The sequence below is a fragment of the Gadus chalcogrammus genome, chromosome 8 (assembly GCF_026213295.1).
Source record: "Gadus chalcogrammus isolate NIFS_2021 chromosome 8, NIFS_Gcha_1.0, whole genome shotgun sequence".
Classification (NCBI taxonomy): Eukaryota; Metazoa; Chordata; class Actinopteri; order Gadiformes; family Gadidae; genus Gadus; species Gadus chalcogrammus.
Genome location: NC_079419.1, coordinates 24,077,198 through 24,149,286, shown reverse-complemented (window position 1 = coordinate 24,149,286; position 72,089 = coordinate 24,077,198). Strand labels below are relative to the sequence as shown.

At 43.1% G+C, this 72,089-nt stretch overlaps 2 protein-coding genes and 1 long non-coding RNA gene across 6 annotated transcripts; 2 read left to right on the top strand and 1 right to left on the bottom strand.

Moving 5' to 3' along the window:
* Positions 1 to 17,758: 17,758 nt before the first annotated feature.
* On the top strand, positions 17,759 to 24,582 carry LOC130388196 (uncharacterized). 2 transcript variants are annotated; one of them, XM_056597571.1, is made up of 12 exons: positions 17,759 to 18,512; positions 18,841 to 18,890; positions 20,625 to 20,719; positions 21,173 to 21,319; positions 21,499 to 21,609; positions 21,872 to 22,038; positions 22,249 to 22,385; positions 22,537 to 22,630; positions 22,875 to 23,210; positions 23,335 to 23,509; positions 23,617 to 23,738; positions 24,262 to 24,582. In XM_056597571.1, the coding sequence occupies exons 3-12, from the start codon at positions 20,635 to 20,637 to the stop codon at positions 24,574 to 24,576; spliced, it is 1,689 nt and encodes a 562-aa protein (XP_056453546.1). In that variant the 5' UTR covers positions 17,759 to 18,512; positions 18,841 to 18,890; positions 20,625 to 20,634; the 3' UTR covers positions 24,577 to 24,582. The 2 variants fall into 2 exon arrangements, with proteins under 2 accessions (XP_056453546.1, XP_056453547.1); XM_056597572.1 differs by lacking the exon at positions 21,499 to 21,609 and having other exon boundaries at positions 17,759 to 18,890.
* A 3,614-nt stretch (positions 24,583 to 28,196) lies between these two features.
* Positions 28,197 to 30,753, top strand: LOC130387758 (uncharacterized). The gene is made up of 3 exons (XR_008896348.1): positions 28,197 to 29,382; positions 29,478 to 29,567; positions 30,301 to 30,753. It is a non-coding gene; the product is annotated as an uncharacterized LOC130387758 (long non-coding RNA).
* A 19,797-nt stretch (positions 30,754 to 50,550) lies between these two features.
* Positions 50,551 to 53,058, bottom strand: LOC130387990 (coiled-coil domain-containing protein 106-like). Of its 3 annotated transcripts, XM_056597284.1 has the most exons (4): positions 52,820 to 53,058; positions 52,381 to 52,529; positions 51,281 to 51,520; positions 50,551 to 51,155 (listed from the first exon to the last, which is right to left on the bottom strand). In XM_056597284.1, the coding sequence occupies exons 2-4, from the start codon at positions 52,466 to 52,468 to the stop codon at positions 50,839 to 50,841; spliced, it is 645 nt and encodes a 214-aa protein (XP_056453259.1). In that variant the 5' UTR covers positions 52,469 to 52,529; positions 52,820 to 53,058; the 3' UTR covers positions 50,551 to 50,838. The 3 variants fall into 3 exon arrangements, with proteins under 3 accessions (XP_056453259.1, XP_056453258.1, XP_056453260.1); XM_056597283.1 differs by having other exon boundaries at positions 52,381 to 53,058; XM_056597285.1 differs by having other exon boundaries at positions 51,281 to 51,517; positions 52,381 to 53,058.
* Positions 53,059 to 72,089: the final 19,031 nt, after the last annotated feature.

Below are 72,089 nucleotides of genomic sequence, written 5' to 3'. Positions count from 1 at the left end.
GAAATGCATTGTGTGTGTGTGTGTGTGTGTGTGTGTGTGTGTGTGTGTGTGTGTGTGTGTGTGTGTGTGTGTGTGTGTGTGTATAACACGCTATTTTATGTTGAAATTCGACGTAATCCAGTGTTCACGAAAACGTACACTGTCGACATATGCTTTTGGCGACTGGGTTGGCTCTCAGATATACGTGTTTCTAACAGGAAGATATCATTAAAAGTTACATAAAGTAACGGTTTAATAACACAAACGCAGGAAACACGTGAGCTGCTAGTTTAGCGAAAGCAGCGTCCCTAACAACCTGACGTCGTTGAAACATGCGAGCGAGACGATAAAATCTTCCTAATAACTATAAAACTAAAGATCAGACACAATCACTGACTGAAGATTATGCAAGTAAAATGTATATTTCTCCCTAGAAATGTTATTAGAAACACGTTTAACGGTGAATCTGTCCTAAAATATTGCATTTCCCATTCAGTTAATGCTGGGTTTTGCGTATCATATGCACGCGAAATGGACGCATCCGTCCTCCAACGTAGTTAATGCTGGGTTTTGCGTATCATATGCACGCAAAATGGTCATTTGGCGTATGTACTGCACGCATTTTGAAAGTGTCAAACCGTGCGATCTGTACGCATATTGGTGAGACTGGGTTGGTTTTTAGAGATACTGGGAGTCAGTAACAGACCTGCATTCTGGGAGCCAATAAAAAAAAAAAAGTGATAAGCCTCTGAATGACTCATTATTGTGCATTTAAAGATGTATATTATTACATTGCAGCATTATTTGTGTTTTGTCCTGGAATGACAATACAAGCATGAATGTGAATTTCAGAGAGAGCTTGCTTTGTATTCCAGCTGGCAAATTTCTATAGGCTACTATAGATCCATTTCAAAACACGTTCCAAGTAGGCTATAGGACAAAGCATAATACATCCCCGAATGAGTTAAGCTTGCCTGCTGACTTGTTAAAATGACTGTCACAACTGCCATGGGCAAAGAGCAAATCCATTTGTTTATAGTGTAGGCTACAGTAGCCTATTCAATATTGAATGAAGTGGGTTATTGTACACTCTTTGTCACTGTACAGAGTAGAAAATATGATTTGCTTGTACTGTACAGCACCTTAAAATAACTCACTGTAGCCTATATTCATACGCACACCCAGTCTCGCTTTCAATATAGCACACACTCGCATTCTGTAATCACCATCAGTAAATAATAATATGAAAACAATGTAAAATATCTTTCAACAAGAAAAAATAATTTGTTCACTCTAAATGGATAAAGGTCAACAGATGCGCAATGTTCAGCTGTCAGAAATGTGTTGTGATCACTTGTATTCCTCATAGCTCTCAGGCTGTGAGAAAATCAGCAGCCCGCGATCGCAGCTCCTTTGATGTGAACGGGCACAGAGCGCAAAGCTCAGAGCCGGACAATGATGCCGTAGTAAAGCCCTCAGGTCTACTCTGCATGTATTAACTGTGGCTAAACATCAACTGCACTGAATGAAGTCATCATAACTTCAGTTCTCAATTTCAAATCATTATGAATACTATTATTGTTATTTGAAGCCGTGTCAGTCTTGACTGACGGTGGTGTGGGCAGTACCGCGGGAAGTAGGGGTGCTGGGGGTGCTGCAGCACCCCCTGTCTGAGGCCCTGTCTTATCACAGAAAACGATCATTTCTAAAAACTCCGGCCAAAGTGGAGATTTCTGAAAACGCCGGTTATGCGTTTTCCTGTCAACGGGGAGAAACGGGATTTTAGGTTCTGAAGAGTCACATTATGCACCAGGAAATGCTTAACGTCATGTGAGCGCCCGCTGTACCGAATTGGTCCGAATATAAACACAAACCCCATTGTAAGACGACCTATATTTGGAAAAAAGATTTGAAAAACAGATCTTGTTTTTATAAATAAATAAATTGTATTCATTGAAATAATATATACGAAAATAAAAAGGCATAGAATAAAACACTGCATTGCCACTAAACAGTAGTGCCAATCGGCCGTACTGATGTGTACACTGTACACCAAAGAGTATTCCTGACACTCTGCCCCGCTGTGTTCGCTCTGGCTGTGGTCGCTCCGCACTGTTTCGGCCCGTGGCAAAGCGAGTCATCCTCGCTGCTGTCCAAGGCATTTTGAGACGCAGCATTTATTTAATGCTCATATGACCTAGTGCTGAAAAAAAGTTAGATGAAAAAGTGTGAGGGGAGCGGTGGTGCGCTAAACTTGTTCTGTGAGCAGCTGGATGTGAACCATGCTGTGAACACAACGATTGATTTTCGACTGTGCGCGCATGCACTGGTGTAATTGAGCTGCGCTGCTATATATCTTTTTTATCAATGTAGCGAGTTGCGAGTCTGGTGCAGGATGAGTTGTTTTTTTCCAGTACCCCCTGCTGAGAATACGTTCCCGCGGCTATGGGTGTGGGCCTCTGTGTCTACTAGTGTCTATAATACAGTAATATTTTTGTCGACATTATCAAACGGAAGAACTTTTACTTTGAAGAGCAAATGGCAACGAAGCACACTAGCCAGTAAGAGGACCCGCCCACCGGCGGAAACCAGATATTGAGTGGTAAATTAGTTTTGTTAGGAAGAACCAAAAAACGAATAAACAAACTGAAACTTTGATTTTCGTTTTTTTGGACAAAACGAAAAAACGGCTTGTTTTTGGTTTCTGCTCATGTCAATTATTCCCAGAAAACAGAGTAATAAAACGTACCTTGCTCTATCATGACACGGCTCTTCTCAATGCCGTGGTGGAACGCTCCGTTCACTTGCATTGGCCCTTCACAACAACGCCAGCTTCTTCGGTTGCTAAGCGACGTCAACGTCTTTGGCTAACTATTTCTCTGCTAATCAACACTACGTATGATAACAAATAAATTGTAAAAAGACACCTTGGGAAGTTAGGCTATTTTTTCGTTTGGCAAGTAGCCGCTCATAATCGAAAATAAGCCCCTTCAGGTCGAAGCACCTCCGTTTCGCGTCAGTGTCCGGTTCTCTCTGTCTGGGCTTATTTTCCCGATAATGACCGGCGTTCTATTATCCCACTTAACGTCAATATTACTCTGCATGTGGAAGGGAAAATAGCTTTATTTGTAATTACAATATTATGCGGCTGTATTTTCCTAGACCCCCAAAGATATTTGAGTTCACTGCTTTCATGGGAGCCAGATCTCTCTCTATTGGAGCTCAGCTCCCACAGCCTCCCACCTCGAGGCTCGAACTCGAACCCTGGCTATAGGTCTTTCTACACTGGCGAGCCGGTTCGGTCGCAGCTTATTGGCACGCCCGGCGATTTCACCTTCTTATCTCAAGTTTCCTGTGTAAAACCGAGGGGGTCATATCCCCCGTTCGTCACGGCACTGGGGGAGGCGGGGCTGTGCACGGAGTCTCCGACCTCTTTAGAATAATTTGTATTATTGCATACTCCCTAATGTTTTCATTTTTTTATAAATGAAGACACCCGCATGCAATAATGAGTTCACTCTTTAGTAGGCTAACGATGCTCTTAGCGTCCTACGAGTACCCTGGAGCACTCGTTAGCTACGAGCGTTTTCACGACGTTCGTTACCAACGATGCTTTCGGGAAACGGTGTGAAAACTGTACGATGCTCGTACGACGCACTTTACGATCCACTTAGGCTAACGATGCTTTCGGGAAACTGGGCCCAGCTCAGTTGAAATTAGTATAAAAGAGTATATAAATGTATCGATAAACATACATACTCTCTTATGTGTTTAAAAGAGTATATACAAAAGAGTATTGACAACAACATCGAGTAGTAACACATACATGAATACACTGTGATTGATGCAGCACAATTTTTTTTCGGATAATCAACAATGAAATCAATGCGACACTGTGGGGGGACGTGCGACGTCTGACCTGCAGAGGGAGTATGGGCAGGTTGGGAGCGCACCGGATTGGCTGGGGGGGGGTTGGACCTGAGTGCGAGCAGTTGTCAGCACTCAGGCCAATCAGGGAGTGTTTGTATTTATGTGCCTGATCTGTTGTTAGTAGGAGGTAAACCGGGGAGCAGAGAGAGAGAGATCCAACGCGTTCCCCACCAGATCGCAGGTCGCGGATCGCAGAACGCGAGGACTCTCCTGGACGTTAATTTATAGTTTCAAGTCTCTGTTTTGTTTTGCTACGTTTTCAAATAAAGACACTCCCAGTGAGGGAAGACGAACTGTGGTCTCCGCGCGCTCTCTGACCTTGACACACACACACACACGCGCCATGCAGGGGATTTCTCCTGCATGAGAGTGTATGTGGAGATGGCTGGCACCTACTCCCCCCCGAACCCCTAAACTGGACTGTGACCAGTGTCCCCGTACCCAACTTAAACTGAACTGTGACCAGTGTCCCCGTACCCAACTTAAACTGGACTGTGACCAGTGTCCCCGTACCCAACTTAAACTGGACTGTGACCAGTGTCCCCGTACCCAACTTAAACTGGACTGTGACCAGTGTCCCAATACCCAACTCATGCCCATCATGACGGCTGGTGTCCGGTGCGTCCACAATACAGAACGCTCTTTACGCAGTGCAGCTCGTCGGGACTTGGGCTGCTGTCTGAACCCCGTCTCACCCTCCAGGCAGAGCGTCACACACATGAGTATTTATAGTGACGCTCATTAAGCTCACCACCCACAGCTGCGGCTGACAGACACAGGGCCGCCCCCATGTTTCCAGCTGACGCCAAGCCACGCCTCCCTCAGACGCAGTGACTTATTGGGCTCCTCCAGACAAGGACTGCTGGCGGTGAGGTTTGAAACGCAGATTATTGTCTAGCACATAGTTATTAGAGCCCGTCTGACATTGGTTTTTAGGTGCTGATGCAGATACCGGTAATAGAGGCAAAAAAAAGAGACAGATATCGATATACATCAATGATCAAAATACAGGTATATGCGCCGATATTGGATATTTATATATTGTGGTATCCTGGGGGTTGAGTAGCAGTAATGCCTTCAACATTCTAAGAGAGGAAGAGGAAATCCTATCATGGATAGAAACTATAGGAGGATAGAAACCCACAAACAAAATCCAACTGCCAACAACACAACAAACCTAAAAGCAACTGAAGGGATATGGACGTCTCCCAGTAGAACCAGCGTACCAGTGACTGAATGGATGTTGGACCTCTCCCAGTAGAACCAGTGGACCAGTAACTGAAGAGATGGTGGATGTGTCCCAGTAGAACCAGTGGACCAGTAACTGAAGGGATAGTGGACGTCTCCCAGTAGAACCAGTAAATTAAGAGATGGTGGATGTGTCGCAGAAGAACCAGTGGACCAGTAACTGAAGGGATAGTGGACGTCTCCCAGTAGAACCAGTAACTGAAGGGATGGTGGACGTCTCCCAGTAGAACCAGTGGACCAGTAACTGAAGGGATGGTGGACGTCTCCCAGTCAAACCAGTGGACCAGTTACTGAAGGGATGGTGGATGTCTCCCCACCCCAGCCCCCTGGGCTCACTCCCTCTGTGTGCCCATCACTAATACGATTCAATCTGTATTTAGGGTTATCAAAAATAACTGAACATAGTGAGTGTACTCATCTTCAGTATCATATTGCTGTTAATATACATACAACATACCCCGCCAACATCAGGATGCTGGCAGCTGCTTGGTAAGTGTAGTGAGCTAAGCTACCGGTTACGCTACATTAAATAAGGCTTCACTCCACTGATGCAGAAATGTAGCAAGCTCAGCTACAGTGCAACGATAGTTTCCTTGCATCAAACATATTCACGTTTTACATTGAACCGGCTTCTATAAATTAAATTGTTCACATTGAACCAAGTCATCAACTGAGTCAGTCAACCAGACTATTTTCAGTTCAATTGTTTATTACACAAAAAGGTGTGATCTGAAACCCCCCCAAAAAAACGCTGCTCCACATAACAAAAAGCAGGTGTGTGTGTGTGCGCACACGTTTGTTGACTACATATAGGCCTACAGCTCCATGTATGATGAAGCATCATTTAAAGGGGACCTATTATGCTTTTTCGACTTTTATGACCTATAAACGTTGTTGTAATGATTGATAGTCATGGTTAACCATACTAAAGTGTCAAATAATGACGTACATGCATTTCGACGTAGTCCCTGCTGACAGTCTGGGGTGGCTGTGCAGGTGCGCTAAACACTCGGGACAACGTTTGCGATTCACTTGTTCACATTTCCGTGAAATCATCTACGTAGAGGCACTCCTGCCGAGCGCCCATATGCCTGGTCAAATCTGCCCGCGCGCGTGCTTCAAAGAAGGTAACCAATCACAACGGAGTTGGGTTGGCAGGAGGGGGGCGAGGGGGCGGAGCAGGACAAAACCGAGCGTTGACAGAGAATTCTGAAAGCGCCCAGATGAGAGGAAGAGTTTCCCGAAAATCTACATCGTTTTTTGTGTATGGTTAAACATGACTATCAATCATTATAACAACGTTTATAGGTCATAAAAGTCGAAAAAGCATAATAGGTCCCCTTTAATTATTCTTAGACATTTTATTTCCCAGCGAAAAGCTTCACTGAGCTTGAGCTTCAGAAATGCTTGAGAAACCGTAGCTTTTGTGGAAGCCGAGACCCTACTTGATCAATAAAAGAGTGTTACCAAAAAGCTATTTCAATCAGAAAACAGCGCACAACTGATCAATATAGTCAAACAAGTTTAACTACTGCCCAGTAGTAAGTAGCAGCCCATCATTGACAACAATCAGAATGACAAAATGTATTTTTATTGATTTTTTGTGTGTGATTTCTTTCCTGAAACAATTCCATGGTAACGTCTATGCCACCTGTTTTTGGGTATTAGATTGTATCGATTGCAACAACATGTCTTTGTGATTTTTGTCGATACGGTGTCCTAAACGGTCCTCAACATACTACACGAATGTCCGGCGAATATGACACCGGGTGCTTACCTTGACCTGCTGAGGCAGCATGTTCCGGTAGAACTGCTCTTTAGCATCACGCTAACCGGGCCTAACAGAGCCTGTCCCTCCCGTCCTATTAAGTGTATTTATGGGACAGAGTCTGATCAAATCTGGATATTTTAATAAGTTGGGTGCTATAGGTTTTAAACTACATGTCTGAGTTGTTTGAATGACAGAACAAAATGACAGACAATGACTCTGCTAGCTCGATGCTAAAGGTTTAACTGGAGCTAACAGAGCCTGTCTCCTCCCGTCCTATTAACTGTATTTATGTCTATGCCTTTTTTTTTTTTTAATATGACCAAACACAATGGCCAGAGGACCAGCATCCTTTCTTAACCTTGCAAACAAATAATCTTTTTTTTTTTTACATGTTCTAGAAATGTTCATTAATTGACAGTCCTAATGTTTATTTTCTTGTCTTCTACTACTTTATTACAGTAGTGAAGGGGAGATTTTGAAGTACCTGGTCAGGGCTTGGTCAGCCTACAAATCCCAGGTGTGGAGACTGCGGGGAAAACTGCACAGAGAGGACAGTAAAAAGAGCCATCTCTCCTTCATTGACTGGACTCATTGGTTGGTGAATGACCACAAAGATGCACCCCAAGGCAGATTGCTGCATGACATTCGCCACTTATTCAAATTGTAGAGACTGAAGCAGTCTGCATTTTGGTCGCTTGCCATAACAGTAACATTTAAATTGAGTTGCTCTTTTGTTTGTCAATTGTTTTCTGTGTTCAGTGCCTGTTTATGAGAAATGCATTGTTTGAAAGTTGTTTTTGTTTCATTTTAATATGCCTTTCATTAACAGCGGTTTGGGGTTTTATAACAAAAATAAAAAAGCTTAACTACTGGTGAACGACGTTGCAGAACATACAGTGGGGAAAATAAGTATTAAACGCGTCAACATTTTTCTCAGTAAATATATTTCCGTTGGGGCTATTGGGATGGACTCTTCACCAGAGGTCAGTAACAACCCATGTAAATTAATCCACAAATGCAAAGAAATTAAAACATGTATGTCCATGACAAAGGTTATGTGTAATAAAGGGAAATGATAATGGGAATAAATACTTAAAATATAGAAAAAGAGGTGAAAAAAGGCACGGAAAGCCAATGAACCAGCTGAAATTTGGCATTGTTTAGTAAGCAATCCTGCCCCCTATCAGTGCAAATTAATATCAGCTGGATTAGAACTAATTCATGGCCTATAAAAAGGTTACTCATTACCTAGGTGTCACTCAATAAGCATTTCATGATGGGTAAAAGCAAAAAGCTGTCCCAAGCTTTTTGTAGTCAAAGATATGGATGGCCTTGGTTACAGACGTACATCTTAACTTCTGAATGTTCCAGTGAGCACTGTTGGAGTCATTATTCGGAAGTGGAAAGAATATCGTTTCACCATTAACCGGCCATGACCAGGTGCTCCTCACAGGATTTCTGACAGAGGAGTCTATAGAATAATCAGAAGAGTTGTCCAATAGACCCAAGGACCACTCGCGGAGAACTTCAGAAAGACCTTGAAGAAGTAGGTACAGTTGTTTCAAAGAAAACAATTAGTAATGTTGTTGATTGATTGTTGGGGGGCTACTGTGAGCGACTCGCGGCGTGCTGCTCCCGTAATTTGCATGTTTTTGGAGTCGTTTTGTGTTTTCTGAGAGTCCTTAAGTGCGGTATTTACCGACAGCAAGTATGACTACTACGCTCAAGTATTTAGCGAGTTTGTGTGTCCTGATCGCCTTTCTGGAACCAGTATTTGCGATCTGTATCACACCGGCAAACTCCATGACACGCCATGGAGGGAGGCTCACCTACTCACGGGAGGCTCTGCTGGATCTGCGGCCTGCCTCGCTGGATCTACAAGCAACACCTTCTTGCCTGAATGGGATTCCTCAACATCTACAGAGGAATCATTACATCAAGCGCATTCGTAGGAAAAGGGGATCCAGAGGAGGAATACGGAACAGAATGAGGAGACGAGGTAGGAGGCTGCCACTACCTGCAATAACTCTCTCCAATGTGCGATCATTACGCAACAAAATAACTGAACTTTCCGCACTCATCAAACTTGACTCAGACTACCGTCAAACCAGCATCTTCTGCTTCACGGAGACATGGTTGTCAGAAGAAATAACCAATGTCGATATAGATGGATTTAAGATCATTCGTTTTGACAGAGACACTAGGATGACGCGGAAGTCGATTGGGGGCAGGCTCTGTATGGCTGTCAACACAAAGTGGGCTGTCAACTTCACTGTAAGAGAGACTGAATGCAGTAAACACCATGAAATCATGACCGTGTCGTTCAGGCCTCACTACCTTCCCCATGAATTTACACAAATTACATTACCATCCTAGTGTATGTCCCTGGACCTGATTTCACATTTGCAGCGGAGCGCATTGCTGACTGCTACAACAGAGCTGTCAATCAGAGCAGCGATCAGCCTGTCCTCCTGCTAGGGGATTTTAACAGATGCGATGTCACCACACTGCTTCCAAACTTGGAGCAGTATGTCACCACACCTACCAGACTTGACAGAACGCTGGATCTGTGCTTCGGTAACATACCGGGAGCTTATGTCGCAAAGCCCCGCCCACCACTCGGTCGCTCCGACCACAATGTCATTCTGCTGCTTCCAAAATACAGACAAAAACTAAAAACAGAAGACATACAAACAAAAACTGTTCAAGTCTGGAACAATGACTCTGTTGATGCATTAAGGGGCTGCATGGAGATCACAGACTGGGAAATATTTTTCCAAAGCTGTGAGGGAGACCTTAATCTGCTGACAGACTCTATCACCTCCTATTTGTCCTTCTGTGTGGACACTGTTATTCCAACAAAGCAGGTCAAGCTGTACCCGAACAACAAGCCTTGGGTTACCAAGGACCTGAAACAGTGTCTTAACAACAAAAAGGTGGCATTCCTACAGGGAGACAAAAACAGAGTGAAAGAGTGCAACAGTGAATTGAGAAGGAAGACCAGGCTGGCCAAACTCCAATATAAGAACAAAGTGGAAGAAAAATTCACCACTGGCAATGCAAGGGAGGCATGACAGGGACTAAACACCATGATGGGCAGAGCCCAGAAACCGGCCCTCATCCAATGCTCTGACCCTGCCACCTTTGCAGAGCAGCTCAACACATACTACAGCAGGTTCAACATGCCACACCCCCAGAATGACTGGACCCTCACCAGCAATTCATCACTCACAGTGGATAAAGGGAAGGTCACATCCATGCTGGGCCGCATCAACCCTCACAAAGCCTCTGGCCCGGACAGGCTCAGGGGCAAGGTGCTGAGGGAATGCTCAGCTCAGCTGGGTGATGTAATCACTCGACTATTCCAGCATCTCCTGGACTCCAGCTGTGTCCCACGGATGTGGAAGGAGTCCACGCTTATACCGGTGCCGAAGAGAGCCAACGGCAGGGAGATGAAAGACTTCAGACCGGTGGCCCTCACATCTATTCTCTCTAAGTGTATGGAGAGGGTGGTGTGTGATCACCTCACTTCTATGGTGGTGGACAAGCTTGACCTACTTCAGTTTGCCTATAAGGCAAAGCGGGGGGTGGAGGATGCCTGTTTGACTCTCCTGGACACCGTTTGCAGACAGCTGGACTCCCCACACCCCCACACACACAGATTTTATTCATGGACTTTTCTTCCGCTTTTAACACAGTCAACCCGGCCACCCTCTGCAACCGCCTTCTGGATCTACAAGTCCACCCATCACTCATCCTGTGGATAAAGACTGCAGGACTGGTCCCAGCACGTGGTGGTAAATGGCTTTAAATCCAAGAACATGATTTTAAACACCGGTGTCCCCCAGGGTTGTGTTTTATCATCAATCTTATTTTCCATCTACACAAACAACATAACAAACAACAACAGTGACATTCCCCTTTTTAAGTATGCAGATGACATGGCTCTGCTGGCCGACATCAAGGATCACTCCTCTCTGGCTGCCTACTATCAGCAGGTCAACACCCTGATGCAGTGGATCAAAGAGAGCTCAACATCTCCAAGACCAAGGAGCTGTGTTGTGGGGGGAGGCAAACATCTTCCCCCCAACCTCTCTTTGAACCTCTGAGGCTGAATGGGCAGACAGTGGAGCAGGTAGAGGCCTTTAGATACCTGGGCACAGATATGGACACCCACCTGTCCTTCTCCCAGCACACAGACTCTGTGTACAAAAAGGCAGAGCAACGCCTGTTCCTGCTGAGGAAACTCAGGAGCTTTGATGTCAAACAGGACATTTTAACAGCTGTCTATAAATCACTCATAGAATCTGTACTCACGTTCAACATCACATCCTGGTTCACCCTCACCTCTGTCAAAAACAAATCAAAGCTTTCCCGGATCGTCAATCAAGGAAGCAAAATAACTGGCAAAACTCAAATTCAATTATCAGTACTCCACAGCCAGGCAGTTAAAAGGAAAGCCCACCTCATTACACAGGATCCCACCCACCCCCTGCACAAGTCCTTCCAACTTCTGCCATCAGGCCTCCGGTATAGAGTACCCCTATCTAAGAAAAATATACACAAAAACTCATTCATACCCATTGCCATAAACAGCTTAAATAAACAATGAACTATGGACAAAGGAACCCTGACGCACTGTCACTTTACACATATCCACAGCTTTTATTTAGTTATTTTTACTTGTTTTAAGATCTATACACACTGTGTGTGCTCTCAGAGATCAATGTTGTTGTATGAATGCCTATCAGTACATTTTCATGTTTGTATGTCGAGCCACGTCAAAGATGATTTTCTGTTACGACAGACAATAAAGTTTTCTGAATCTGAATCTAATGAACTCAACCGCCATGGCCTCTTGCACGCTCACCACAAAGACACCACTGCTCACGGAAAGGCATGTGGAAGATGCTTAAAGTTTGCTGCACAACATTTGGACAAGCCAATGTTGGGGGATAAATACTGGGATAAATATTATCTGGTCAGAAGAGACCAAAATTGAACTCTTTGGCCGTCATAACATATACCATGTTTGGAGGAGAAATGGCACTGCACATCACCCGAGTTTGGAGGTGGGAGCATCATGTTGTGGGGCTGTTTTGCAGCATCAGGCACTGTCAGACTTTACTTTTTTTGAAGTACCATGATATTCTTGATAAGAATCTGCTGCCATCCACCAGGATGCTGAAGATGAAATAAGGGTTGACATTTCAGCAAGACATTGATCCAAAACGCACAGCCAAGGAAATGGACAAAAGAATAATCTATAACAAAGGATATGGTAAGAGCCTGGTAATACCACGGAAACAAACAAGGCTTCCTTTTACAGTATAGTTTCAGCTTACTTACTGGGTAAATTGTCATGTTTTACTTACTAAAGTTGCAGAACATATATGGTACAAGTTTGTGTTGATTGAATAGAAAAGGGAATAAGCAGTTCCAAAATATATGGTAAGAGCCTGGTCCCCCAGTGGCTAAAACTTGCATTTGGTGTAAAACGAGCACTAGGTGTTCTGCTCGCCTTTGAAAAAAACGGAGGCTTAAGCGTGTTGATTTGGAATGTGGTCCCATATGTCGTCATAAAGGATCTAAGATCCTTCCCTTTCTCTGCCTTGCCCGCCCAGAGAACTTGGCCCGCGGCGCCAATGAGACACGACGTGTGTGTGTGTGTGTGTGTGTGTGTGTGTGTGTGTGTGTGTGTGTGTGTGTGTGTGTGTGTGTGTGTGTGTGTGTGTGTGTGTGTGTGTGTGTGTGTGTGTGTGATTACACACACTGTCACGCAAGTGTTGGCTGTTGGTGTTATGGCGCATATCACGTCGGTTCTTTGATATCTTTTGTATTTCCACAATGAAACTGTAGTTGGAGTTATCTCAGCCATGGTTGAGAAGGAATTGGGGGAAAGGAACTTTGGCACAGCTTTTGGCCGTGATAATATGTATTATATATGATGTAGATATCTATGTATATGATATTATTTAGATATAGAGCTCCAGGACTGTAACGCAAGTGTTGTACACACCCTTGTTATTTGGATAACCGTCCTGCTGTTGGTGTTATGGTGCATAACACGTCAGACTCTCGTCTCTGGTATTTTCACAACGAGACTCGCAGTGGGGGTTATCTCAGCCATGGTTGAGAATGAATTGGGGGAAAGGAACTTTTGCTTTGACTCCCTGAAGTAGATGAACCATGACATGGAGGAGAAAGGGATTGTTGGCCGCGAGTGTCTCCCGGTTGAGCCCAGCTTCCGAGGAACCACCGCCTCGGCGCTGCAGGAGGCGGTGGTGCCTAACGCCTCGTTTCCACATACGTATGTTTTTCGTATCCGTGCTTCCGTAAATTTACGGAAGGGGCCACTAGTGTTTTACGTATTGACATGAATTTATTTACGGACAGCCAAAAAGATGGGGGAACGTATGATAATGGCCTTTTTCAGGAGACCGGTACTTTGGAACATGAGGATCGACATACACAGAGATAAAAACAAAACCAACCAGGCTTGGAAAGAGATCGGCGAGGAGTTTGGCCTGCCAGGTACTACATGTTTTGTGAAAAACATAAAAACTTTCATACGGTATCTCCGTAAAACGACGGTTTCGTTGTTGTTTTCCATCTAAAACAACTAATGTTTTTTTCTTCGATGAGGGCAAGGAAAAGTTTTACGTTTTCATCGGTCCACACGTAGGCTATCTATTATTCACATTGGCCATCTAGTGCATGGACGTATTTAAAGGATACATTGTACATATTTATAATTCGAAATTCGTCCCAGCCTTTATAGCACAGATGCTGTAGGGTCTATAGAATATAACCGCGTTGTCTGATTACAGTTTAATACCTTTTTCACAATTGACCAGCTCTCGTTTTGAAGACTAGTCACAGCGCAATTCGTTTCAATGGGAATCGCAACGGTCTATACTTTCAACATAAAGTGTACATATTTTGTGTTATCACTTAATGTGCAACAGGTGCAGCCCCACCCAGCCCCCGAGTCAGACTCGGCAAGGTGAGGCTGCTCAAACCAACCAAAACCAATCCACACAAACTCCCAAATACAATAAAATATAGCGAACTGAATATATGCTGCTCTGGATGAGCAGAATGCCACTTGCACATGTTTCTGATGCCACCTCCTCAGCCTGTGAGGATCTGGAAGCCGTAGCACCCGAGATGGAGGGGTTTGGCACTGTCACTGTTCACAGCGACCCGGGGTTGGTCCCCCTCCAGCCGTCCAACACGCTGCTCCATTCTCTCTTTCAAGTCATGAATTTGTAATAAAAAGTGTCCTGAAACACAAAGGCTTCCATGGGGTCCTCAGAATGCCACCACTCCTCTCCCAGCTCTGCTTTTAGAAAGTTACCAGAGTTTTAATTGGAAAATGGAAGTGTTCTCTGGGAGTTGGTGCCTCATATCTCGTCTCTGTAGCCCGAGAGCAGAGGCTTGGTCCTTGTCGAGCAATCAAAAGATATGTGTGTTCGCCTAGTTCAGAGAGTAAACTTGTAAGCCCCCCGCTATGCCATTATATAATCGGAAAAAAGCTAAAGAGCTTAATAAGATGAGGTGAGTGACACTCAAGGACCCTCATGTCAATCACACTGGCCCGTGTTGTTAAATCGGGCTTGATGTGCCTCTGGCCACACTGTTTCTTTCCCAGCCGCAACTCCGCTGAAATGATTGCTGAAACGTTCCCTAATTTGCTCGGAGAGGTTGTGTCTCTGCCTGCTCACTCTCACTCACTCACTCACTCACTCTCTCCCTCTCTCTCTCCACACACAGACACACAGTGGCCCTCATTTATCAAACGAGCGTACGACAGAAAACGTGCGTAAAATGGACGTACGCTCATTTCAACGTTGAGCTTGGCATTTATCAATTTGAACGTGAGCGCAGGCTGCGATGAAATCTCACGTCAGGTCTGAGCTCGTGTACGCAAGTTTTTTTGGCGCAACATACGGGTATTTCAATGATGAATAGTGCAGCACAAGTAGCCCATGTTCAACATCTGTATTAATTACTAAATAAATTGGAATTAGCCCAGCCGTTCAAACAATTACAATCAAGTCAGGCCTAATTAAAAACAGTATTGCTATGAAAACAATTAGAATGTGACAGGTGAAATGTTTATTCAGCTGTCTATATTAACAGGAGCTTTGCCAAATAGGTGGTCGTGTCTCAGCGATGGCAGATCTGGCTCTGTTAAGGACCTCAACGCACAGACGAGAGAGTTTTTCGAGACCGCGCCGATTTTTTTAAGGAGGGCGATGAATGGCTCTTGAGTCGTTTTCGTCTCCCAAGGCATCTCCTGATGGAGCTATGCAATGCTTTGGAGCCACAGTTAAGGCGAGAAACTAGGCGATAAAATGCAATACCTGTGCAGGTTTGCTCTACCTTGGGATTTTTGGCCACCGGGATCTTGCAGCGGGAGATCGGGGACAGGTCTGCTATTTCCCAGCCAAGTATTAGCCGAACCATGCCAGCAGTTTTGGCAGCTATAATGTCCCTCTCCGAACGTTATATTAAATTCCCATATAATAACGATCAGCAAACTGGAATCAAACGGGATTTTTATGCTATTGCTAGGTTTCCAAATGTGATTGGTGCGGTTGATTGTACCCATGTGCGTATGAACCATCTATTAATGATTACGCGTACATCAACCGCAAAAGCTACCATTCAGTTAATGTTCCGATTATTTGCGATGCCAGAATGTCAATCCTGAACATGGTAGCCCGATGGCCTGGGGGCACGCACGATTCTTTTATTTTCCAAAATAGCAACGTTGGGCATCGTCTACATCAGGGCGCACTACATGGTCAGAGTCATCTCGGTGAGTTACGCTGCAGTCGCACTGCACTGGCCTCCCCCCGTTTCTTGCTTGGCCGGCTTCACAGCCGCAACACTTTTTTTGGTGCTGAGCTTCATGTCGGACCATTTTTTCTTCACCTTATTCGGAATTAAATAACTTTAACGGAATGCAAACAATAGCATATATGTGAAATGTTTTAAGCTGGATAACAGAAGTTGTACATTTAATTTATTATTTAATTAATTTAATTAACAAACCTCTTCCGTAGCCCGACGAACATTGGAAACACTATTCACTGCAACAGTTATTTCCTTCCATATAGCATTCTTTTGCTGGCCTTTAATGCCAGCTATAGGCTACCAAATAAAACCAGACGGTTCGCATCCACCAGTGACCCGAGCGTCTCCATTTGGGTCTCGGAAAAATTCCTCTATTTTACCGTTGGACGTTTCTCCATGTCGTAAAAGTTAGGGGCGAGACTTCTGAAGACGTGCTTTTATATGGGCGTGTTACGTCAATTACGATCGATCTCAGCCGCCGTATTTATCAACACCAAGATCCTTCGTACGCTGGGATTGGTGTGATACGAAGGTTTCGTAAATCTCACGTGGGTCCTATCGTAAGATGAATCATGCGTTCAGATTTGTGCTCATTTCTACGTTCGTTTGATAAATGAGGGCCAGTATTTCCTCCATGTCCGGCATCTATCTTGTCCTCCTCAACCTCCCACTCTGTGTCGGGCGTCCCAGAGGATGTGATTAGAGGTGTCTGTGGTCCCAGAGGGAGATCACTGCTGCCATCGTGTCAACAATGACAGATCTGTCCCGGGATGTGCAGCTGAGTTACTGCACAGGGCTGTCTCCACCCGGTCCATGACAGAGGAGAGGAGGGAGCCGAAAAACGGGGAGAATTTTTGGGTAACATGGGTTTTTTGAAAGGTGGAGGAAGCAGTGGAGAAGTTATGTAGAAAAGTGAAGATAAGGCGGTTGTGATGAAGAGGCTCAGCGAGGATGAGATGATATAATGGAGGGTGCAGGGTGGAGCAGGTGCTTCTGGGACAGAATGAGAAGGAGAACAATCGTAGGAGGATGATGAAAGAAACGGAATATGAAGGAAGAAAATAGTTCTTCTCAATAGTTTAAACTGTTTTCTGAAACTATTGCTCAATTTCTCAAAACTCTTAACACAAACCTGAAAAGAATGAATCATTTTGTCAAAACGCCAAAAATTCTTCTCAAAACAGATTTTTTTCCACCAAACAAACCTAGCTAACAAATGAATATCTCTTAGAGAGCATCAATTAAACACTGATGGGATCAATTCAAAACACTTCCAACATAATACTATTGACATATGTTTTGGCTTCATGAGGCAATGCTACATATTCCAATGCATAGAATTGTTTAGAAATAGCTTTCTTTTTTAATGTTGCAATTAGGTGGTATATCTAGTATAAAGACTATGGCCATATTGTAATACAATACAGTTAATAAATCGTATAAATATTGCATTACAATGCATATTTGTCTATCCAATGAGCGCTAATGGGCTAAACTCACAATCCCACCTTCCCAGAGTTATGTTGTACACATATTGTTGATACTGCAACATTGTTCTGACAATACACCAATGTTACCTATTTTGCCAAATTACAGTACAGTAATTGCACTGATAATTAAAATGAAAAACACTACAGTAAAAAAATGACCAAAAGAATTTAGTTTATCATTAGGGATCTAATGATAAACTGTGCAAGTACAAAAAGGTAACAAAGCAAATATTTATTTGTTACTGCACTGTAAAACAGGACAGCTCCGTTTAGTTAAGTCCACTTACTTCCTCTCCTTAACACAAAGAGCTCTAACAAGTTTTGGATTTTGAACTCATCTGCGTGAGTTTTAAAAAGTAGAACTTACTGTTATTAATTGTGTTGACTATTTGAAAATGTTATCAGATAAGTATGTGTTGATTGAACTTGGGTTTCAAAGTTATCAGATGGGGGGGCGGGGCGTGGGGGAAAAGGCGGGAGTGGACCAATGGGAGCTACAAAATTAATATTTGGACTTTTGAGTTTAATTGTCTTCTTTAATTCATGGCAAGGCTGAAGCATGAACAGAATAATTGAAACACTGCAGATAAGTCATATATCATATCGAAATACAGACACTTTGTAGTAAATGATCAAGGACTACTTCGACACGCGGGAAGAGACTATGCCTGACAACGGCCTAGAACCGAGGCGGAGTAACACGACGCGGGTTCACCACTCGTCACTCGAAGTGACGAGTGGTGAACGTGTCGAAGTAGATTTTTTTACACGAGGCTGAGGAACAGCAGGTGAGTTTAATTATCTCTAATTAAGTCTTTTAACATTAACCTCATGTGTAGTAACGTAATAACGTTAAATGTGTAGGTTGTGCTTTTTTAATAGCCTGGAAAATGTGACTGCAACATTAGTTTTTATTCGAGCCCGACATGAGTTAGCTACACAGCAAAATCTGCGGTGTTAAATAGTGTTAATATTTCAGTGTTAATTATTTCGAGTTGCTTAGTGTTGATTTTGGTGTTATTTTAACACTTGCAGTGCTAAAATAGCTCTGTGCGTGGTGTTGTTTAAGAGAGTTGATTGTATGCACTCTCAACGGAGTTAATCTTAGAGATAATTCCATATCCGGTTTTAAGGCGCTCTTTTTCTTGAAAACGGCCATTGCACTGCAGTCTTGGTAGAGAAAGGCAGCCCAGCTTCTGGAAGGGGAACGTAATATACTATTTGAAAAGGTAAGTACCAGATATATTTCATTATTTAGCAAGTTACTCTTTATATAAAAATGAGTGTTCGTAAATTATGTGCCGCAAATGTGTTGAAGTTGGTGGGGATATAATGCTAATTTTGCTTTGGCTACATTAGCTAACTAGCACAAATAAATGGGCGAATTTTTCGCAATTTCGTCAGTTAATGAACTGGCTCTTTTTATGTATTTATTTGCACTCGTTTTATTTAGTTTTAAGTTCTAAGCAATAAGACCGATTCAGCAGGGCTAACCAAGCTGTAGCAATTTAGCTAGCCAGGCTGGGTAAATTATCTATGCTAATGTATTTTCAACAGAAGTGCAACACGTGGTGGGTTCTGGAGGGTGCTTGAAAAGTTTCTGTCGGGTAAGTAACTGCAAAGTTAGATCGATTAAATATGCATGTTATGGCTTGGCCGATTTTTAAATGAGTGGTTTAGTATATTTGCGTGTTGTAGTAGGCTAGTTAAAATGTGTTTCACTGATCTGCATCTGCAAATCATGATCTGCACTCATTCGTCAAACAAATTGACCTTGGCGCACATGGCTAGCATTGGACACATGGCTAATTAGCATTGGCGCACAGGACTGGCTGGCTCCGCAAGGCAAATAATGGAACATATTTATCTATCTATCTAGGGCTATCTGTCTATCTATCCGTCTATCAACGTGAGTGGTTTTAATGTGATGTACTTTCTATGTCCAGTCAGACTTGTATCCCTTGTTCTGTGTGGTCTTGTAGGCTACAATCCTGTGTGAGCCGAATCACCTAAATGAATGCCCGACGATTTGTGTCGTTTGGTATTAATAAAGACTTGACTATCGATCTAGACTATTTAATTAAAAAGGATTCACCTCAGGCTCCATGAATAGTGGGGAATAGAGGGATAAAAGACAAGAGATATATCCCTTGTCATTTATCCCTCGTCTTGTCGATTAGTTTGTGTATGTGACGATTTCAAAAACGCGTTTTTGTTTAAAGCATGACTACACGCGATTGGTTGGTTAGATGGTGGTATGGAGAGCAAATTAAAATGATTCACGTAAGGGATAATGCCCGACGAGGTGTCCATTATCAGGAATTAATGGCGGTTGCCTCCGCGAAGGGCCTCCGCGAAGGGCATTATCCCGCTTATACCACGGTCACTTACCAACGGTGACCAAATTAAGACCATTAATTTATATTTTCATGCGTTTTACAATCTGAATATAAAGTTTTCCACAAAACATACATTTGTTTCCCTGGTTACGCCTGAGGGTCCGACTAATACCCGGAACCACCATTGCACGCCCGTTGGGTTCTCATGCAACGGAAACGTTGTTCACTCCTCCAGTAATTAGGACGGACCATAGCAGCTAGCTGCATCCAATCAGAATCGAGTATTCCCGCAGACCGTGGTATAAGCTTAAATACGAACGTTTTAGATCGCAAATATTTTCTATAAATACTCCCGCTTATCATCACTTTGTATCAAAATCACTATGGATGTTGCACTCAATAACTATTGAACACAAAACAGAAAACACAGCTGCCATTATCACTGTCACTGACAGTGATATATCGTTTCACTTCTTATGACAAATGTAGCCTACTTATTGCAAGTCGCTTTGGTTAAAAGCGTCTGCTAAATGGACATTTGTCAGCTGTCTATCCTCTATTAAACTGCATTGAAGTGATACGTTTGTTCCATGCATTATTCATTTGCATTATTATTGCATTATTATGCGTGCATTATTCCTTTGCACAACGTATGTATTTTTTATTTATATTTGAAAACGATATCGTCCCCTTCAGAGCAAGGAAGATTAGTATGATAGGATCTCGGTTAGCAGGCATGTATCGCGCCTATTTTACAATAATCTCAAACGTTTCATTAACTCGCATACAGACCAACCAACCACGCTTGATGCCCAGGCCAGAACCTTTTTGTTGCGATCTCTGAAATGAAAGGAAACTTAGTGCTAAGTTAGATAACTAAAATATGCATGTAGTGTATTTTTTAGCTAATGGCCACATGACTTGCAATTTCTGTTTATAACTCCTGGCAAAGGAATAATTAAAACTTTAACATTATCTCCACTGTTTTTTCTTTTTTTTTAGATAAGGCATCATGTTGCTGAAGGTGAAATACCAGGGTACCAAGAAGTACATCAGATTGCAGTCAGGCTTCACCTATTTGGAATTCATCAATGAAGGTGAGTAACCATCTTGTGTAACAATATATTGCCGCCTTTACAAAAAACCAACTATTAGGCAAGGCAAGGCAAGGCTCTATTTTTCTGTGTTGTTGGTATGAATAGTTTGTTGGACATGGATCATTAACCCTTATGACAGTTAATTGCATTATCAGTTTTAGCCTGCAGATGACAATATGCTTCTTGGTGCAAGCCTTATTTTTTTGACATTTGAAATTGAGGGAACCATTAAATATGGCTAATAGTGCCTACTTTAACAACTGTTTTCAAATCCCCTTATTTTGCTCACAGGTACAGTCAAGGTTTAGAATGTGGTGTAGATTTGGCATAATTTGAATATATTAACAATTTAAAATTAGTGTCCGATATAAATTGCTTGATCAGTCATCAAAATATTTGCAGTTGAAAACCTGCTTCAGGTATTATCTGATGTGATGCTAATCTTTCCCATAGTCAAAAGCAAGTTTGGTCTTCCTGATGCGACTGACCTTCAAATCTTTGATGAAACCGACACAGCAGTGGATGAAGACATCCTACTTGAACTGATCGAGTCCAATCCTGACTTATGCCTGACAGTATGTGACAGCTTTTCAGTTGAAGGTAGGCCTATCTGCTGTTTTTGCTGAACAAAATGGTAAAGATGGACTGCTGTATGTCTGACAGTCTGACTAGTGTGACAAAGTAGCTGAACAAAAAAATATTTAAGCAAAATCCAGATCAGCATCCAAATTTGAAAATGTGGGTTGGGTTTTGATTATCCCATGTCTGTCTCATACAAGGTCAGTTTGTTACGTCAACAAACGTATTGCCAACAGTGGATGAAGACAAGCTTCATGAAATGATAGAGGCCAATCCTGACTTTTGCCTGACATTATATAACAGCATTCCCGGTACGTTTTTACTGCGGCACAGATTGTAATGGAGAGACAAAATAGGTCAAGAAATTAACACATTTTAGCAAACTATGGATCGGCATCCATTTGCTAATTTTGTTATTGTTCTAAGCATGTTACACTGGGTCAGTTTTCTGAGTCAAAAATGACAGTCAATGGTTTTATTTGAAATCATAACCATATCAAAAATAATTTCTACTTCTGACTGTCATCCCCACAATAGCAGATTTCCTTGTTTTTAAAGTTTTCTCTCCTTTAGATCATTCATCACCATCTTCCCTCACGGATACCATGTCACCTTCTTCGAGTGATAATGACCTCTCCAGTCGAAGAGAACAGGGGATTCCCATAGACAGAAATGTATCCAACTTTGAAGTCATGAACAGAAGTACCACAGAGGCCTCAGGGTCAGAGGCAGCGAAAGAGGTACTTGAGCAATAGTTGTCACTTGCAAACATATACAATCTCATTTCATTTGAGATTATCACCAATCAGTATTTTGACATTTAGAAAGGTGCATGAATTAGAATTGTTCATTTAGCAAGGAAAGTAAATCGGAACAGGCAGGTTATTGTTCAAATTATTTTATCACAGAAGACTGAAATGTACACTGATCTATTTCTCTTATGTGAAAAGATGGTAGAAAATGCCTTGCTAAGGAAACCTGGAGGTGAGGATGTCCTGGAAGAGTACAAGTCAGAAAATACGTTGACGCACAGCACCCGGAGACACCTTGTTAACATTCTGACTAGCCATATGACTGAAATGCATGGGTACGTGGTTCTTGAATACATTTTAACAAACTTTTCTGTTTAGAAATGGTTTATTAGGAAGGAATGTAATGAATTTTGAAATAACAGTTGTGTTGCTATAGTCATTAGTGGAGCATTTGGATTTTGATGTTGAATAGTTTTTTCTCTAAAGGAGGATTGTTCCACGTCAGCAAAAAGAGAAGTATGCCCTGGGAATCATTACACTCTTTCCCTCGCTGAAGGATCCTTTTTCTCCAAAGGGATATGTAAGTTTAAAAAAAAAAAAGGTTACTTTCTAATAAAGTTTTACAGACGAGAGCTTTTGGGTTTAGCTTACATGATTGAATGCACTGTTAATTTATACTGATCTAAAAGATGCACGACATCGTACCACTGAGCAAAGTTTGCTACAAAGATTGACTCGACCATGAAGATAGCCATGAAGACGAAAAATAACTTAAGATCAAGTAGTGATAGGCCTTTGTAATAGTGTTTGAATCATCTTCACAGGAGCACTTCTATGATGGGGTGAAAAACACAGGATTTTTATCATGGCGCCTGAGGACCATGTCCAGGAAGAACCGGGCGACGGGCAGTCCACAGGCAGGCACAGTGCCTCAACTACAAGGACCAAAGCGCCAAAGACCAGCTGCCACAGAGCAGCAGCAGCTTGATGGAGATGCTTGCAGGGAGGCTATTTATTTTCTTGTTCACTCTCCTGATGAGGCAGGTGTGTTTGAGAAGATGAAGTTGACCTTACAACATCGCCAAGACCTAGTGCGTGATGCACAGAGATCTGCCGACATCTTCAAAACATTTCCACGTTTTATAGATGTCAAAGGACTAGTGAGTTGTGAATTTTATTTAAAATCCAGTCTTTAAACTCTTGTCTTTAATTTGGTTGGGTTCCAATAGTTAATTATACTCTGACCATTAGCGTAATGTATTTACATTGGTGTATGATCAACAGCTGAATCAAGACTTCCTGCTGCTGTTTGGTGGTGAAACAGCATCCAAGATGCTTGAAAAGTGGGACACGGCATTCAAGTACAAGGTTATCAAAGAGGCCAAACAACTGACTCAGTCAAAAGAGCTGTGCCGACTTCTGAATGCTGCTGAGAAACCTACGGAGAATGATGACACTAGTAAGTGTGCAGTGTTGGTTTTCATTCCAAATAGCTAGTGCTCTTTACTTTGTGCCTTCCAAGTAGATACTGATGACTTGTTTTGTGTTGTATCTCCCCCCTGATAGGCTGGGACAGTGACATGGCTTCTCTGCTGCTGCTCCTTCATCTCTTGCCACCCACAGCTGGACGGAAGAGGAGCAAAATCAGTGCCAGTGATGCAGTGGAAAAAATGGTTCACTTTCACAAGGTATGGATGTCTCATCTGTTCTTTCCCCAGCAACAAAAGAGAGAACTAATGTAGTTGACCAATATGAGTTTTTCAAAGGCTGATGCGTATCGCTTAGTGAGCAGGTAGGCCAAAGGCCCATATACAAAGCAGACTTTTGCATTTGATAAATGACATTTAATACACATCACCCCCATCCTGATGCAACTCCACTGGTTACCTGTTAAGTCCCGGATCAAGTTTAAAATCCTCCTACTCACCTACAAGTCCCTGCATGCTCTGGCCCCCCGTTACCTCTCTGACCTCCTCCATCCCTACACCCCCCTGCCATTACTTCATGGACTTTATGATTTAATATACAAGGCCTTCCTTGCCATTAACAGGCTTTAGATGGATTGTTCAGAATTAATTCATGAAATAGAAAAAAGAAATGGAAAAAAAATTGTGATATTTGTCAAACACGATATTGAAAAGCAAACTATTGAATAACATCACAAAAGGGGGAGCACTAACATTAAGGTGTTCAACTTATTCTGTTTTTCAGTCGTGCTGCAGCATTGATGAACACCTGCGTGGGAGAAAGGGTCAACAACCGTACATCCTTGCTGCTGGTCGCACCCAGAACAAGATTGACAACTTCTATATTGTCGTTGACAAACAGCTCATCCCCTGCCAAGCCACCAGCTCCTTAGGTGCTTTTGATGAACTGTTCAAATCACACTACGTGTTCAACCTGTCATACGAGGAGTCCCTGGTCCAGCTCTACACATTTGTGCAGACAACAGTCTACAACATCGATGTCACAACAACAGATGAGTCTCCAAGAATCCGTGAGTTGCGGGCAAAACTCCTGAACTAGGATTAAAACGTATTAAAATGTATAAGTGTTTCATATGTGAAGCTGTACACCAGGATGTCCAGTCCTTGGTAAACCATTTAAGAATTTATCACAGTTTCTATCCTAGCAGGAGGTTTAAGTTGGTTTGTGCACAAGATCGTTGTAGGCGTCAGTTTTTGTCATATTCCGGTTTCAAAAAACATTTAATGAGGGTTCATGAGGAGAATTTTTGTCAAAGTGGTGTTGCAGCAAACCCGGAGTCCTTTCAAGCTATCCATCACAGTGTCCAAAGTACTTTAGAAGTTGGTGAAACAGGTGTCCCACAGAGCTTAGAGGCTGGTTGTTTTGAGGACAATGTATCTGGTCTTAACAAAGAACATACTAAAAATATCAGTGCCTCAATTGTAGCTAAACTTCAAGAAAGTGGTATGGCAAATAGTCTTGTTTCAACAATTGTTAGTGATTTGGAAGAACTTGCTACTGGACTGCACTCACAAGTTAAGCAAGAAATACTATCTGCTGTGCCTAAAGACAATCCTATCCGATCTACATTAGAAGGTCTTGATACTTTTGAAAATCCATTTGTAAGCTTTAATACTGAAACTAAAAGAACAAGATATTTCAACGAAAAATGGGGTGTGGTTGAGCCTGTAGAAATAATGTTAGGACATCGATTCGATACAAGGCGAAATAAACAAACCGGTACTTATGATCAAGTTCAAGTAAAAGACACTTTTGTTTACGTTCCAATTTTGAAAACTATCCAATTCATGTGCCGCAATTCGGATATTTGTAAATTGCTTGGGGAAACTTTTGTATCCAAAACTGACTTATTTGAAGACTTTTGTGATGGTAGTTATTTTAAGACGCATGCATTGTTCTCTAAACAACCGACTTCTTTACAAATTCAGATGTACTATGATGACTTTGAAACTGCTAACCCACTGGGTTCAAAACGCGGTATTCACAAAATGGGTGCTCTATATTTTGTCCTTAGAAATCTGCCACCAAAGTTTAACTCTGCTGTGATGAACATCCATTTGGTCGCACTGTTTCACACTGAAGATATAAAAAAATATGGCTTTGATCCTATTCTTCAGCCTCTGATAAATGACATTAAAACACTGGAAAGTCACGGTCTTGACTTGCCCTTCTCCACTGAAAAAGTCCATGGCACTATATGTCAGATAACTGGGGACAACTTGGGAATGCATGCAATTTTAGGGTTTACAGAGTCTTTTAATGGACGTTATTACTGTCGTTTATGTTTGATTGAAAAAGGTGATGCCCAGAATGTTTACAGTGAGGACCACCCAAAGATAATCTTGCGTGGAAAAGAGCTTTTTGAAATGCACTGCAATGAGTTGCAATCAGACCCACAGAAGTTATCAGTGTTTGGTTTAAAAAGGAATTCATCTCTTAATGGCCTACAGTTCTTTCATGTTAGCCACAATTTTTCTTTCGACATAATGCACGACATCCTAGAAGGGGTGGCTCAGTATGAGATAAAGTTACTTTTGGAATATCTCTCAGAAAATGTTCTGTCAAAGCCTGATCTGTTATCTAGAATTTATGCTTTTGACTATGGGTACTTGGAGCGAAAAAACCGTCCTACAAGGATTAATTTAGACAGTATTGGCAATAACATCGGCCTCAATTCCATTCAGACTCTTTGTCTTGTGAGGAACATCCCTTTACTTTTTGGTGACATTGTGCCAGAAGGAAACAAAAACTGGCTTTTGCTGTTGATTTTACTGCAGATTATCAACATCATATTTTCTCCTTCTGTTACACTAGGCATGACTGTACTTTTAAAACATCTAATAATGGAACATCATGAGTTGTTCAAACAGCTGTATCCGCACAGAAACCTGATCCCAAAACATCATTTCATGATACACTACCCAGCTTGCATAAGAAAAATAGGGCCTCTACTTCATATGTGGAGCATGAGATTTGAAGCAAAACACAAAGTATTCAAGAACACTCTTAAAAACTTCAAGAACATCACCAAATCTCTTGCCAAAAAACATCAAATGTCTATAGGATATCATTGGGAGACATCACCTTTAAACCATATGGAGTATGGACCTTTGAAACCATTTCATTTTGATGAGGATAGTGAAAGGTTTGCCCGAGCCCTTCATGCTGTACCAAAAGACATCTTCTCGACTAATTGGGTTAGAATCAGTGGGACAGAGTACAGGACAGGACTAGTTGTTTGCAGAGGGATTGAACATGAAATGCCAGTGTTTTGCAGAATACAAAAGATCCTTTTAGTTGAAAGTGTTATGTACTTCCTAGTGACAAAACTTGTGGTTGATCAATTCAGTGAACATTTTCATGCCTACCAAGTATTTGAAAGTGATGACAAAGATGTTATAAAAGCAGACAGTCTTGAAATGTATAAGCCCTTTGCCTTACAAAATGCTTATGGTAGAGATGTGAGCTAATATATTGTGCCTTTGTTTTCATTTTAAATATGCATAGGTTGTGTACATATCCTATTCCTCATGTACTGGTTGTTCTGGTCAACTAACTTTTTTCATGTGCATAAAGTTGCGTGTCATTTTGTGAAATGTGTAAATATATTCATTTGGGCTGTCACGTTAAAATTGTACCGGGGGCGAAAATTGTACCGGCCTACGTCATCAGTTGTTTACATCTTGACAACCTGCCGACAACATTCGGCTCATGTTTCCAAAAGACGAAATAACATAATACAGATAACGGATCGCTAGATAACACTTGTTTTTACTTTATATTTGTATTGTATTTAATTGTTTAATCGAGGCGATCGCGTCAAATGACGTGGGAATGTACAAGAACCTTCCTACGTCATTTGACGCGATCGCCCGTTTCCCGGCAACAGACTATCGCGTCGTCTGTTGCTATTCGATTAAACAATTAAATACAATACAAATATAAAGTAAAAACAAGTGTTATCTAGCGATCCGTTATCTGTATTATGTTATTTCGTCTTTTGGAAACATGAGCCGAATGTTTTTTGCAACCTGCCCGGCAACAGACGATCGCGTCGTCTGTTGCCAGGCAGGTTGTCAAGATGTAAACAACTGATGACGTAGGCCGGTACAATTTTCGCCCCCGGTACAATTTTAACTCCTATCCACACTGGAGTGGTTCATTAGTGAGAAGAGTGGAGGAGATACATTATCTGTCAATGTGTTTGATGCCTGGATCTTGTGTGCAATATTGTTTGAGCTGCAATGTTGAATAAAAAACAAAATAAATAGTTTGTTTTAAGGATTGATTATACTTTATACTGTAGCAATGTGGTTTTTCTTACAGTTGAATATAGAAGCATTTTAAACTTGGTGAAAATGATTAACTAAAAGTTAAAAACACCCTAGTGAGTAACACCATATAGTGTTAAAAACACACTTTAATGTGTAATAAATCAACACTCTTGGTGTTGGTAAGTAACACCATATAGTGTTAAAAACACACTTTAATGTGTAATAAATCAACACTCTTAGTGTTGGTAAGTAACACCATATAGTGTTAAAAACACACTTTAATGTGTAATAAATCAACACTCTTAGTGTTGGTAAGTAACACCATATAGTGTTACAAATACACTGTAAAGTGTTAAAAAACAACACTGAGTGTTAAATATTTAACACTATTTAAGAGTTAAAATATTAACACTTTCAAAAGTGTTACTTTAACTCCAACTTGGTGAGGATTATATAAACACCAAGAAAGTGTTAAATTTGACTCTATGAGAGTTAAATTAACACTAAGGATTTTGCTGTGTAGTTTGCTAGTTAGCCACCTAACGGTTGAGGCTGCGTGTTAGGGCTTCTGTCACTTCGTGCTCGTGCTTTGCTCACTTTGTATTTTATATTGACTAGTTACTCCAATTCATTTAGTAAAGTTGTTTTAACATGGATATTATGCCGATAATTAATAATGAGCAGCATGCGCTGTTTTTTTTCCGCAGTCCCCTGTTACCGGTATGTTTTACACAGACAGATGGAGCTTGTGTGACGGGACGCATAGCTACCGTCACGGTAGCGATACGCTACCCAGGACATTATTAAGAGACTGAGTGTAAATGTTGCCTGTGTGTTTGTCTATGTGTTCCGTTATCTTCATACTGTTTTCAAATCGTTTATCAACCATATCATTTATCATACGCGCTACGGCAGTTTATTATAATCTTGCAAGTACCATCATTACAACTTTCTGTTTAATACCATTTACCATTAACGTCACCTGTTCTTTTGCAATAACCACTCAAACAAGTATGTCGTTGTTAAATTCCATGTCCGTTTATTTAGTTTAGTTACATGTTAACACAGCGTAAATGTTCGTCTCGTCTTGTGTTTGTATTAGGGGTTGCGTGCCGCGTCAACGCGGTTTAAATTCACGTCACGACTGAGTGTTTACCACCTAGTTCAAGTCGCTCGAACACATCTACCCATGACAGCTTGCAATTTGATGAATTAACTGAAAATGAACGTCATTTATAGATAAAAAATATATTGTTTTAACTAACGTTAAGTGTCTGAGAACAGTTGAATTATTACTTTGGTTGACAGAGGATATTTGTGTTTTTTGTGTGTCCCTTAGAGCTCTATTCTGCTCTTATTTTTCCCTCGCTCATTGCCCTTTTCTCTGCTGTTCTATTATTGGTTTCAGCTCAGTGCTGAGTTCAGTAGAATCGTCACCAAAGAACTGCTGGAGTCATTCCTGGATGGACTAGATGCCTTGGTGCCAGGTGTTCTACAGATGTACGGAGAAGCTGCTGCATCAGGCAGGAGGGTGCGCCTGAGCAGTATTCTCAGTTGTCTTCAAAAGGAGGTATGTACTGCACAGAAATCATTTCTTGTTAATGTACTAAAATTAGTATTCTGGCTTGGGTATCTTATTCACAAACTCTTGTCTTGTTCTTGTAGGACACGAACCAAAACAAAAGAACAGCTGTCCTACTTGGTCTTCCATGCTACCTTGCAGAAGATTCCTCTGACATAATCAGGATGTGTGATGTAAGACACCGTATTTACAAATTTTATATTACATTGTTTTGTTTTAACATTTTTTATTTTCATAAGTCGTAAGGGGTAATTTTTTTCAAATAAAATAGTAAATGAGTGAAAAATTAATGAAATGTGCCCTTAATTTAAATTGAAAATGTAATGAAACCTAAAATGCAGTAAATTAACCAATATGTAATAAAATATCCAGACTTATATTGTTTTTAAATAATGTAATGTTAACTTATCACATTAGGCTACTTTTTAAAATAGCTTAGTATGTAGTATAGTATATCAGAGAAGGGTTTGCTGGGATGATAAAGTAGTGGGCTGCATCCTAGATTTATTTTTTTGGACCACATGTTATATGCTAGTTAAGAGGTGTGTCCCGGAGTTTCTGTCCATGTGCATGTAGCTGTGTGATGCATAGTCTATTATAATCATTCTTTCATTTCAAATGCAATGTATATAACATTAAATTCTTATTCATACTTAAAATCAGAATATACTACATTTTTGAGAAATAGAGAACATTCAGTACATTTTCTCTCAGTTTAGCTCCTCCTAGTGGCCAAAATTACTGTTGGTTTGTTTTATTATTTGGGCTTAACAATGAACATTCAGAAAGGCAATGACAACACTCACTCAATTAATGTCAAAGACATTTGTAGCCTTTCTCTATTAGCCTAGCAGTGATGTTTAAGTCAGTCAGTTAAGATGTGTGTTTTTGTCTTTATGTTTTCAGGCTCATGGTGAAACCCTTGACGTGCTAATGAGCAGGATGCAAGTTGGACTGTTAATTGGACACGAAGGCCCTCTGCATGATGCATTTCCATTGGATGTTTTCAACGTGGCTCTGGTAGTAGAGGAGAAGATAATCCTACATGACCTCCGAGATGTGTCCACAGGCTTTGCCATGTTACTGGGTGCAATCTACTGCCTAAACCTTGAGTACCCACGTAATATGAAGTATTATTTTGAGTACCTTCAGAGGGTTGTCATGAACATTAAACCGGACCAATGTTCACCCAGAATCCATGGACTCAGAAATAAACTGCTTAGATATCGCATGTAAACAAAGAAATGCACTTGTCAAGCAACTACTAGGAGGCAGCAGTTATTTGGGAAGCTTGCCTTGTTCTTTACACTAGCATACAGGTTTTCATCGGCTTAGTTTGTTCAGCACAAGTCAGGTATGCGTGACAAATGTGTCACTTGTGAAGTAGAAAAATCTGAAATTGTTGAAAAATCTAAAATAGTTTAAATGTGCAAAACATTTTGAGGTATAATGAAAACAAACTTTTGTTTCGAATTGTGGCTAAAGAATCTTTTAGACGTGGATGTTGATGTTTTATAAAGCTCTGCGTATACCACATTTTTCCTCTGTACAACTTCACCATACTTATTCTCTCATTCACAGTTTTAAAATTGTGTTCAATTAACACAAATGTAAGTGAGGATTAGTAAGTAAGTATTTATAATGTACACCATTGTTTTTGTTCATATGACGATATGGACCGGTTATCTCACTTTTTGCCTCTTCTGACACCTGCCCATCTGTCCCCCTTTCCTCAGCACTCTCGGTTGTCAACCTCAGTGAGGCCTGTTTTGATGCAAAGACATGTTTAAGATGTATCAATGTTCCACATTGTTCATATTTATGTCGAGATTTTATGATTATCTGTTTACTATCTCACATACATCATTGTTCAACCCCACCTCACCTTCTTTCTTTCTACGAGTCCACCCTTTGTCTCGCTGTCAGTCCACCCTCTGTCTGTCTGTCTGTCTGTCTGTCTGTCTGTCTGTCTGTCTGTCTGTCTGTCTGTCTGTCTGTCTGTCTGTCTGCAAGTCCAACCTCTGTCTGACTGTCATGTCTGTCTGCAAGTCCACCCTCTGTACATTACAGAGACATACATTGGGTATGGCATGTTAAAACCTTTAACTTCTGTTAAAGTTTATATAAATGTATTTATAAAATAAATGTTCTTGGACAAATGCAAGAATTCAGTGTGAAGCTCTGTCATTTACCATGCAAGTTGAAACAAATTTAGAATTTTAATCCTCTTAACTTTAAATGGGGAGTCGTATAAATACGGCTAAGTTAGTTTAACTCAGAACTGTGAGTTACAATAATAATGAAATATCTGTTTGTTTTACTAGCTAAAGAATGTTATTGTATTGATAATGTTTAAAAAAATGTTGTTTTAACTCACAGTATCAAGTTTAAACAAGATGTGATTAAAAGTTTTCATGTATCAATGATGTATAATTATATTTTGTTTCAACTAATGGTATCAAGTTATGATTACAAGTGATTAAAAGTTAAGTCAACTTTGACAACTTAAAAAACAACATTGTGACAACTAGAACAGTGTAGTATAATCAACCTTTTGAACTTTATTTTCAGAGTTGAAACAAAGGTAATCTTAAATTGAGTTAACTTGCAGTTTTAAGGCAGCAGGTGAACCTTAATTTGCAAGTTGAACTGACCTGAAATGTCTTACAGTGTGTAATACAGTAAGTGAAGAAAGTGAAGGACATTAGCTCCTCTTTTATCCCTGCCTCCATTCTCCCTCCTCCCATCCCCTCCTCTGTCTTTACCCAATTTAGCCCTCTCACCTCTGACGAGGTCAACAGAATAATAACATCTAACCATGCCACCACCTGCCCCCTTGACGCTATTCTCTCCTCCAGGATGTCTCAAGCGTCATCCTGCCATTTCTCACCTCAATTATCAACTCCTCCCTCACTTCAGGCATTGTTCCAGCGCCTTTCAAGACTGCCAGAATAAAGCCTCTCCTCAAAAAAACAACTCTTAATACCACCGACATCCAGAACTACAGACCGGTATATCTTCTTTCATTCCTGTCTAAAACACTGGAACGTGCCGTTGCTAACCAACTGTCCTCCTATGTCTCATCTAACAAGCTCCTTGACCCTCACCAGTCAGGTTTCAAGAAGGCACACTCCACTGAGACGGCTCTCCTCGCGGTGACTGAGTCCCTCCGTGCTGCCAGAGCCTCGTCCCTCTCATCGGTTCTCATTCTCCTCGACCTGTCCGCAGCATTTGACACGGTGAACCACCAGATCCTCCTTGCCACTCTTGCCGAACTTGGCATCGCTGAAACTGCTCTTTCCTGATTGACATCCTACCTGACGAACCGCACCTATCAAGTGACACGGAATGGCTCCTTGTCCAATCCTTGCACGCTTGAAACTGGTGTCCCTCAAGGCTCTGTACTGGGGCCTCTTCTGTTCTCCCTCTATACCAGATCTCTGGGCTCGGTAATTGCATCACACAGCTTTTCCTATCACTGCTATACTGACGACACTTTGTCACTTTTGTATTTCTCTCTTTCCCTTCATCTGATGAAGCCCTGATTGCAACACGCATATCGGAATGTCTGGCGGACGTCAGCAACTGGACAACTGCCCATCACCTGAGGCTTAACATCAACAAAACCGAGATCCTCCTAATCCCAGGGAAAGATTGCCCACATGTTGACTTACTGGTCACCGTTGAGAACATCACTGTATCTCCTTCTCCAACTGCCAGAAACCTCGGTGTGGTATTGGACAATCAGTTATGCTGCACCGCAAACATCACTGCGGTGGATGAATCCGGCCCTTCCTCATAAGGGAAGCAGCTCAGCTTCTAGTCCAATCACTGGTCATCTCCCGCCTCGCCTACTGCAACTCACTCCTGGCTGGACTTCCTGCCTCTGCGATTAAACCTTTGCAGCGCATCCAGAATGCGGCAGCGCGCCTCGTGTTCAACCTACCGAAGTTCTCCCATGTGACCCCCCCTCTTCCGGGACCTCCACTGGCTCCCTGTAGTACCTTGCATCAAATTTAAGACGATGGTACTGGTATACAAGGCAGTCGATGGAACTGCCCCTGCCTACCTCCAAGCCACACACCCCAGCTCGATCCCTCCGCTCAACTACCTCAGCTGGACGTCTGGTACCGCCATCGCTAAGAGCTAGCAAAGGCCGTTCAGCAAAGTCACAACTTTTCTCGGTTTTGGGATCTCAGTAGTGGGACGAGCTCCCTGCCGCTCTCAGGACCGCAGAGTCGCTCACTATCTTCCGAAAAAGACTCAAAACTCACCTGTTCAGAGTCCACCTCGACACTGCATAGCCACCCTCTCCCTTCTGGCCACCATTGTACACTGTATTGTGTTGTGTTTTTTGTATGTTTTAAAAATTTCAGTCTGGTTTCCGCCCTGGCCACAGCACGGAAACTGCTCTGGCCAGGGTCACTAACGACCTACTGATGTCAGCTGATGCTGGCTCACCATCCCTGCTCATTCTCCTTGATCTCACTGCAGCTTTTGATACGGTTGACCACCACATTCTCCTCCATCGCCTACACTCCACCATCGGACTATCTGACTCAACTCTCAACTGGTTTACCTCCTATCTCACTAACAGAACTGAATACGTCTCCCTGGGAGAAGCCAAGTCAGACACACTCCCCGTCTCCTGTGGTGTCCCCCAAGGGTCAGTCCCCGGACCCCCCCTTTTCACTGTCTACATGCTTCCCCTTGGCCGTGTCATCAGCCGGCATGGAATATCTTTCCATTGCTATGCTGATGACACCCAACTTTATTTCAAAATCAACCCAGCATCCTCTGACACCCTGCCATCTTCCACACTCACCACCTGCCTGGGGGAGACAAAGGCGTGGATGAAGGAGAATTTTCTGCAGCTTAACAGTTCAAAAACTGAAGCCATTCTCATTGGCACCCCACATCAGACCCGGTCATCCACCATTACCAGTATCACCTTCGCCGGCCACGACATCCACCTTTCTCCATCAGTCACCAACCTTGGTGTAATAATGGACCCCCACCTGACCTGTGAACTTCACATCAAACAGCTTTGCAAAAACTCTTTTTACCACCTAAAAACATTGCAAAACTCCGTCCATCACTCTCTCTCCCAGATGCAGAAAAACTCGTCCATGCCTTTGTCTCCACCAGGCTGGACTACTGTAATGCTCTTCTTGCCGGGATCTCCAACAAAAACATCCAAAAACTTCAATACATTCAAAACTGTGCTGCCCGGATCCTTACAAGGACACGAAAATTTGACCACATCACACCAATTCTCAAATCCCTCCACTGGCTCCCTGTCCCATTCAGGATTGAATACAAGGTTTCCCTACTGACCCACCAGTGCCTCCATGGTAATGCTCCTATTTACCTGAAGGAGCTAATCACCCCTCAGCCCACTTCACGACACCTCCGCTCCGGTCAGGCAAACCTCCTGCAGATCCCAAGGACCAAACTCCGAACCATGGGAGACAGAGCTTTCTGTCACGCCGCTCCCTGTCTTTGGAATGCCCTCCCTGACCACCTGAGAGCACCACTGACCCTGGACACTTTTAAAAAAGGTCTAAAAACCTACCTTTTTAAAAAAGCCTTTCATTAGTTGTTTCCTTTGGAGAGACGTTCTCTCTCCAAATTGTAACTTTAACTTTTTTTTTTTTTCTTATGTAGCACTTTGAGATTGTTTGCTCAATATAAAGTGCATTACAAATAAAATTCATTATTATTATTGTATTGTATTATAGTACTTACTGTGTAGCAACTGCAGTAGCTGCTATCATTGCTGTAACACGGGAATTGGTTAGCCTAGCGATTGTTGTACTTGCACTTGGTTCTATGAACATCCTTTCTGTACCGACAGCGATATATTGATGCACTTCTTATGACAAATGTACTTATTGTAAGTCGCTTTGGATAAAAGCGACATATTAGGCTAAATGCCCTAAATGTAAAATGTTCAGCTGAACTGACCGCATAAAAAGCTTTACGTAGGCCAAAAAATAAATAAAAATAAGAATATAAATGAGGTGAAACAGATCTTGTGGTAGAAATTAATGATTATATTCTATGGTAAACCATGATTATTATTAGGCCTGTATATCTAATGGTAGAAAACATTTAAAGCGTCTCTAGATTCTGATCCAGGGCTGGACACGGTGCCTGGGAGTCTGGGGTCAGAGCAGGGGTTGGGGCCCAACCCCCCAGGAGCAGGAAGCTACGGAGACAATGCATGCTGACTCCACTCCTTTTAATCACATCTTGTTTAAACTTGATACTGTGAGTTAAAACAACATTTTTTTAAACATTATCAATACAATAACATTCTTTAGCTAGTAAAACAAACAGATATTTCATTATTATTGTAACTCACAGTTCTGAGTTAAACTAACTTAGCCGTATTTATACGACTCCCCATTTAAAGTTAAGAGGATTAAAATTCTAAATTTGTCCTAAACTATCTCAGTGACCATATGGTTAGAAGAGTTTGTGATTGATTATGGGTGGACACCTAAAACAAGAAACTGCTGAGTACTGTGCTGCTGTGTGTGTACAAGAAGAGGCTGGAATCTTAATTCGCCAGTGTCTTTGCAAACCCACTCGGCTGTTATCGTTGATGCTTTTTTTAAACAATAAAGTCTTTTGTCAATACTTGCTCCGGACCCCTTGATTTCTTTTACTCTCTCTTAAATTTGTCAAAGTGTTTTATATCTCGGTTAAATCTACGACATAATTGGCGTCACGAACAGGATGAAATAGGGACTCGCCAGCTGCCAGGCCGGAGGACGGGACGCGAGCGGATCATACGACCAGAGCTCAAGGGTAAGTTGTCTTGCCATATATAGGATAGAGTCTTTTGATCTGTTCTTGCCCCGTCTGAACGCTGAGCAGCAGGTAAAGTGTCTCTTCGATCAAACGAACCAAAATTATAGATAATGAGCGAGAGTGCGCACATAGGCCATACGCGCTCTGTGGTTTTAAAGAACCAAGACGCTTTGTGGCTCCCTATTTGATACGAGTTGTTATTGGTGTTTTGTTGTTTTGTTTAGGTAGGCCTACTATAAAGTCCTGTGGCTGTCTTCTAGAGGAATGAATTAGTGAGAAAGTTCCAATAGAACAGCGCAGGTCCGCAGGTCGAATGAGTGCATACCTGTTGGATTTCTGAGACCCCAGCTGGAGTTTGTTAAGGTCTGCTATAAAGTCCTGCGACTGTTATCTAGGGGAACGGATTAGTGGGAAGGTTCCAATAGGACAGTACAGGTCCACAGGTCGAATTAGTGCGTATCTGTTGGACTTTTGAGATCCCAGCTGGAGTTTGGTTAGAATTCATTACTGTGGATGAATTCGTTTTTATTTGAGAAGAGCTTCCTTGGGATGCCGACTATAGTGAATTTTCAATTCTTTGCTTGGACCAGTTGAACTGCAAATCCTGCACCAATTGACGGTGAATTTCTAATTCCGATCTTGGCATCTTGAGAAAACAGGCTTCTCGCACTTTTGAATAGATACGTTTCTTGGTTGGGGTACCGTTTGAGTTGGTAGTTTCTTGTTTGTTTGTTCTTGATCTGGTTGAGTAGTTATGTATTCAACCATTATTTTAGAAGAAAAGGCTTGTTGTTTAAAGTGCCGTGTGAATGAGTTAAATGTGCTGATCGTGGACCGATTGAGATGCAGCTCTTGGATAAACTGAGATAGTTAATTTGTAATTCTGATCTTGGCACGGTGAAGCGATACTTACTTGTTTGAAATTCTGGTTGATTGATTATATATCCGACCGTTCATGTTTTAATCAAAAGGCCAGCTTCAACGCTCGGTCAACCTTTTATTTCTGTATTCTGTATTCAAGCCGCGGTAGGATTAAGTTACCTCGGAGACTTGTACGGCCCGTTTTCTTTTTAGTTGATTCTGTTACGGTTGGCGAGAAGGTTGGTTTGGACCCCGGATGCAGAGACGGAGACAGTACGGACAATCCACGGTTTATTGTCTACAAAGGGAAACTCAAAAGATAACCAGCGGGCAAGGCGAAGACAGGAGCGGGTAGGCATAGCTGGCGGAGGCACCGGAGAGTGTTGCGGTCCGGGGGTAATCCACTGGCGAGGAACTGGCAACTGGCGAAAAGATAACACGACGTTTAGGAATCACAAAATCAGGTTAGGGAATCGAAGGTCGATGTACACACATCAGCCAAAACAATCTGGCGCAGACGAGAAGTCCCCGCCAGGTGTGATTAGTTGTGTGATTAGTTGATGAGGTCCAGGTGTGCCACGTTGCGGTGCCCAGCTCCGCTCGCCACGCCCCGCACCTGTCTAAGAACCAATACCTGTGGAGCAAATCATAGAGCAACCGTGACAGTACCCCTCCCCCCTCAACGTACGCCTCCTGGCGGCCCACCAGGCCTCTCTGGAAAGCGTTCATAAAATTCCCTGATAAGCTCAGGATCCAAAATAAAGGATCGGGAGACCCAGGACCGCTCCTCCGGCACGTATCCCTCCCAGTCCACCAGAAACTGGAACCCCCTACCCCGTCTGCGTACATCCAACAGTTCCCGGACAGAATAGGCCGGGTGGTCATCGATGAGCCGGGGGGGGTGGAGGGGGTTCGGCCGGAGGATTGAGAATGCTTGCAGAAACAGGCTTTAGCAGTGAAACGTGGTAGACTGGATGGATGTTGAGCGCAGGGGGTAGCTTGAGCTTGATAGCACACGGATTAATGATACCCGAAATCACATACGGACCAATGTACTTAGGTGTCAGCTTCTTACACTCAGTCTGAAGGGGCAGGTCCCGAGAGGAGAGCCAGACGCTCTGCCCCAGTCTGTGGGTGGTAGCCGGAGGAGAGGCTGGCCGACGCCCCTAACGCCTGAAAAAACGCCTTCCAAACTCGTGAGGAGAACTGCGGTCCCCGGTCCGACACAATGTCCTGGGGGATACCGTGGAGCCGGAACACGTGCACGTTCGCCGTCTCCAGAGCTGAGGGGAGTTTTGAAAGCGGAACAAAATGCACAGCCTTGGAAAAACGATCGACAATAGTCAGTACGACCGTATTACCGTCTGAGGGCGGGAGACCAGTCACGAAGTCCACAGCTATGTGCGACCACGGCCGGTGTGGAACAGGTAAACCAAACCACTGTCGGAGGAGAGAGAGACCCTGGATGTCAGGCAACTCTGGACTTGTGCCCCCACTGGAGAACAGCCGTGCGGGCCGCCGGGGGAACAAACATCCGACCCGGAGGGCAGCCCTCAGGGGTAGGTAATCCTTGCTGGGCATCCAGCCCCACCCGCTCAATCTCCCATCGGGCTGCCCCGATGACACAGGCGGGAGAGAGAATCCTTTCCTCCACCGACTGCAACACCGGGGAGTCGTACTGGCGAGAGAGAGCGTCGGCCTTGCCGTTCTTGGAACCAGGATGGTAGGTGAGGGTAAAACGAAACCGACCCAGGAAGAGAGCCCAACGTGCCTGGCGGGAGTTCAGCCTACGGGCGGTCTGGATGTAGGCCAGGTTCCGATGGTCCGTCCACACGATAAATGGATGCGCCGCTCCCTCCAACCAGTGCCTCCACTCCTGCAATGCCAGCACCACTGCTAGCAGCTCCCCGTTACCAACGTCATAGTTAGTCTCAGCGGAGCTAAGACGACGGGAGAAAAAGGAACAGGGGTGTAATTTGTTGTCCAGCGCCGAGCGCTGGGACAACACTGCTCCCACCCCAGAGTTGGAGGCATCCACACAGTACATGTAGCCGAGGAGAACAACTTCTTAAGCCGCAGAAACGCGGACTGAGCCGTCTGCGACCAACCGAAAGGAACCTTAGTGGAGGTTAATTGGGTTAGGGGAGCAGCCACCCGACTATAATCCCTTATGAACCTCCTATAAAAGTTGGCAAAACCCAGGAACCCCGCAGCTGTTTCCGAATGGTAGGAACCGGCCACTCTGAAACTGCCCTCACCTTCTCAGGATCCGCCTGCAAGGTCAAGGTCAAGGTCAAGGTTCAACTTTATTGTCCCCGTGGGGAAATTTGTCTTGAGCACAGTGCATCATTGCTTTCTTAACATACACAAGAGTACAACAGAACAAAAACACAACCACAGACACAATCAGACAAACCAACATTTTAACATCGAGAACATGGGGCTTGATAGACTTAAACTGCACCTTGCTGAATTACATAGAAATCGACAGTATGGGGATCAAGTGCAAGTGTTTATTGCACTAGAACTTATGGATAAAGTGCTATGTGCTAGAGTGCTTAGTTCTAAAGTGCTATGTGCTAAAGTACTATGTGCTAAAGTGCTAACCTATTTATTGCACATCATTCTATTGCACATTGTTCATCAGCTTAATGGAGGCTGGGACAAATGATAATTTAAGGCAGTTGGATTTGCATAGCGGCACACAGAGTCTTCTCCCTGATGGAAGGGTTTCATATTCAGGGAAGAGTGGGTGCTGGGAGTTGGAAATAATTTTCTTTGCTTTTTTCCTAACTGCCTGCTCATATATGCTCTGTATAGGCTCATATTCTTTCCTCCCTACGATTTTCATTGCTGTTTTGTGCATGCCGGCCAGTTTGCTTTTCAGCTTAACGCAGGGTTTTTCAACCTTGGGGTCCCGACCCCATGTGGGGTCGCCTGGAATTTAAATGGGGTCGTAATTTATTTTTTAAAAAGTATTGATTAAAAAAAACAAAAAAACAAAACACTAAAATTAATCGTACATAACTGTCTTCTATACTTTCATTTTCTCGAATATAAATGTAGTTCAAATAAAATGCAGCAAATATCTGAGCTGGCGCATTTCTGAATGCCGTAATCACGTGACTGCACAGTTACATTACTTGAGTTCCCGCTCAAACCTGTAAAATGTAAAGACAAACTTGCAAAAAACAAAATGGAAAGATTTATTCGCCCGCCTGGCCCTGTCCCTCCAAAGACAGTTCCAATTGGAACTCTGGCACACACACCAAAGAGGCAGAGAACATATGACCAAAGTTTCATTCAGTATGTGATGGAAAGAAACGAGGAGAAGCCGAAATGTCTGCTGTGTAGTAAGGTCCTGTCTGCCGAGAGTATGAAGCCGAACAAGCTCAAAAGACACTTTGAGACCACACACAAAGAGCATGTCGGAAAACCAAGAGCTTTTTTCGAAAATAAATTTGCCGAGCTGAATAAGCAGCGAGTGTATTTCAAAAAAGCTGTGACCGTTAGCGAGCGGGCCCTGAAAGCATCTCTTGAAGTGAGCTATCTCATTGCTAAGAATATGAAGCCGCATAGCATTGCTGAGACTTTAATATTGCCAGCTGCCATCGAAATGGTGAAAACGATGTGTGGGGAGGAAGAAGCTCAAAAGCTAAAGGTGATACCACTGTCTGACAACACAGTGAAGAGACGGATTGATGCGATTGCTGAGGACCAAGAGAGCACCTTGACAGAAAAACTCTGCAATTCCCCGGCTTACGCTCTTCAAATGGATGTGAGCACAGAAGGAAAAAATGCCCATGCTTTGACATTTGTTCGTTACATGCAAGAGAATGCAATTCATGAGGATATTTGTTATTGCCTCCCTCTCCCTGGGCATGAGACTGCCCAAGCAATGTACGATGTCCTTCACGAATATATGGAGAAAAACAGAATTCCTTGGGAGCGTATGGTGGGACGGAAAAATGGTTTGCGGACACTTGTCACTAAGTTGGCTCCATCTGCAATATGGAATCATTGCATGATTCACCGTGAACAACTGGCATCTGAAGAACTGAGTGCGCCCATAGCAGACATACTGCAACAGGTAGTAACCATGGTGAATTACATCAAGCCACATCCTCTGCGCGCAGTCTGTTTGCAACACTGCGCCGACATGGGGTCTGAATATGAAAACTTGCTATTTCACACAGAGGCACGGTGGTTGTCGAGAGGTAACGTGTTGGAGCGGTTTTTCAAGCTGAGAAACGAACTGTTGGCGTTTTCCATGGACGTAAAAAAAAATGATTTTTGCGACTTTCTGTGTGACCAGCAGAAAATGTGCCTCCTTGCATATGTAACGGACATCTTTGGAAAACTTAACGAACTTAACAAAAGCATGCAGGGGAAAAACACGAATCTCATGCACATGAGTGACCGTATTGATGGATTCAGGGGGAAACTTGCATACTGGAGAGAAAGCATTTCAAAGGCAAACTTCGCCCCTTTCCCCCAGCTGAGTCAGTTTTTAAAAGACAACAGCATCGATAAGTGCTCCACAAAGGAGATGTGCAGCCACCTGAAGCGCCTAGAAGAGCACTTCACTACCTATTTCCCAGACGTGGATGTGTCAAAGTTTGACTGGGTAAGAGACCCATTTCACTGTGACGCAGGCGCAGTGGACCTGCCTGCTACCGCTGTTGAACAGCTGATTGAACTTTCCCATGACAGAACTCATCAGGGAATACATTCGCGAGTGACAGTGGAGGAATTCTGGTTTGGAGCAAGAGATGAGTACAGAAGCACATACTTGTTGGTTCCCTTTGGAAGCACATACTTGTGCGAAGCTGGATTTAGTGCTCTTGTTTGCATGAAATCGAAGTACCGTTCTCGACTGGATGTTACGTCAGAGATGAGATGCGCTTTGTCTAATACAGCACCTGACTTTGAAAGGCTGCAGCGAGGGGCGCAGGCTCAGCCATCTCATTAAATGTCATGAGGTCATTTCACCACATTTCATTCGTTCAAATGTTCACTGTGTCCAGTAATTCTGCAGTAGATTTTTTTGTTTTGTTTTCATAATTCCCTAACAGAGATTTCACTGTGTGCTCTAAAACTGTTGGTTCCCTTTGGAAGCACATACTTGTGCGAAGCTGGATTTAGTGCTCTTGTTTGCATGAAGTCGAAGTACCGTTCTCGACTGGATGTTACGTCAGAGATGAGATTCGCTTTGTCTAATACAGCACCTGACTTTGAAAGGCTGCAGCGAGGTGCGCAGGCTCAGCCATCTCATTAAATGTGATGAGGTCATTTCACCACATTTCATTCGTTCAAATGTTCACTGTGGCCAGTAATTCTGCAGTAGATTTATTTGTTTTGTTTTCATAATTCCCTAACAGAGATTTCACTGTGTGCTCTAAAACTGTTGGTTCCCTTTGGAAGCACATACTTGTGCGAAGCTGGATTTAGTGCTCTTGTTTGCATGAAGTCGAAGTACCGTTCTCGACTGGATGTTACGTCAGAGATGAGATGCGCTTTGTCTAATACAGCACCTGACTTTGAAAGGCTGCAGCGAGGTGCGCAGGCTCAGCCATCTCATTAAATGTGATGAGGTCATTTCACCACATTTCATTCGTTCAAATGTTCACTGTGGCCAGTAATTCTGCATTTTTTTTGTTTTGTTTTCATAATTCCCTATGAGAGATTGCTTGCACAGTAGGCCTTTTAATTTTCAGCCTTGTGAATACAGCCGTCAGAGAAAATAAATTTGTCAATTAGTGCACTTATCCTGGCTACTCTGTATTTGTTCACAGTATAACAAACATTTTCAAAATATAATTCTAGAAAAAAAAAGTCTCTGGGTGTAATGTTACTAAATTAGTCAGAAACTGACTTTAGGAACAGATGGCTTTATTGTGGCCTAGTGACTCAAGCGGGGCTTTTCATTGTCTTACTCTAATAACAAATATATATAGTTAGTATACAATTAGTTACAGGGGCCGCCACCTAGTGGTTGGTGGTAGTATTTATCTTAATATTAATTGTGTACTCTTATCATTACACTGGGGTCGCCAGAAATTTTTGATGTCAAAATGGGGTCACAGCCCAAAAAAGGTTGGGAACCACTGGCTTAATGGTTAGGTTGCCAAACCATGAGGAGATCCCATATCTAAGGATGCTCTCTACAATGGCACGGTAGAAAATCATCATGATGTGGCTGCTTACGCCGTACAATCTTAATCTTCGCAAAAAGTACAGCCTCTGTTGCAGTCTATTGCACAGGTTGTCAATATGTGTCTTCCAGCAGAGAAGATTATCAATATGAACCCCTCAATACTTGTATGAGGATACCCGGGTGATTTTCTGATTTTTGATCACTTGCCTCGGATCCAAAACCATTTCCTGTGTTTTGGTCACATTTAGAATAAGATGGTTGGTGTCACACCACTTAATAAATAGGTCTATCTCATCCTGGTACACAGAGGGGTCCGTATCCTTGTGTAGAAGGCTCAGGAGCACGGTATCGTCCGCAAATTTCACCATATAATTGTTAGGGTGCAGAGTCCTACAGTCATTGGTATACAACGTAAACAGTGTTGGTGATACAACGCAACCCTGTGGGACTCCTGTGTTACAGTGTTTGGTGTCTGACAGTGTTCTGTTGACCTTCACTTGCTGTGTTCTGTTCGTTAAAAAAGAGTAAAACCATTTGTTCAAGTTGGGGTTTACACTCATGCCTTTGAGCTTCTCTAATAGTATGTGAATTTGCACTGTATTAAAAGCTGAGCTGAAATCAACAAATAAAATTCTAGCATACGCTTTTGTGTTCTCAAGGTGCTTGGAAATAAAGTGCAAGGTGCAAAGGATTGCATCATCAGTACTGCATTCCTGCTTATACGCAAACTGGTACACGTCTAACTTTGGCTCAACATCCTTCATGAGCAGTGACACAACAAATTTCTCAAAACATTTCATAACAATAGAAGTAAGGGCTACGGGACGGAAATTATTGTTTTCTGTGGCACAGGGCTTTTTAGGCACTGGAGTTATAATTGACTTCTTCCACAGAGCTGGAACTGTGTGAATGTTAAGTGACTTTTTGAATATTGGACACCATGCTGTTGTTAGTTCCTCTGCACAGCTTTTGAGTAAAAAATCTGGCAGGCCATCAGGGCCTGCGGCCTTGCCCGTACGTACTCTACTAAAGAGACGGCGGATGCTGGTCGGGTGGACTTCCAGGCAGCAGGTGTCATCAGTGTCTGGCAGGGACTGCAAAACCCTGTCACACTCCTGAGAGAAGTTTTGACTGTCGAATCTCAGGTAAAAGTCATTCAACTCGTTTGATTTTTGGTGCTCGTCCAGGGTGATTATTTGTTTCTTTACAGGGTTCATATTAGTGACTGATTTCATTGCGTGCCAAAGTTTTTTTTGTATTTGACATTTGGAGGTTATGTTCCATTGTTTGCCTATGTTGTTCTCTTGCATTAGTGAGAAGTTGTTTGAGTTATTTTTGGACAACTGACAGCCCTGCTCTGTCTTTACTTCTAAAGGCCTGCTTTTTCCTATTTATACAGTCTTTTATTTCTTATGTTACATAGGGTTTGTTATTGGGGTAGACTACGATTTCTTTCTTGGGCACCACAATGCCAACACAAAACTCTATGTAGTCCGTTATAGTTACAGTGGCCTCATCCAGTTCTAGTGCATGGCACAGGGACCAATCTGTGCACATGAAACACCCCCTTAAGGTCTCAATTGCGTCGTCTGACCACACATTAACCGTCTTATGTTCAGGTTTACTTGATTTGAAGACAGAATTATATGCGGGTATTAGATGTATGGTGTTGTGATCTGAGTTGGAAAGGGGGGGCTTTGGTTTTCCTGAGTATCCTCCCTTTATATTGCCATAACATTTATCTAGAATCGCGTTATTTCTTGTGTCACATTTTACAAATTGTTCAAAGCCCGGCAAAGCTGTCTCAAGTTTACAGTGGTTAAAGTAACCCAAAAAGAAAACTCCGGGTGTGCGCTGCAGCTGTTCGTGTGCACCACGAAGCCCAGGAAACTGACCGAGTCGGTGTGGAAGGAACATTTCGGAACATTTCGCCTTGACGAACAGCTTGTTCTCCCATAACCGCCGTAACACCAACCGAACCATGCATTAGTGAGCCAGAAAGGCATAACGAGATATTCGAAGTGACCCAGTGGAGTGTTGAATGCTGTCTTCCATTCGTCCCCCTCCCGGACGCGAACCAGATGGTAGGCGTTCCGGAGATCCAGCTTAGTGAAGATGGTGGCCTGGTGAAGAGGAGCAAAGGCAGAGTCAAGAAGCGGAAGAGGGTACTTGTTCTTGACCGTGATGTCGTTTATTCCCCTGTAGTCCACACAGGGGCGCAGGGATTTGTCCTTCTTCTCCACAAAGAAGAACCCTGCTCCCACGGGAGAGGAAGAAGGACGAATGAGGCCATTCGCCAGTGACTCGGAAATATAGTTCTCCATGGACTCTCTCTCCGGCTTAGACAAGTTGAACAGTTTGCTGGAAGGCAGGGGGGCACCGGGCAACAAGTCAATAGAGCAGTCATAGGGACGGTGAGGGGGCGGGGACTGGGCCCTATCTCTACTAAATACCTCCTGGAGGTCATGGTAAAAGGAGGGAACTCCAGAGAGGTCTATGGGGTCAGGTGAGTGAGGAGGAGCGGCGCACTTACTAGGGGGCGTGGCCGACCGAAGGCAGCGAGAATGACAAAAAGTGCTCCAGCTGACTAAGGATGAGGTGGACCAGTCAATGTGGGGGTTATGCAATCTAAGCCAGGGAAGGCCGAGCACAACGGGGGACGTGGGGGAGGGAATAACAAAAAAACGAATTAATTCCTGATGGTTGCCCGAGAGCAGGAGTGAAACAGGAGTGGTCCAGTGAGTGACCCGAGCCAAGAGGCGGCCATCCAAGGCAAAGACTTCCTTGGGCTCAGGGAGTAAGTCCAGTCTCAGCTGGGCCTGAGAACAAAAGATCAGAACCCGAGTCAATAAAAACAAAAAAAGACTAGAAATGCTGAAGACCTGGTAACTGACCCGGTACTAGGATCCGCGTGGGGGAACCCGGAGGACCGGCTACTCGGCTCACCAGCTGCCCCCTGGAAGCTGGTGAGCCTGCCCTTTTACTGTCTGTGGGCAAGCGTCAAGAGTATGACCCCCCTCCCCACAGTAAAGACAGAGATTGTTCCTAGTACGACGGCGACGTTCTGCAGAGGGCAACCGCATTCTCCCCACCTGCATGGGCTCGGGCCCGAGTCCTACATCGGTGGAAGAAGCGTTGGGAGCAGAACGAGACATGGGGTTAGACCTGGCGACCGGCCAACCGGTAGATCCAGAACCAACAGCGGCGGGCGGAGTGTCGGGATGATTGCGTCTGTCCCTCAGTCTCTCTCTTAATCGATTATCCAAGCGGGAGGCTAAGGCAATGAGTTCGTCTAACGAGCTGGTCTCGTCCCTAACCGCGAGCTCGTCTCTAATACGGTCAGTTAGTCCCCTCAAAAAAAGAGAGTGTTGCGGTCCGGGGCTAATCCACTGGCGAGGAACTGGCAACTGGCGAAAAGATAACACAACGTTTAGGAATCACAAAATCAGGTTAGGGAATCGAAGGTCGATGTACACACGTCAGCCAAAATACCGAATGAGACGGAATAATCTGGCGCCGACGAGAAGTCCCCGCCAGGCTTAAGAAAGAGTGTGATTAGTTGATGAGGTCCAGGTGTGCCACGTTGCGGTGCCCAGCTCCGCTCGCCACGCCCCGCACCTGTCTAAGAACCAATGCCTGTGGAGCAAATCATAGAGCAACTGTGACAGATTCTGTCATAAATAAATTAGGAGGACAGAGAATATTAGGAGGTCAATTTGTTTGAAGTAATTGATAATCATAAATAAATTAGAAAAATAGTTAATTTGTTGAAGTAATGAATAAATGTGTAAACCTTCTTTGACTCAAACATTATCGCGCTGACTCTAACTGCATGCGCACGGAGAAATCAGGACGAGCAAAGCAGGGGCCTGCATTAGCAGGGTTAAAAATAGAAAACAGGGTGGGGGCCACATTCCAATCTTAGGGAGGGAGATAAACGCCGGGGAAAGGTGCACATCTGCAGCCTTAGAGATAAAGAAAGTACATCTAAATTACGAATAAAATAAACGTAATAGATTGTATTAATAAATAGTGTATTTCGAAATAAATAAATAGAGTAATAATTTAAAATGGCACCAACAGCCGTAGAGATTTTGAGTAGAGACCGTATATTGCTTAAAGGTGAGATGAAAAAATCTCTGAGAAATAGGAGGAAAGAACAGAAGGATCAGGCACTATATGGCCCATGGGAGGGACTTTTTGATCCAATAATGTATAGGGACATGGAGGTAGTGATAAGAAATTACAAAGCTAACAGAAGCGGAAAACAACTTTACGTTTTCCTTTGTTCTGAATTTGGTATGTGTGTGTATACTTGGTGTATGCGTATGTATGTGTGTGTTGTTGATAGTGTGTCCTAAAAGTGAATCCTGATGGGCCAGGTCATTAGATTCGGATGAAGTTGTGTTACAGCTCCAAAGATGACAATCTGAGAATTCTTATTTTAAGGTGTATATATGTGAGCGAGTGAGTGAGGAGTGAGTGAGAAAGAGTATTGAGTTGAGTTAGAGGGGTCGGATGAAGTGATTTGTGAAGAGTGAGACAGAGAAGAAGAAGAAGGAAAGAGGAAGAGTGTGTGGATTGGCAACGAGAAGTGGCGATGAGATTAGAGAAGGCTTTCCGGTTAGAATTTTCTTTGGGGAGATTCGTATCTTTCGATGGCCTTTTGAGATTAATAATCTAGTTTTGGAGTGTGTCCAAAAACAAATAAACCAGAAAGGAAAGGAAAGGATTACTGAAAGTGAAAATGGTTACGGAGACTTGTGAAAGCAAAGGAAGTAGGTAAAGAGAAGGAACGTAAGTAAGGAAAAACCGCCGGTGGGGGCTGGACAGAGAGAAAGAGAATGAATAAATCAGCGGAGAGGAGGCTGGGGGTCGGTTTAGCTCAGTAGGTAGAGAAGTTGTCTTGAGCAAGTTACATGGTGAACACAGGATTTAGGAATAATTATCTAGACTCCAAAACATGAGCAATTAGCGTTAAAAATGTCTGCACACCACACTCCACAGGAGTCAAGGGGTTCAATGGCGCCAGGGTAAACACAGTTGCACTCATCAAAAGAGGAGCTGACCCAACCCATGGACTCTGCGTGGATGGGTGGATGTTATTTTGGTGCTTGGACCTGACGAGGTCTAGGTGCCAAGATAACAACACAAATAAAATATTTTCTTAGAGATTACGATAGTAATAGACAATTTATTAAAAGTGATCTTATAATTTAGAAATAACAATCGGCAATACTTCAAATTAGACCAAATAAGTACGATAAAACGTTATCCAAATTTCTAATTCAGGTTATCCACAATGACAAATGTCATTTAAAATAAAATAAGAAAGGGTGTGTGTGTGAGCCTGTTCTCGTGTGTGTGTGTGTGTCAGGGCCGCCGAGGTAGGGGAGAATCCTCTCCTACTCAGAGTGATGGAAGACACAAGGGGATACTGAAAGCATACTTCAGATAAAACAATATGGTTAATTAGTAACTGGAAACAATGTATCAATTCAGTGTTGAATAAACTAGATAAGGACAACATAGAGGGTTAGGGTTGGGTATAGTAGTGAATCAAAATGTGGAAAACACTAAAATGCTTAGGTAGAATAAAAGGTTTAATTAGGTCGTCCAATTTAAATAGATAGTCAAGGGCAATCGGGTAGGATTATGAAGAGAATTGTGATTTTGAGTAATGGTTAAGACAGCAGTGAGTCGCCCGATATTGAAAATGCAAGTTTTAATATTGTGATTTTTGTTTTCTTTCACATCTCCCTAGTTAAGGACAATAGGTGGATTGACGCCACATCTGTTGGGAAGGGGTCCTACATGCTATGTTGTCATTTTGGATTCGGAAGTAGTGGGTTTACCTTTCAAATGCCACTACTGCTGCTGCAACACTTTAATAATTTTAACTCTGATAAATTACCTTTTGTTTTATAGTTTCCCTGATGTGTATCCATTACGCACACACTTGGCTGCATAGGGCAGATGTGGCTGAAGACTCTGTCTCCATCCCTCCGCCTTGCGATCTATACCACTATATGGGTGGGGATTGATTGAATCCCAGGTACGGCATCCTGCAATAAGCCAGTATGGAAGGCTGGTTAGCCAACGACGGGTAAGATCCCACCTTGAAGCCCGGGACAAGTCACGATTACTTGGCAGAGTCACTGTGAGCATTGGCTCACTTGATCATGAAGTGACGAACTGCAACCATCATAGGAAGAGCTGGCTGATGAAAGGTGGAGGGGGAACAGGAGTCAGATATGTCAGCTCTGGCAGCAGAGGTGGTCTTGGAACGGGCCATGTCGCGTTTTATTTTTTTTTCCTTTGTGGTATAGAAGCCCACTAACGCATGTACGTTTTTCGGTAACACTTTATAATAACCCTCCATAATAAACCATTTATGAAGCATTTGTTCATAGTTTGTTCATCATTTACAAATTGTTATCCCAACATTTACAAACCTTAGTAATGTATTTGTAAATGAGTAGTAATGTATTTATGAACCTGTTTTCTAATGATCTATAAGAGGTTTTTATAAGGACATTATTTAGGGATTTATAAATGAGTATTAATGTATTTACAAACATGTATTAATGTATTTACAAACACGTTTCAAATGATTTTCTAATGGATCTATAATATCATATATAAGGACATTAGTAAGCTATTTTTAAATGAGTATAGATGTATTATGAACATGTTTCAAACGATTTTCTAACGATCTAAAAGATCATTTATAAGGACATTAGCAAGCTATTTGTAAACGAGTAGTCATGTTTGTATGAACATTTTTCAAACCATTTTCTAATTATTTATAAGATCATTAATAAGGTATATAATAATGGTCTGCTCACATTTTACAAATGATTAAGCAAGCAGGTTTCAATGAGTTAGTAATGATTCATAATATCCTTTATAAGGCATGTGATGATGGTCTGCTCACCATTTATGGGTCATCATGAATAACCTTTGTCAAGCACAAGCTATCGTCCAATTCATAAGTGAAATAATATATGTGAGCACATGTAGCACCTTAGTTTATGCTTAATATAGGTTTTTAGAAAGCATTTACTTATCATTAGTAAAGTGTTTTGCATGGGTTGATATAAAGTAGACACTGTCTATACTTTATAAGCATTTACAAATGGCCAATAACTGAGGAACATACTATAGAAACCATTTACTTACCATAAGTAAAGTGTTTTGCATGGGTTGATATGAAGTTGGCACTGTCTATACTTTATAAGCATTTACAAATGGCCAGTAACTGAGGACCATACTATAGAAACCATTTACTTACCATTAGTAAAGTGTTTTGCATGGGTTGATATAAAGTTGGTACTGTCTATACTTTATAAGCATTTACAAATGGCCTGTTACTGAGGGACATACCATTAGAAGACACAAACTCCAAAAATGACCTCAAACGTTAGGTTGTTAAACATATCAATGGCAAAAACACACAACACAGCATCGAGGGAATGAAGTGAAATTGTAAAACATTTATTTAAAAAACCACACTGACAATAAATTCACTTTAAACATGCATTCTAATAATCTAATATCTAACACAACAGCAACAACAACAACGTAACTTTAAATAAGGGGATCAGCTAGTTTTTTTTAGTAATTGGCAAAAGTTTGCCAGAGTCTTTATATTCTTTGATTCGGGTAACAATGTTTTCGTCCACGTCTATGGCATCCTTGCACCTCTGTGCAAAACTGGAGAGCTTCTCCTTTTTGGGGGCGCTCTCTTTTAGCTCTGCATACGCCTCTGGGGCAGCAATGCACAGCTCTGCCATGGGGGCATTTACAACAATGGTGTTGCGGTCGACCCCCACAGCTTTGAAGGCTGCCCCCATGGTTCTTCCCTTCCTGCAGATTTTCAGCACCTTGCGGTACCGGGCCACCACCTCTTCAGGATCTTTAGCTTCAAATAAGAGAAGGTAAAATGAGTACAGCGCACATCATACATATACTACTAATTCAATTATCAAACTTGATACACTTGAAAGTGGGTGTACACTTTCCCCCGCCACTGTATATTCTTATTACCTCGCTGGTAAACACCTTGCCCCTTCCGGTTCTTTGCCCTTTTCCCCTGCTTCCGTCCTTTTCCCCTGCTGTTCTTCTTCTTCTTCTTCTGTCCCTCATCCGAGGAGGAAGAGTCGGAGGAAGGGTCGGAAGAAGAGTGGGAAGAATCAGGCCCCGACTTGGACGAGTCGGTTGAGTCGGCTCCCTGCGACTGGCACTTCTTCGCCTGGGGTGGACTGCCCTTGTCCTTTTTTCTTGCTGCTAAAAACAGACAATGACCGAGGATGATTAGTGGAAAATGTGCGTGGCACACTAGTAAGTGTGATGGTCTTTGGAAGATAGTTTTCTGAGTTCAAAATCATCCCGTTACTGTTTTTTGTTTTATTATTTACCGTATTAAAAATATCATAATTCATTAGTTATTATTAATTAAAATTTGGCTTTCTGTAGAATAAAGAAATACAGAATACAGAAAATAAATATACATAATAGCAACCTGTACCAATATCCTTAATATTTAACAATATACATAGTAATTATTCATTATTTATAATATATAATTCACTATTGTGCAATTACATATTAATAATTCATAATATATAATTCACTATTATGCAATATGCAGATTTGCTATGCAAACAACTGAAATAATAATAATAATTGTTATAACAAACACCTGCACTCAGTGTATTATAAACACTAGAATTACAACGCAGTTACATAAATATACCACAAAATGGCGCTCTAAGACCACAAATGGAAAATACAGGCATTGCCTAGGAGCCTATGTCCAGCTACCACCACGATCCGAACACGCGAATCTCCGTGGCACAGTGTAGGAGACAGGCTAGCACAGGTCGATGCAAACGTACGTGAGGAAATGACTAGAATTTAACCAATAATGTTAATCAACATAAACACGAAGAGAGTAGGCTAATGCTAGCAGGAACATACAATTATGCACTTACATCATCAGTAACGCATACGGCAACACAATGATAACTTTATGTTAGCATAAGAGATTATAAGCACGTGGTATTAGACCATGAGGGCACGATTGGGCTGGCACGAAAAGGTTTCAAGTTAGCAAGTGTATTGTCAAATATGGCAAATTGACTTACTCATAGCCAGTTGTTCCAGCAGGAAGTCCCTTTCTTTGGTCAAGTCTTTAACCAGCTCCTGCTGCCAGTCCAACTTCTGCCTGGCCATCTGCAGCTCATGGCGCAGTCTCGTTGAAGCCAGTTGGGCATTAGGAGGACTGTGGTCCTAGCTTAATGTTTGTGGGAAAGTAAAAATGTTCACACCGCTCATTTCCAATAATGAAGGTTAATCATATGCACATTAAGCAAGAAGGGAAATCGTTTTGATAGTCTAAGGTTACTAGCTAGGTGGTACATCTGTACATTAATGCCTGTCGGAACGACACTCAGGCGTGAGACAGTTGAACACGTGGATGCTAACTATCAATAGCTGTCAATGGCAAGCTAGCTAGCTCTTACAGCTGGTTAGCTAGCTTACCACCGCGGCTCTCATGTGCATTAGCTTGGCCTTGCAACTTACCGGTGGAAGACGTTCCCGCCGCTTCCTCCTCAACCGATTCGTCTCCGGCGGCAGGGGTATTCCTTGCCGAGCTCAGCGTGTTCGCTGGACGTTTAGACCGAGAGCGGGTATCAGCACGTCTCATGTCTGCAACAAGTTGGCAGTTGTGTTCCGACTCCCTCGTGTGATGAATCTAAGTGCCCACCTGATTGGCTGTCCCCCTCTGCTCAACACTGCAGGAACTATGAATGGGTTTTAAATAAAAGTATTGCATGTTACATGTTTAATTGTTTCATGTGATGGAAATATGCGCTAAATAAACTGGAAAGTTCTCCTGAACAACTTTTCAATTTATTGCTGGTTAGCCAACTTTAGTTCTTTTGGTTTTCTGGTGAGACATTTGTGGGTGAAGAACAACCACCGTTGACGGGACTGTACCAAAACTCTACCTTCTCCTTCCTTCCATTACGCATCAGTAAGAGGAAACATTGGTCTGTGTGCCGAATAAGTGCGTGTGCTGGAATACTAGTTTATGATGAATAGATTGAATAGGAAATTGCTGGAGCTTATTCATAGGCGCAGGTCGAAGAAACGGAGCCTGAAGCTAATCAAATGGCTACAGAAAAAACATCTGTTAAGGCCACAAATGAAATGCAATCTCTGCAATCGCAGGATGAAATTGAAAGAAGACAAGGGAGGAGACAATTACACTTGGTAAGAAAAGGTGTTAATATCAATGTGGATTATTGATGCATATTGACAGCCTAAGCTAATTGATAAAATATGTATAGACTACAGTAAAAGTACATTAATTAGGCTCCCCCCCCCCCCCTTTTTCTGGGAAGCATGTCCCCATGCTTCATAGTCCTATCATAAAGCCATCACGCATTACCAGTGAACATGCTTCTGACTGTCTCATGCACTATCCCAAATCTATCCTGGTTTACTGTTATCCCAATATGCCTATTTACAATGTTTTATACTATTTTAATAGGATATGTCAACAAGCAGTGCACAGAGGGCATAAGAGACAGAAATCTGTCAGGCACAGGTCCATATTCAGCCGTTCGAAAACCTCTCCCTGTGACTGGATGCGGTTCATTCACAGGTATGACTATACAATTGCTGCATTCGGTGCACATTGCAGACAATATACAGTAAATACATTTAAATCAATGTTTACTTTATGTTTATTTAGATTTTCACAGGGACTACGCATGAGACAAATCGATATGATGGCTGAAGACATAGCAGGGAGCTCTGCTACCCTCACTAAACAACCCGGTATCACGCAATTGCGTGCTCCTGCGCACGAACGTTAATCTATTGAAGCGTGTTCCCGAGCACGATAGTCCGACTTTTTGCGTGTTACACAAAACGAAATGTAAACCAATGCATTCTGAATGGGAGTGTTCTAAGACAATTAACGTGCTCCACAAAACGGTACGAGAGAGAGAGAAAGAGAGAGCGGGAGGGACAGAGAGAGAGAGAGAGAGAGCGAGAGAGAGGCTTCAGAAAGGGTGTGCGCAGATAGTACAGTGCACCCTAGTTATGTTTATGCCAAAACCTATATATATAATTAGGCTGTGGAAATTGCAATAAGTTAAGAACACAACTTCGCACGTTGAGCACACAGCCGTGTGTTTATTTTGTAAAAAAGAAAACCGGAAAACAAAGCGTGCTGAAGGTAAACAAATCCAGCATGGTCTGTGACGTCATGAGACGCACGTAATCCTTAGGGACCGCGATGCCTGAACCACCAAGAACGTAAATGACATGCAGTAAACAACAACACAATTGAAAGAACAACACATAACGAAATACTGTAGGTGAATTATGTTACGGTCTCTACAAGGCTATAATTATATTATTTAGCGTGTAATGAGACAATCTATAGCCAAATTGTCGAAGATGCCCGAGAATCTTCGGGGATATCAGCATGGGAAATCGGCGAATCAGACCCATGAAGGGGGGGGGGGGGGGGGACACGTTAGTTGAAGGGTGGGGGGGGGGGGGGGGGGCACGTTTGTTGAGGGGGGGGGAGACACGTTTGTAGGGGGGGGGCACGCTCGACAACGAGAGTTGGTTTTTATTGAACGCTCGACAACGAGAGTTGGTTTTTATTGAACGAGACTTCAACACGGAACAGCTGCACGAAACGATGGCCACGTCACTCTCGGTGACGGTGTCGACAATAATGAACACACAAACAATGTTAATAGAACAACACACAACCACATAAAATCCCGAACCCATTAACCCCACTTAATCCTAACAACAAAACAAGTTAACAAAAGCCCCATTTGTCAACTGAGAACCCCAATTCCCAGAATCCCCCGCGGCTCCGGAACACGGCGTAGCTTATATTAATCTTTATTATCGAATGGGAAATGCAATATTTTAGGACAGATACACCATTAAACGCGTTTCTAATGACATTTCTAGCGAGAAATGTACATTTTCCTTACATAATCTTCAGTCAGTGAATGTGTATGATCTTTATTAATCTTTATTATCTGAATGGGAAATGCAATATTTTAGGACAGATACACCATTAAACGCGTTTCTAATGACTTTTCTAGCGAGAAATGTACATTTTCCTTACATAATCTTCAGTCAGTGAATGTGTATGATCTTTATTAATCTTTATTATGGGAAATGCAATATTTTAGGACCGATTCACCGTTAAACGTGTTTCTAATAACATTTCTAGCGAGAAATATACTTTTTACTTGCATAATCTTCAGTCAGTGATTGTGTCTGATCTTTAGTTTTATAGTTATTAGGATTTGATCGGCTCGCTCGCATGTTTCAACGACGTCAGGTTGCTTTTCGCAGGAAGCTCACGTGCTTCCTGCGTTTGTGTTATTAAACTGTTACTTTATGTAACTTTTAATGATATCATCTTGTTAGAAACACGTATATCTGAGAGCCAACCCAGTCGCCAAAAGCATACGTTGACAGTGTACTTTTCGTGAACACTGGATTACGTCGCATTTCAACATAAAATAGCGTGTTATACACACACACACACGCACGCACAGACACACACACACAAGCACACACAAGCACACACACGCACGCACGCACAGACACACACACACACACACACACACACACACACACACACACGCACACACGCACACGGTGCATTTCGCTGCTAAAACAACAACAAAAAAATATTCCCTCAAATATTATTACTTTCAAAACGTTGGCCAAAATGGCCAATAATATCATTTTTTATTTGGGATGCTTCTAGGACATTTTGGGTGGATTTTGAACGGTATGTGGGGGGCACGTTTTTTGCAGGACCTGGCAACCCTGCGCTGTTGCCCGAGATCTGGATCCACCCCGGCGTGGTGCCGTCTCCTTTTGACCTTTTGACCCCAGACTTCTGGGGGAATAGCTGAATCAATTCATTAGTCAATCAGAAGCATGTAAATATCTTCCCGGTGGCGTAAGAGGACGCTTCCAGGAGATTGCAACGGTGCCACACATGAGCATATTCGAACATGTTTAATGGTAGTAATTAGCTGTCGAAATTGGAGGCCTTAATCAATACTGAGCAGCTATTGATTTGCTTCCCGATAAAGATTTGTCACAAATGACATGTTATTTAGCATCTACACGTTGAGCTGAGTCCAATGAGTCCAATGACACCAAGAACGACACTCTAGCTAATGGTAACATGTGTTTTACATGGTACACCTAGGTCTAGGACATGATCTCGGTGTAGCAAGAGGCCGAGCTTGATCTCATGTGTGGCACCGTTGCAATCTCCTGGAAGCGTAGATGTTGAAGGACACCTTGTCCGCCCTCTTACGCCACCGGGAAGATATTTACATGCTTCTGATTGACTAATCGAGATGTTAGCTAATGGGCACCAGTAAAGAAGGAGAACAACAAGATGTTCATGTCTGCAAACAAGAAAATCACAGTAAAACTCGAGAAGAATGTGGATCTAAAGGAGACCAAGGACTTGTATGGCAGACTGATGGTACTGGCCAGGTCCAGCAGAGACATCAACCAGAAAGAGGCCATTGGGAACTACGAATTCACTTTGACACCAAGAGCCCTTTTTGCTCCAGATGGTACAATCCTGACTAATCAAAGTTGATCCACCTCCTCAACAAGTTCGCTACAGCCGAAACTCCACAGGAAGATCAGCAGCCAGAAAATGGGATGGACACCACACCAGATGCTCCAAGTCGCAAGATAGCCCTGGTAGATGCAATGGTTCTTCTGCAGAAAATGGCCAAGAAACCAGCAACCATAGTGACAGTCAAACATCTCAGTGAATGCTTCAACGACAGGCTGATGTCCCTCACATGAGATTATGATGAATTCATCCTTGTGATCGACACATACAGGGATGATTCTCTGAAGAGTGCTACCAGGGATAAAAGAAGGCAAGGAAGAGCACCAATCCAGTATCAGGTCCGAGATGACACAAACATAAAACACATCCCAATGAGCAGGTTCCTTTCACATGACAAGACGAAGGCTGACCTAACCAACTATCTTGCTGCAAAGACTCTAGAGTACAACAGTATATCAAAAAAACTGGTCATCACCTCTTCTTCAGGGCATACCAGGAGCAACAAAGACTTGGTGTTCCAGGACAACAATCACGAAGAAGCAGACACACTGTTGATCCACCAGGCTGTGCTGGCAACACAGCGAAACCCACCTGATGCAAAGATGGTTTTCTTCTCCCCAGACACAGATGTCCTAGTGTTGGTCATAGCAAACTATGACCTCATGCTGAAGAACACGTCCGTTTCCATGGCCTCTGGGGTTATGGGGATAGAGCCAATATGGAGAGCAATAGGGTCAGAAAGAGCAAAGGCTTTGCCAGCCTTCCATGCTTTCACTGGCGCTGACAACACTGGAAGGTTCTCACGTATAGGCAAAGCAACCTGGCTGCAAGTTTACATGAATGCAGATAAAGATGTAATCAGTTCACTGCAGATGCTTTCAACAGAGGAAGAAGTGACCGAAACTATGTTGGCCACTCTGGCTAGCTTCGTCTGTGCAGCCTACTCCCTCAAAGGCATCTACATCAAGACCATCTCCGAACTACGATGGCATCTCTTCTGCAAGCATATGGCAGAAAGTGATAAGCTACCTCCTACCCATGGAGCTCTAAGACAACATGTCCTGAGAGTCCATATCCAAGCCAGAGTGTGGGGACCGGCCAGCATTGCTCTGCAAGATTCTCAGATGGATCCCCTGCAGAATGGCTACCACAAGGAGTCTGATGGGCGGCTGAAACCAACCATGACAGATGCCCTTCCAGCTCCAAAGGCCATCATTGAGATGGTTAGCTGTCAATGCAAAATAGACTGTTCTTCTGCCAGATGTTCTTGCAGAAAAAACAACTTGCACCGATCTTTGCCAGTGCGGCAGTGCGTGTCAGAATGATGAGGACACACGAGAATAAGTATGAAACTGATGACGATGATAGTGATGATATGTAAAGACTCCTTGATTGCCTTAAACATTAAACCCATTTCTGTCATGAGGAGCATGTTGGCTCTTAATGGACATTAACTTAGTGGAACGCTTATGATTGATCACTTATAAAACATTCAATAAAACTACAAATTTCAGTCAATTAAGTTTTAGGTTGAATCTAGCTTATTTATTTTGTTACCATTGGATTCCTTGGCCCTGAAAATGGTAGTTTAGCTGTCAAAATAAAAGCTCTAGGTTATTTAGAAGCTGAGATATTGATATAATATATAGTTTTGATACTCTCCAAAAAATTCTGGCGAAATTACATAGTGAACCTGACTAACTGTGACGCGACTCGGGCTCTGACGATACTGGAAAGCGGGAAAGCGGCGGGGAATTTAATTAAAAAATGGAGGACAAACTAATAATCGCCGTTGGTTCTCGCCCCATTTTATACGACCAGTCCATGTACACCTACATGGACACCACACTCAAAGATCGGGCATGTGTCATTGGAGGTGGGGGAAACAGGTGATATGTATTTTTTTTCTGATTATTTTCGATGTATGTATGTACTTTTCAAATTGAATCAGTGCTGAATGACTGCTAGCAATACAGCATGCATGGTCCAGCATTAGCATCGTCCAAAATATCTAATTAACTGCTACCTAGAATGTATAGTTGCAATTGCTGACACATAGATTATAAAGAGTACATAGACATAAATGTTCAAGTCTTTACAGAAAATAATAATGAAAAGAATGAGGTAGATTGTAATGTGATCAATAATTTTATTTCATATATATTTATTTATAGTGCCTGAATGTGTGAAGAGGTGGAGATCCCTCAGGGACAGATATCGGTGGGAGAGGATGAAGGAGTAGGAAGCCCATAGGAGTGGGGCAGGGGCCAGTGAGAAGCAGCCTGTATGGAGGTACATGGCGGTGATGGGCTTCCTAGCGCCATTCCTCCAAGATAGAGGGACCACCTCCAACCTCCAGCATCGGAACCCATCCCCGGTGTCGGTGGTGGCGGTGACAGAGGAGCATGGAGGTGGTTCACATGAAGAGGCAGGTCCGCTGTCACCCCCAGCACTAGCAGCAACAATGGCAGATGAGCTGCCTTGACACGCCCACCGAAACAGCGCGTTTGGGGGAAGCTCAATGTGCGACTGTTTCGGAGTGACTGTAACTCTGCACCACGGCTGAATTTCGGGGACGTCTTTGAATACTGTGTTTGTGGCCCACTAATACCTATATTAAAGCATCATAAAATAGAATGGCATGGGATCTTTAAGGCTAACAAAAGTACAATATAATGGTCGCAGTTATGGCACAAGGAGCAATACATTTTATAATAGAAATACTGTATCTTTAGGTCTTTATATTGAAATCAATAGACCTAGAGCCTACTACTGTAGATTAGGGCTGGGCGATATACCGGTATATTTTTGAAAGTATTACGTATTTCTTCAAGGAAAGGTTCAAAATCCGGGATTGCTTTTAACTCAGTTTATTGTTAAAGTCTGCATGTTTCGGCATGGTAACTGGCTATGGAACGAAAGTCTAGGAATCGTGCAGAACACGTGTGAGAGATAATAACTCTGGCTACTATGGGCCACGGGCAGAGGCCCGTGACCCTTCGCGGGTGTATTGCTGAAAATCTCTGGCCGCTTCACCTAGTGTGCACAGGTAAGAGACCGTCAAGTGGGCGTGGCCTAGTGGGCGTGGTGGCTTCGGCTTCTTCAGGTGATGCCTAGCGTGGTGGAGCCGCCTTCAATAAGGTCTTGCTCCCCTAGTGGCTATGTATAGTATTTACGGCTTATATGTTTGGTCCTGCTTCATTGGGTCTATGTGTGGGTAGCTTAGATTCTTAAAATAAGTAACAAAAGCGATATGTAGTTGAGACAATATCGCCATACCGGTATATTATATATTATTTTCATGTTGCCTTGCGAGTGCTATTTTATAAAGCCGACCGCTACTCTCTGAGCCTACAAACCATGTTCAGCTGCTCAATCCTGCCCCTTATATATACGTAGCGTTCTCCCACCCACGGACGTTTCGCATCACAATGAGGGGAAAAACGGTCTGTCTAGTTACTGGACCAGATGAAATGAGAAGGAGAGGTAATAAAGTCTGTCGGCACGAGGACCTTGGATTTATTAAGTAAAGTGGCAACGGTTATACAGAGTCATAAAGCGTGAGAGATCGAATATGTCTAAGTCCCTAATCAGCGCTGATGGTTCGTCCAGAGCTTCGCCTCCGTGGAAGGTCTGCTTCAGAAGAAGGTGAAGAGTCCCTGTGTGATACAGTCTTATGCTGTATCCTCCTCTCGATGAGGTGTGTGCGTTTGAGGTGTGTGTGGTTCTGTGTGTTTTTGCTTGACCTTGGCTCTCAGGCCCTGGTATATGCATGTGTATCTCTTGTGTTCCTCCTAACGGGGGAGAGCCCCTCGAAGTGTCTCCTGTGTGATAAATTAATGTGGCTCTCCCGTTCTTAAGGATGACTGGTGCATTGTCTGAGTGTCCACCATTTGCCTGGTTGGGAAATGGGGCCTTCGGCTCCGGCCTTGACCTGACTATATTATCATGTTTGTGTTATGTGTTCGTTGGGTTAGAGCAAGAGTTGACTATATTGTAATGTGCCTGCCATGTGATGTGCTCATCAGGTTATTTTTCCCAACATATCCCCCTCAAGTCGTCGCAAGACGACTTTCACTCATTAGGGGTACGAGGGATAGCACTCCAGCGCGGGACTACCATTAGAAATAACAGAAGGAAGGCAAAATGGTCATAAAAACAAACAACCATGAGCATGGGACTAAAACAACTCGCTGGGCCGGGTGTATGGGGAACCACGTGGGAGAAACGCTACCCATGCTTCAGACATGGGTATGCCATACACACCCCACCTAGGGGGTGGCATCCACCCCGGCCTTACATCGCGAGCAGACAATACCAACAATACTGGCAGCAGATGATACACAACAAACATACAACAAGCATACAACAATAAAAAAAAACAAATATCAAACGATACCAAAAAACAACAACCAACAACAACGCTGGCCACACAACAAAACCAACACCAAACCATAATAATAACAACAAAATGCAACAATAAAACTAACAGTAAACAATAACGATATAAACAAAAATGCAACAATCACACAAATACTACACAATAACAATCACAGGAAAGAAATGCAACCATGAAACGTGTCCCTTAATAATAATAATAATATCAGAAAGATATGAGGTACACAATGAATGGCAATCCCCCTCAACCCATCCCTAGATTACCACACACTAAGGATGTGAGGAGGAGTTAACTGGTCGTGTAACAATAAGCAATCACACGCATGGGGTACTCAGGGTAGGCCCGGGGCACGGGAACAACTAAGAAACCACGGAATAGTCCTGAGCGTCATCACGGGCAGGTGGACGCAAGGCGCCACCTGAGCATTAGACCCTTTTATTCAACTGCGCTCAGGACCTCATCTGATAAACGGGCAATCAAGGCCCCTGGAATCTCGCCCGTCTGTATCCCCGAGCTCCATCTAGTGGGACAGCGATATAAACAACAACATTTGCGTTCCCGGCATCGGTTGCGTAGACGCGGGCATAGATATGGGAGCGGCTAAAAACAGTGGAGCGTACAGAAGCGAATACAGCCAGGGGCGCCCTCAAGCCTTAAGGGAACGGGCCGCAGCCCCTGGTACCGGAACGCAGATCCCTGGTCCGGGCGACGTGGGTGCATCAGGTGGGAGGGGGGTGGTGCCGTTGGCGGGGACGGGAATGTGGCAGCCCAACTGGAGAGGTTACTAGCACGTCACAGGCGGGAGGGGGGTGTGGTGGTGGGGTTTCAGCATACGGTGGTGGAAACAGGACGTCGTGGCCGGATGATCTTCATGTATTGGTGCGCTGCATTGCGTGGGGGCTCTTGGACAGTGGGGCAGGGGTCTGTTCCATGTTCTCCAGCCAGATCAGGTCGGGCCCCTCTGGTGGTCCCTCGTCCAAACTCCCCGGTGTATACTCGATCCCCAGGTAAGCCTGGACGGCACCCGCTGCACCTGTAGTGCCCATCGCTCACTGGGCTCTCCATCCATCCCTGCCGAAATCTGATAGCATCATCCTTGGTTAGTTGGTCGGCTCCGGGCGTGTCTGCATCTGGCTCCTCCTCTGGCCCTGGAACTTTGTGTTTCTCTTGCTGGAATTACAAACTTATGTACAACAGTTAGATGTTCAAACATATTTTCCTTAATTCTATTTCTAATTACTCAATGGAAGTCCCTTTTGGGACCCTCGAATGTTAAGTGAAGGCATGGGTCGTCTCTAAAGCAGTGGCGGACTGGCCATCGGGAGGTTCGGGAGATTTCCCGAACGGCCGGACGATTTCAGGCCGAGCCGGCCGGCCGTAATTCTTTTTTTTTTTTTTTTTGTTGTAAAAGATGTAGATGTAAAAAAAAATGAAAAAGTTAAGTAAGCCGTGATTTGGGGTGGCCTGCTACCGGATATTCTTACTTAGAGCGCGAAACGGAGCTCTTGCCTGACCGTGAAACGGGGCCGATGTATTGCTGTCAATTTAGAGGGGGGAGCACCCCCACAGTATATGGGGGCAAAGCGAGCGGCCAAAGCAGCAGAGCAGCCGAACGGCCCCTCCCAACTTGGACTGCTCCGCGGTCTGTCATTTCTGATTGGCTCAGCCTGACACACGGCCGGGTCACTTACCCGGTACTTCTCGTTGATCTCACTGAAGTTACACAGAAATACGAAAATGTCAAAAAGGAAAAAAGGTGGTGAAGAGGCAAAAGAATTGGGTGGCGCTCAGAAGTTGAGGTTGAAAAGGAAAAAAATGTTAGAGCAAGACGCAGCCAAATGTGCTAAATTAACCGACCTTTCCCGTGGAAAAGCCAAGGTTGACGGCGACGCCCATGTCAGCGAGACCAATGGTTCGGCGGGAACAGGACACAGTAGTATAGCTATGACAGGTGCACTAGCGAGCATGTTTGGCAATATAAAAATGACTTGAACTAATTATGGAAGTACCAGAGACGTCGGAGAACAATTCATAATATTGTAATGCCCACGGAAGAGGCAGTGAATGAAGTATTGATTAGAGAGCGATTTATTAGATACCACCGCTAATAAACCATTGGAACACTTCAACACCAGTAACCACAGCAACGCACAACAAACCCCGGCCCGCCCCCATCTCCCAAACCCTGTGTATGTGAATGACAATTTTTTTCCACAAAAATAATTGTATCTTGCACTATTTAGATCATTTTCAGCCTTGATTTACCTTTCTAGGCACATGCAATTTCTAATATTTTGTACATGGACAAGATTGCTTATAAAATATTTCCCAGTGATCTTCACAATATTCTAAACACATGCACATCCCAACATTGACATGCCGTTGCAATGCACATATCCACGGATAAGGACTCGTTTTTATTATTTTACACCGTGGCAAAATTCTACGCGCGCTATTCCCGCGGTCTCATAAAAGGCCTCTCCATCCCAAAGTCCCGGGCCAAATTTTTGGGCCAGTCCATCCCTGCTCTAAAGCATTTCATGCGGGGTTAGATGTGTCGTTCTGTTAGTTTTCATGCGATAACTCATTAGTGTCAGTCGTAGTGCATTAGTCCTTTAATTTAGTACTCTAATTTAATTTTGTTAATCTTTGTCTTAAGCGTCACATTCCTCTCTCCACCATACCTTGTGGTTTGAGGATTGTAGACACAGACTAGTCTTTATTTGACATGCAGATGTTAAATCACTCGTTTGAGTGTTTTCTGAATAAACGCTGCCCTATCGCCCGAGCTAATTTGTGACGGAATTCCAAACCTTGGCATGACTTCTCTAGTCAGAAACTTGATTACTGTAGCCGCACTTTGGTCTTTTGATGGGACTGCTTCTACCCATCTGTTGAACACTTTTTTCAAATATTTAACACTCATTTAGCTGGATGTCAATCATTGTTTGCAAGTATGGTGAAGAAAAACCTTGTTTTCTAATTTTTTTTTTTTTAATTCTCCTCAATACCTCCCCCCTTGCGCAATGGTCAGAACCATGCGCATTAAATGATAAGTAAATCTAAGAACGCCGTTGGTGCAACCAACGTCGAAAAGTCTAACCGTAAGTAACCATCAGCAAACTGAAACCAATCTTTTGGGAAGGGAAATCGAAACCAGTATGTCCAAATCCAAAGCCCAATATGGGTGGGTTTACCATCAGCCGCCTGAAACCACGCTGTTCCAAAGTCATGCACTAAACCAAAAAACGTACATGCGTTAGTGGGCTTCCATACCACATTAAAGTGTTGCAGCAGCAGTAGTGGCATTTGAAAGGTAAACCCACTACTTCCGAATCCAATTTGACAACATAGCATGTATGACTCCTTCCCAGCAGATGTGGCGTCAATCCACCTATTGTCCTTAACTCTGGGTGATGTGAAAGAAAACAAAAATCACAATATTAAAACTTGCATTTTCAATATTCGGCGACTCACTTGTCTTAACCGTTACTCAAAATCACAATTCTCTTCATAATCCTACCCGATTGCCCTTCACTATCTATTTAAATTGGAAGACCTAATTAAACCTTTTATTCTACCTATTGATTGCATTTAGTGTTTTCCACATTTTGATTCACTACTATACCAAAGCCAAACCCTCTACGTTGTCCTTATCTAGTTTATTCAACACTGAATTGATACATTGTTTCCATTTACTAATTAACCATGTTGTTTTATCTGAAGTATGCTTGTGTATCCCCTTGTGTATCCCATCACTCTGAGTAGGAGAGGATTCTCCCCTACCTTGGCAGCCCCGACACACACACGAGAACAGGCTCACACACACATCCTTTCTTATTTTATTTTACTTATTTATTTTAAATGACATTCGTCATTGTGGATAACCTGAATTAGAAATTTGGATAACGTTTTATCATACTTATTTGGTCTAATTTTTAAGTACAGGCATGAAAACGGGTCAGGGGTGAAAAAGGTGAGAAGGATATTATCCCTCTAGGGGGGTCCAATAGGGTCTAAATATCTTGCAAAACGTGAATCTTATAGTGTGGCCAGTCTTCCGACAGTGTGACATGTTAAATCGTGGTGGAATATCTGAGATTCGTGTTGTCTGAACGGTACGCACCGCTGGGTGACGAGTGGAAGACAGACTACGGAGAAGAGCGTCGCTATATTGAAAACATCCGGGGCTGTAGCCCAGAAGAGTCCTTTTAAAACGGGGGTTTGGGGGTTTCTCCCCCGAGGAAATTTGAAAATCGGGCTGATGAACATGCAATTGTCACGTAGTTTGAGAAGTAAAGGAAAGACAAATCGTCATGTCTGACTCACGTCGGGGCAGGCCTACTGAATAGGTTAATGTTTACGTTATGGATAGGAAAGTGCACCACATACAGCAGCCAAAATGAGACATTAGAAAAGCCTGTAGCCAAATAAACACTCATGCGCCCAGATGTCAAGTGGACCGGGTTGAATTCACTGCGGGTCTCCTGAATCAGTGCAAACTAGAGCAGCACTTAACAGCAATATCGACATGATGGGCTTTGCATAGAGAATCAAATTTGCAACATTTTGCAACTAATGATTCTAAATTTGCCCATTAATGTACAAGTCAGAATTTTGCGATTTTCACTGGCTACAATATTGCATCTGTCAGTTGTCAAATGTGCTGAACAAAATGTTAAACTTCAAGAATTGTTCCTAGTCAACTTATATAGTGCATTTATTTAAGCTCTCAACAGCATAACCATACAGCTTCGCCACATCGGCGGGAAAACACGGCACACGCAAAGTACATCCATGGAATCAGCCGTTCAAAACCAGTCTGCATGAATCGTATGACAACTGGATGGCAGGGGATGCGGAATAGGAATACACAGCAGGGGAGAACATGAGAGCCCCAGCTCGCCGCATAGTAGCCTGGGTGCTTTAAGCGTGGAACAAGCTGGATACCGAGTGGGTGAAAAACTATGTGTGTGTGTGTGTGTGTGTGTTTGTGTGTCACTCTGTTCGAGCCTGCATGAGCAGTGTTGCCAGATTTGGTTGAGCTAAATCCGCCCAATCACGTTCCAAAACCCGCCCACTTCAGCAAAAAACCGCCCAATGACGTTTTTCACAGGAAAAAAATATTTTTTGAATAAACATTAAACGCATGTTGTGGTTCTAGTGTTATATGCGCCAAGAGTTACTTCTAATGGCTGCAATGTTTTATGCTCCGTCCGGTTGAGGAATAATAATAAACATCCCTGGGGATTTTACCATATCAACTCGTCCTTCTGATTACGCGGTAACGCTACGGTATTAAACAATTAAGCCCAAATGGCAAGTTCTATTTTATTATCACAGACCGTGCATGTCACAGAAAATGTGGAAAAATGCACTTCCTGTATCCCAGTGCCAGGCCCAAGAATTAACAGCAGTAACATCAACCACCTGCCTTTGCGTTAGTCCTAATAGCGTATGTGTGTGCGCGAGAAAGGTGTGTGTGTGAGTGACGTCAGCGAGTGAGTGGACGAGCGAGGAGAGTGAGCGGCAGCGTGTGTGTCTAGTGAAGAAGCGAACGAGTCCGGTAGAATAAAGTATCCATCCTGTCAATAATCGGTGGCCGCTTCATTCCGACCTATAAGCAGACACACTGCCGGTGAGGTGGGCTCTTAATTCAACGTTACAATAGCCTACCTGCAACGAGCTTTGCTGTCATCTGCTGGGGCAGGCGCGATCCACGATTTTAATTCAGGGTCGGTCTCCCATTCCTTTCTGTAAAGTTTTTTATATTTCCCCCACTTCGGCATGATGCTTATTTCGCTAACAGAGTTGAGAGAGAGCGGGCTTTTGCCTCAGACTTCTGCGTCGGCGCACAACGGTTTGTTGATGTGACATCACGACGTGAAGTATATTGAAGTATAGGCCTACTGAGTTTTGTATTTGTACCGTTTTTAAACCATAAAATAACAGTTTGGTGTGCTGTTTTCACATTATTAAAAAACCGCCAGATATTGGCAAAAGCAGCCCAAAATGTATATACCCGCCCAATGCATTTTTTCCCCGCGAGATGAAATCTAAAGTAGCCCAATCTGGCAACACTGTGCATGAGAGTTCAATGTTGTCATTAGCTGTTACGTCTTTCTGACCAATCGCAGTTCAAGGCAAGTGGACCGGGTTGTATTCACTGCGGGTCTCTCTTATATCCATCTTACCAAAGATATTTTGGTACTGTCCTTCTCAACACTCTCTGATCTCACTAAAAGGCTGGCAGCACGAAACAGCAATATCGACGAGATGCGCTATGCATAGAGAAGAAAGAATACCGACGTTGAATTTGCAACAAATTATTCTAAATCTGCCCATACATGGACACGGCAGGATTTTGAGGTTTTCACTCGCAACATCTGTGGCTGCTGGTAATTCAATCACAAAGAAGTAAACTCTACGGGGCTATTTTCAGCATTTTGTTTTTTTTACGGCACAGCGACCCGGGGCTATTCCCAAAAGATCCGGGGCTATAGCCTCGAATGCCCAGGTCTAACGACGCGCCGCATTCAAAGTTCTCCGTCGGGATGTCGGATGCGCATTGCAATTCTCCGCCCGATCGATCTTATATGTTGACAACAAAATATTTGTAAATAGTTTTGTAAATAAACTTCCAAAACTTTTAAAAATCCTACTTGGTATTTTATTGGTCCCGTGCAAAGTAAACAACGTACAAAGTAAATAAGGTCCAAAGTCAAACCGAGTAGCGTTTCCGGAAATGATTTTGTTAGAGGACCAATCACAGCCCTTACCGTCTCTGTTGCGACGACTGATAGTTAAAAAATATTGGATGCGCACGTAAACTACGGAGAGGTTCTCCGACAGGCTCTCCGTGTCTAAGTACAGCACTTTACGGAGGACTATAAACTGGCCGGCCTCTGAACCTACCCCCCCCCCCCCCCCCCCCTAAATATTTTTTCATCGAATCTACACGATTCATGGAGGTCACCTATTTTGGTTTCAAAACGGCGAATTTCGCCGAAAGGTGAGTGATTTTCATGCCTGTAAGTATTGCCGATTGTTTTTTCTAAATTATAAGATCACTTTTAATAAATTGTCTATTACTTATCATAATCTCTAAGAAAATATTTTATTTGTGTTTTTATCTTGGCACCTAGACCTTGTCAGGTCCAAGCACCAAAATAACATCCACCTATCCACGCAGAGTCCATGGGTTGGGTCCGCTCCTCTTTTGATGAGTCACTTTACCCTGGCGCCATTGAACCCATTGACTCCTGTGGAGTGTGGTTTGCAGAAAATTTTTAACACTAATTGCTCATGTTTTGGATTCTAGATAATTATTCCTGAATCCTGTGATCACCATGTAACTTGCTCTGGGACATATCAACACTCGGCTAGGAGGAGATGGGGATCGAACAAACAACCTTTCAGTTGCAAGACACCCTCTACTTCCTGAGCTAAACGGACCCCCAGCCTCCTCTCCGCTGATTTATTACCTCTGGGTCGGTCCGCATCCGCCCTTTTTTCTTTCTTTACATTCCTCTCCCTTCTCCAATCACCTTCTCCCTCTGATGTCCAGCAGGGGGCGGTGTAGTTGGGGAAGGGAGTGGTTGGAGTGGTCCAGTAGGGGGCGGTGTAGTTGGGGAAGGGAGTGGTTGGAGTGGTCCAGTAGGGGGCGGTGGAGTTGGGGAAGGGTAGGGTTCAAGGAAAGCCCAAATTTGGCGGAGGGGGAAGTGTGGCTTGGGACTGAGTGAGAGAACTCAAAAAATGGCGGCTGTGATGCTATAACTCTGTGGGGCCTGTCTAACACACGAGGGCGGATGAGAGACTAGGGGGTAACTCTTGTCACTCTTGGAGGAGGAGAACGAGAAAAAAAAAGGAGGAAAAAACAGGGGGGGAGGGGGGGGGGGCAAAAAACAACAACCGGGCCTAGAGACGTTATTCAATACATCCAGATATTCCTCATAGCCAATAGTCGTCCAATAGTCCATCCTCATTGATTAATCTGCTTCAACAGACTAAACCGTCAACCAACGCGGCAAAGAGATATTGTTTAGTATCGTTAGTTTATCTATCGCGACAGGTCCAGCAGTAATTCAAAGAAACACAGTAAAAGAGATGCAGAGTTCTTCAGGGAAAGAGGGGTCGAATCCAAAGGAATAGCTTTAAAGAGACTTTATTTGTATAAAGTATTTTCGGTATGGTAAACTGATACTCTGAAGCAAAGAGAGGTTGAAGATGTATTCTCAAGGCCAATTTCCACCGGAATCGGCACGGAAGCGCCACGGCAGCGAAGCGGCTGTGTTCCGTACTGCAATCCCCACTGGAAGCGGCACGGACACGTTCCGACAGATGGCTCAAGACGTGCATAATTATAATAAGTATTCATACAATATTATTCACAAGTTATATTCAAACCATATATATTATAATATACATTATAATATATATATATATATATACATAGGCCTACCTTATAATCAACCATACACATTACCCATTAAATACGGTAGACCTATGATTTGTAGATGTCATGGCAACGTCCACTCGCGACACTGGACTTGCGAGGCATCGACGCGGACTTTCAATTCTTCTTTGGCACTGATTAGCTATTGATACCATACCATAGATAGACTGTATGATATTACAATACCCTGTGAATTGCATAAGGATCGATGTGAGCGCAAAGGCAAACTGATTGGCTGTAGTCGTGTTCTGAGACACGGCAGCGAACCGGCAACTTTCAGAAATAGAAGAGGCAAGTATCGTAAACGAAGTGCCGGTTTGGGGACGGTTGCGTGCCGTGCCGGTGCCGTATCCAGTGGAATAGCCTACGTTGACTTTAATGGTTTCTATTATTTTCGGCGGGCGATTCGCTGCCGTGCCGCTTCCGTGCCGATTCCAGTGGAAATTGGCCTTAAGCACGTGCGAGAGTATTCTCCTAGCTGATCCTAGCCATAAACCCACCTATGTCTAATCGCTGCCGGGAGAGTTCTGAAGACAATCCGGATCTGTCGGCTGTTATGGTCAGAACAGCGCGGTCCGGAAGTAAGGGGGGGGGGGGAGCCGATGTGAGATAACTCTCGGGTTTCTCGCCTGGTCTGTGATGCTGCCTTCTGTGGCTAAAGTATTTATTACAGCCTTCAGTAAGGTCTTGCTCCCCTTGTGGCTATGTATGGTATTTACGGCTAATATGTTTGGTCCTGCATCATTGGGTCTATGTGTGGGTAGCTTAGATTCTTAAAATACGTAACAATCCCTCCTTGGTCATCTCAGATGACCATACAATAATATTTTAAATCATAAACACCATTTACCACACCGAAAACATAATCAAAATAGGAAAAAAAATCAACACCATCAACCGTGTGGGAGAAACTCTATCGAATAGAGAAAAACCACTACGCGTTTCCAATAATACTGAAACGGCATTCACCTTGTGGGTCTTACAGGAAATACAGGTCATTATTTAACAATACAACAATGAACATAAATCTTGTTATCATACAATCACATGGCCAAACAGCACACAAACAAAACTATCCATAGAAATCCTGAGCTAATACTTTTTGGTTATGTGCAACAAGGTCATAAAATATTCAACAGGTGCAAAAGTAACGTACAAATTGGTGGTCATAATACAATTTTAAAATTTCAAAATAATTGATAGGCTAGCATGGATTTGGGGGGTTTAGGTGATCTTTGTGTATTGGTGCGCCGGTTCATGTGGGTGGTTTGGGCATGGATTTGGGGGGTTCAAGTGATCTTCGTGTATTGGTGCGCCGGTTCATGTGGGTGGTTTTGGGCGATGTTATTATCGTAGTCATTGTTTTTTCTGTCGCCGTCGGGCCTGTAATTCATGAACCCAAGACTCGTCCCTCCTTGTCAAGGGCTCAACTCAGAGAGGTTACTCCTACATCATGGGAGTCTCCAAACAGGTTCTCCGTCGTTGTCGTGTCAGTAACAGGTGGCCTGTAAAACAATCGTCTCAAGGAAGATCAACAGTACCATTATCAATGCAGCGATTCAGAAATAACGGGTTGTACTCGCAACCAAACAATACTATATAATAACAAACACAACTCGTCTTGGTGGTTCAATAATTAATTATTCAAGTAAATCCAGGATATTGATTATCTTAGACACAGGTGCTACAAATGGTGGCATTTTATTCTATATATTGTAACTGGATAGGTTCGGGTTCCTCAGGTGGTATCTCATTCAAGTTCAACTGATTATATCTGATTCCTACGTAAGCATGAATGTCACCTGGCACTTCTGTAGCGCTCACTGCTGTGGTGATCAGCCGATTCAGTAGCCCTCGTGCGCAGGGAATACAACAGCAGCCGACAACAATTAACACGGCTACTGCCATTATTCCCGTGATGAGTACTGACTGGATCATACCTCTCCACCTACCAAACAGGTTCTCCATCCATCCAGCTATTGGGTCACCAATACCGGAGTTCTCGGCCAACTCCAACTTGAGCGATTGCAGTCCAGCCAATGCCCTGGCCACGGACCCATCTGGTGCTGTGTTATTGGGGATAAATGTACAACATGTTGTCCCTATCATCCCGCACACCCCTCCTCGTTCTGCTAATAACATATCTAAAGCTAGCCTATTCTGATAGGTCATCCGGGAGGTGGCATCCAATTGTTCAGACAGTCCTTTGACTGCCTCTTCTGTAAAATTAACAAACCGTTGTTGATTATAGTATATGTAATTTATCCAGTCAACATTTTTATTAATTGTAGACCACCAAAATAGAACTGATTCAAATTCTGCCGCTATCTGATTCCGG

What these genes read in the sequence shown, in the direction of transcription:
- LOC130388196 (XM_056597571.1), top strand. Translation starts at nt 20,635, where the DNA reads ATGTTGCTGAAGGTGAAATACCAGGGTACCAAGAAGTACATCAGATTG. An exon ending in ATTATATAACAGCATTCCCG is followed by an intron (nt 21,610 to 21,871) that starts GTACGTTTTTAC and finishes TCTCTCCTTTAG; the next exon opens with ATCATTCATCACCATCTTCC. An exon ending in TTATAGATGTCAAAGGACTA is followed by an intron (nt 23,211 to 23,334) that starts GTGAGTTGTGAA and finishes TATGATCAACAG; the next exon opens with CTGAATCAAGACTTCCTGCT.
- LOC130387990 (XM_056597283.1), bottom strand. Translation starts at nt 52,468, where the DNA reads ATGGCCAGGCAGAAGTTGGACTGGCAGCAGGAGCTGGTTAAAGACTTG. An exon ending in GCTGGAACAACTGGCTATGA is followed by an intron (nt 51,521 to 52,380) that starts GTAAGTCAATTT and finishes GTCTGTTTTTAG; the next exon opens with CAGCAAGAAAAAAGGACAAG. An exon ending in GCAAGGTGTTTACCAGCGAG is followed by an intron (nt 51,156 to 51,280) that starts GTAATAAGAATA and finishes TCTTATTTGAAG; the next exon opens with CTAAAGATCCTGAAGAGGTG.